General features: G+C 38.5%; 1 protein-coding gene and 1 non-coding gene across 4 annotated transcripts; one reads left to right on the forward strand and one right to left on the reverse strand.

Annotated features, from left to right (window-relative positions):
• Positions 1-28,710: 28,710 nt before the first annotated feature.
• On the forward strand, positions 28,711-57,768 carry PAPOLG (poly(A) polymerase gamma). 3 transcript variants are annotated; one of them, XM_015070525.3, is made up of 22 exons: positions 28,711-28,960; positions 32,064-32,225; positions 33,699-33,765; positions 37,495-37,576; positions 37,813-37,922; positions 39,192-39,245; positions 41,051-41,162; positions 43,190-43,279; positions 45,488-45,626; positions 46,343-46,415; positions 47,182-47,302; positions 47,645-47,729; positions 48,119-48,172; positions 49,722-49,841; positions 50,749-50,858; positions 52,483-52,604; positions 52,847-53,022; positions 53,407-53,495; positions 53,576-53,796; positions 54,286-54,351; positions 54,537-54,593; positions 56,374-57,768. In XM_015070525.3, exons 1-22 carry the CDS (start codon positions 28,944-28,946, stop codon positions 56,470-56,472), a joined length of 2,226 nt encoding a protein of 741 aa, XP_014926011.2. In that variant the 5' UTR covers positions 28,711-28,943; the 3' UTR covers positions 56,473-57,768. The 3 variants fall into 3 exon arrangements, with proteins under 3 accessions (XP_014926011.2, XP_026928198.1, XP_053056612.1); XM_027072397.2 differs by lacking the exons at positions 52,847-53,022; positions 53,407-53,495; positions 53,576-53,796; ... (1 more) ...; positions 54,537-54,593; positions 56,374-57,768 and adding an exon at positions 51,559-51,642 and having other exon boundaries at positions 52,483-52,586; XM_053200637.1 differs by lacking the exons at positions 52,847-53,022; positions 53,407-53,495; positions 53,576-53,796; ... (1 more) ...; positions 54,537-54,593; positions 56,374-57,768 and having other exon boundaries at positions 51,559-52,586.
• On the reverse strand, positions 35,797-35,905 carry LOC113603318 (U6 spliceosomal RNA). The gene has a single exon (XR_003424897.1). It is a non-coding gene; the product is annotated as a U6 spliceosomal RNA (small nuclear RNA).
• Positions 57,769-72,089: the final 14,321 nt, after the last annotated feature.

A 72,089-nucleotide genomic window follows, 5' to 3' on the forward strand; every position in this document is an offset into this window, starting at 1 on the left:
CAATTTCAAATGGGATTAATTCCTTGACTTCTTTGTCGACTGCCTCATTATTGGTTTATAGTACTGTAACAGATTTCTGCATGTTGATTTTATATCCTGTGACCTTATTGAATTCATGCTATCCATTTATGATAAAAATAAGAATAGAGGGAAATTTTCCCAACTTTATAACGAGCATCTATAAAAAACGTATAGGTAACATTATTCTTAATGATCAAAGAATGAATGTTTGCCCCCTAAGATCAGGAACAAGGCAAGATGTCCTTTCTGAACACTTTTATTTGGCATAGTGCTAGAAGTTTGCAAATAATTGTTTGTCTTATGTTGATGCTTCTTGGAAGTGATTAAATACTCATTGTTGATGTCAAAGATTCATAGGTTATCTAAGACAGAGGAGCTGCAGGTGGCAGGTTAAGGTAGTCAGGAATGAAGAACCTCCCACGAAGCCTATTTCTCCCACTGTTTAGCTCTTCCAAAGGAATGTGCCTGAAGTGCAGGGTACCCATGGAGCACCTGAAGTACTAGAGCCCCAAGAAGGTATCCAAACAAGTTAAGAGAGGGCTGCTATGACTTCCTGCCCCAGGAGGTCAATGCAGCAATGATTGTGGCCAAATATGCAGTTACTATTACTTTCCAGATTTACCCTTTTCTTAATGATATAATTTGTAATATATTTCAAAGGTGAACTATTCTACATACCTCAAGTCATTTTTTAAGCCAAGTTAAATTCAAATCAGATTCAGAAATTAATAAATAATCCCCTTGGCTCTTGCAAGCTAGATAGCTCCACCCAGAATGTCCTGCTGAAGAGATGTAGCAGATCACCTGGTCCCTCCTTAACATCTTTGTGCCTCAGCTTCCTCACCTGTAAAGGAGTGATCATCATAACTCCTATCTTGTAGGGACCTGGAAGGGATTAAAGGAGTTAATTCAGGGGATGCACTTAGAACAGTGCTTGCACACAGTAGGCCCCCAGAAGTGCTTCCAGTCTCTGCCCACACTTATTAAGGGGACTGGTCTTTCAGAAGGGTTTAGGAGAGACTGCTTTATATCAATCCCATTCTGCATCCAGAAATTATTAGCCAACACTGCTTGCTCATCACTAGTAACTAAAGGCTGATGAAAGGAGAGATCATTAGGAGAGTGAACCAGAGATCACCCGCTGCCTGCCTGCATCTGCCTGCATCCATGTTTTATTTGATCTGATTCTCATCACCTGTCTGGCCCCCTGAAGCATTTGAATTTGTGATGTCTGATATTTTGCTAATTTTCTACATTATAGAATTTCCCACCACTTCACCCAAAGAGCCGTGGTTGAATGGCTGAGAGAGAGCAGTCTTCTCAGAGGAAAGGGAATAAAGGAAAGATTTTTGCATTTACCATCACTTTATGCCAAGTCACTTATTTAAAGATTTCAAATAAATAAATAAATAAATAAATAAATAAATAAATAAATAAATAAATAAAGGTTTCATATGTGAAACATCAAGACTAAGTGGAAGAGGGGCTGGGGGTGCTTTGAGGGATTTTCAAGGGTGCTTTGAAACTGGGACCCTCCTGGGCCTCTCATCACCCTCCTCCCATGCTCTGTGCCCAGGACTGCATCAACAGGCTGTTTTGCCTTCTGTCTTCCAGTCGGGTTCAGCTAAAGGTAGGGGGCCCTGGCAGAAGACGGAAGAGCAAGAGAACAAAGTCAGAGTATTTATTTCCCAATAGGGTCACTTTAGAGATCTCTGCTCCTGATAGGTAACTTTGTCCATACAGCTTTCTCTGTCTCTGGGTGCTGTAACTACTCCCTCCTGTGGTCTGGCAGTTGAAACAGAACCTGCAGGTGAAGTCCCAAGTACAGCAAAGTCCCTCAAGGCTTACCTACACACCCTGGTAAGTAGTCCCTGTGAAATAGTAAGAAATGTATATACTGGTCTCTGCCCCTTGCTCCTGCCTGACACAGGACTGCTAAAACCCTTGTAAATAGGAGTGCTAGGAAAATCTTTGATTCTAATATTAGTTTTTGACAACTGTTCCTGTCCCAGAGCTCCTAAGACCTTTGGAATTTCCTGAGGGATAGGAGCATCTAACACAAAACTCCTAAATCTCTTGGAATCCCCTGGGTGATAGGAATGTCTTTTGTTCTAATGAGGCAAATTTTGGTGGGCTTCTGGATGGGGCTGACTACCAGAAAGACCATGATTAGAAGCTTGGAACTTTCAGCCTTCTCTCCCCCAGTTCTCAGGAGAGGGGAGAGAAGCTGGATGTGGAGTTGATAATCAAATCACGGCTAGGTGATGAAGCCCTCCATAAACATCCCCAAAGTATGGGATTCAGAGAGCTTCTGGGTTGGTGAACCCTTCCATGCTCCAAGAGGGTGGCACAGGACAACTCCATGGGAACCGAAGTTCCTACATTGTGTATTTCTTCATCTGTCTGTTCCTTTGTATCCTTTAAAATATTATTTTTAATTAATTAGCAATAGTAAATAAATTGTCTTTCCTGAATTCTGTGAGCTGCTCTAACAATTTATTAAACCCAAGGAGGGGGTTGTGGGAACTCCCAATCCGTAGCCACATCCAACAGAAGTTGTGGGTAACTTGGGGACCTATTACCTGTGAATGGCGTCTGAAGTGGGGGCACTCTTGTAGGACCAATCCCTTAAACTGTGGTGTCTGTGCTAATTCTGGTTAGTGTTAGAATTGAATTGAATTGAGGATACCCAGCTAGTGTCAGAGAATTGGTCAGTGTGGGGAAAATCCACATACTTGGTGTCAGAAATGTATGTGAGAGTAAAGAAAATACAATGAATGAAAACATTCCCTTTTTAAATCCTCCTCAAATACCTTCTTTCAGCAGTGCATCTACTTCTTAGCACTATAACTAATGATACATGTATATAAAGCTTCACATTCATCTTTGAACCTAACCCCTGGGTAAAGTATGATCCTTGTGCCAAGGGCCAGGGTCAGTAAAGAAGACAGTTTCAAACCTCAGCCTGAAAACCTCTCAAGTGTATAGAAAACACAACGTTTTCTATTTATCTATAACTCGGCTTAATTTCTATTTCAACCACAATCCTCCATGATTGCAAAAACATAAGCTAAATCAGTTCATGGTCCCTCCTGACAATAAAAAACACAATTAGTAAGTATAAGAATAGAACTACACACTAGGAATTTGGGAGCCAAGAGGAGCAACACCTAACACAGCCTCAAAGGAAGAACGGAGTGCCAGGGAACTTCCTGGACAGTGTGATGTCTGCATTGAGACAAAAGGATGAATGGGGTTAACCAAGCAAAGAAAGAAAACGGCATGCTAGGCACAGGGCAAAGACACAGAGGCAGGGAACTACAAGTAATTCAGTGTTGTTAGAGGAAAAGGTCAAGGCATGGAAAGGTGACAGATAAAACAGTGACCAGATCTTGAGGGCTCTATTACACCAGGTTAAGGAGCTTGATCTTTATTATAGGTCAGTGGTCCCCCAAAGTGAGGTGCACACATCCCAGGGTGTACACAAGAACGTTCACTGGACACCAGGAAGAAAATGTTAGAAATTCTATCTTCTGCTTAAATTGTGTGTGTGTGTATGTGTGTGTGTGTGTGTGTGTGTGTGTGTGTGTGTGTGTGTGTTGTATAATGTACATAGTATATTAGTGCCATAGGACAAATAACAAATAATAAACAAATAAATATTAGGTACACTCTGAAGTTTGGGTTCAACCTCAGAATTCACCCATAATCTGACAATTGACTTTGGCTCTGACCAAGTGCCCACTTGAATATCATATCTAACATCACTGAAACTATGTGTAATCAGTGATTCTGTGAAAGCAGACATCACCATCCTATCTAATCAGTGTATCAGCAACAATTATGTAAACAAGGTATGTGACTTGGTTTCACTGTTAGTATTAAAATGTTTGTTTTCCAAAATGAGTGAGCTTTCTAGATGTAATTTTGAATACATTTTCCTTATGTGTTTTATAAGTGGAAATTCTACGTGGTAGATGAAATACATATATAGATACATATTTATTATTGCAAGAGTAAAATACTACAGTAATCAATGATGACTGTGAAGCTAATGATTTTGCATACAAAGTCAATTTGAAACTTTCAAATTATTAAATAGAGAAATAGATTGCACTTAATATGAAGATTTAGAAAGAGTGAAGTAGCTGAATAACTTTATGAAACATATTTTTGAGCCAACATGCTTATAAAATTTTTAAGAATAATATTACATAGCAGGGCACCTGGGTGGCTCAGTTGGTTAAGTGTCTGACTCTTGATTTCAGCTCAGGTCAGATCTAGCAGTTCATGGGTTCAAACCCCATGGTGGGCTCTGCACTGATGGCATGGAGCCCGCTTAGGATTCTCTATCCCCCCCTCTCTCTCTACCCCTCCTACACTCATTCTCTCTCTCTCCCTCTCTCTTTTTCTCTCTCAAAAATAAATAAACATTTTTAAAAATAATAAAATGTAGAGTAAAACAGATTCTATTATAACTTATGGAAGCACTTGGTGTTACTAGCCTGCATTTATAATACAAAATAACCTGTAAGAACTGTATTAAAGTTTTCATTACTTAATTCCATTTTGGCCATGAGTCTTTCAAAAAAAAAAAACTTACACCTGTCAAATCGGCTATAATCAAAATGTCAAGAAATAACAAGTGTGAGCAAGAATGTGGAGAAAAAGGAACCCTCCTGCGCTATTAGTGGGAATGTAAATTGGTGCAGCCACTGCATAAAACAGAATGGAGGTTCCTCAAAAAATTCAAAATATAAATCAAATATGATCCAATAATCCCACACCTGGGCATTTACCCAAAGAAAATGAAAATACTAATTTAAAAAGATATGTGTATCCCTATGTTTATTGCAGCATTATTTACAATAGCCAAAATATGGAAGCAACCTAAATGTCCACTGATAGATGAATGGATAAAGAAGATGTGTATACACATACAATGGATTATTATGCAGCTATAAACAAGGATGAGACTGTGCCATTGCAGTAACATGGATGGACCTAGAGAGTATTATGCGAAGTGAAATAAGTCAGACTGAGAAAGACAAAAACCATATGATTTCACTCATATGTGGAATTTTAAAAACAAAACAAACGAATGAACAAACAAATAAAAAGTGGAATCATATCTGTAAATACAGAGAACGACTAATGGTTATTAGTCAGGGGAGGGGGAAGGGGATGGGAAGATGGGCAAAATGGGTGAAGGGGAGTGGGAAATTTTGGACTTTTGGTTATGGAAGGAATAAGTTGTGGGAGTAAAAGGTACAACATAGGGAATGTAGTCAATGGTATTATCATAGTGTTGTGACAGATACAGCTACACTTCTGGTGAGCATAGCGTAACATATAGAGAATTTGGATCATGATGGTGTACATTTGAAACTAATGTAACATTGTGTGTGAGCTGTACTAAAAAAATATTTTTTAAGAACATTTATTTGGGTGTTCTTTAATCCTGTGAAAGCATGGTGTCAACTCTGATACTTCAGAATTTTACCCCTATATCAAGCACCACAGCATCCTTGATACCTTATCTTTAATTGAGATATAATAAGGAATATAAATAGCACATTTTTTAAAAAGGAAACTTTTAGAGAAAAATGAAGTTCTCAAAACATATTGCGATTTCACCAAACTTCTATCATTTTCCCTAGGTGAAGTAAAAAAATCTTTTGAGATTTCCCAAGTTATAAATCCGAGGTACAAAGTTTCTCCAAGAACTCAAGGTAGTGGAAAATCTTTTCCAGAATCTAATTTGCTGAGCACAAAAAGGATAGTGCTTTTATTGAATGTATTCCTTCGGTGGTGTTTGTGTAGACATTCGGGCATGTGGAGAAAATACGGCATTTTTAAGTTTAATGGCTCTGTGGAATAATGACTAAGTCAACTCTCCTATTTTCCTTGGTGGCTGAGATAACTTAGGATCTCCCTAAAACTAATAGCATGGTAAATCTGACTGATGAAACACTAACAGAATGGAAAATCATTTAGGTAAACAAACAAGGTAAAGAATGATTAAGGAGTCACAAACATTCAGCATTTAATTCAAATCCGTTAGCTATATTCAATAAGGTAATTACAGTAAAGCATAGTATAACAGGGTTACTAGCCAAGGATTAGCCAATGGTGGGCCCTCTCATCATTTTCAGCTAAAAGCAAGCTAATGAACATAGAAGAGGTTTAGAAGGTCTCTTTTACTTATTATAAAAGATGCTCAAATAAGATGGAACAGTAGCTGCTACATGTTTTTAAAGCATTTGAACAGAAGAAAGGCTTAATGTACTCCACAGAAAACAATAACAATGAAGCAGGCTTAGCAGCAGGTTGATAGTTGCTTACAGAAAAACTGCTTCAGGGGCTCCTGGGTGGCTCAGTTGGTTGAGCACCCGACTCTTGGTTTCAGCTCAGGTCATAATCTCATGGTTCATGAGATCGAGCCCTGCTTCGGGCTCCGCAGTGAGCCTGTTTGGGATTCTCTCTCTCCCTCCTTCCCCTGCTCCTGCTATCTCTCTCAAAATAAGTTAAAAACTTATAAAAAATACAATGACATAGTTAAGTTGAAGTAAAAGGATGAAAAAAAGTTATGCAAACATTAATCAAAAACATCTGAGGCTCTATTTTTTTTTAATTTTTAATGTTTATTTTTGAGAGAGAGAGAGAGACAGAGCATGAGTGGGGGAGGAGCAAAGAAAGGAGACACAGAATCCGAAGCAGGATCCAGGCTCTGAGCTGTCAGCACAGAGCCTGACACGGAGCTCAAACCCATGAACAGCAAGATCATGACCTGAGCCAAAGTCAGACACTTAACCAACTGAGCCACCCAGGCACCCCTGAGTACCTCTATTAATACCAGATAAGTACACATCAGAGAAAATAAAGTTACTAGAGACAAAAAGGGACATTATGTAATGATAAAAGGTAAATGATAAGTGTTCATCCACCAGGAAGACATTGCAATCTTAAATGTGAATCCACCAAGTAAATGAAGCTCATACATGAGCCACAAATCACATGAAGCAGACACTGATAGAGCTGAAAGGAGAAATAGACAAACACACAATTATAGTTGGGGAATTCAACACTCCATTCACAATGATTGATAGAACTTCTTAAGCAGGAAATCAGCAAGGATATCTAAGAACTGAACGAGACAGTCGACCAACAGAATCTAATATCCAATACCCAACAGCAGTGGAATACACATTTTTGTTAAATATCCACAGAACACTCTTTAACCTAAAAGAGTTAAAGTCATAGAGAGCATGTGCTCTGACCACATGACATCAAACTAGAAATCAATACCAAGAAAACATCCAAACATTTAGAAATTAAATAACACACTTCTAAATAATGCATTGGTAAAATAGGAAGTCTCAAGTCAAAAATACATAATTGAATGAAAATGAAAATATAGCATATCAAAATTTGTGGAATTTAGCTAAAGCAATGCTGAAATCAGGAAAAAAAAATTGTAACACTAAAAGCTGTATTGGAAAAAAGAACAGGCTTCAAACCAAATCAATAATGGGGCACCTGATTGGCTCAGATGGTTAAGCGCCTGACTTTAGCTCAGGTCACGATCTCACAGTTTGTGAGTTGGAGTCCCACATCAGGTTCTCTGCTATCAGTATGGAGCCTGCTTCAGATCCTCTGTCCCCCTCTCTCTATGCCCCTTCCCCCTCTCAAAAATAAAGAAACATTAAAAAAAAAAGAAAAGTCTTCAAATCAAATCAATAATATAAGTTCCTAAATTGAGAAACTAGAAGGTAAGAACAAAAATACCCAAAGCACACAGAAGAAAGTAATAAAGATAAGAGTATACATCAACAAATTTGAACAGAAAAAGAATGGAGAAAATTAATGAAACAAAAAGCTGGAACTTTTTGGAACTTTGAAAAAAATCAATAAAGTTGATCAATTTTTAGCAAGAATGACCAAAAAAAGGAAGAAAAAATGAATTACCAATATTAGAAATGAAACAGGGAATATTGCTACAGATTCTGCAGCTACTAAAAGGATGGCAAAGAAATACTACAATTTTACATTTATAAAATTGACAACTCAGAGAAAAAAGGGATAAATTGCTTAAACACTACAAACTACTAAAACTCAACCAAGAAAAAAATAGGCAACTTAAGTAGTCCTGTAGCCATTACAAAAATCTATTTGTAATTTAAAATCTCCCCCCCCCACACACAAAAATCTTCAATTCCAGATGTTTCCACTAGAGAATTAAATAGAACATTTAAAGAATTAACATTAATTTGACATAATCTCTTCCAGAAAATAGAAGAGGAGGGAACATATCCCAACTTATTTTATGAGGCTAACAACAAAGACAGTACAAAAATAGAAAACTGCAAACCAATATCCCACAATATCCCATTTAGATACAAAAATCCCCAACAAAATATTAACAAACCTAATCTAGCAGCATATTAAAAAATTGTACACCATAGCCAAGTGGGATTTACTCCAAGTATGGAAGACTGGCTCAACATGCTTAAAAATAATCAGTGCAATCCACCATATCCACAAACTAAAGAAAAGTCATATGATCATATCCATTGATAGAGCAAAGCATTTAACACAACCCAACACTCATTTAAAAAAAACTCTCAGTAAACTAGAAATAGAATGAAGTTCCCCAAACTGGAAAAGAGCATTTACTAAAAAACCTACAGTTAAGATCATACTTAATGGTAAAATACTGAATGCTTTCCCTCTAAAACAGGAGGTTCTCTCATTATTGTCATTCAACATATACTAAAAGTCCTAGCCAGTGCAACGAGTTGGAAGAGAGAAAGAAAGAAAGAAAGAAAGAAAGAAAGAAAGAAAGAAAGAAAGAAAGAAAGAAAGAAAAGAAAAGAAAAGAAAAGAAGGAAGGAAGAGGGAGGAAGGAAGGAGGGAAGAAGAGAGGGAGGCAAGAAAAAAAGAGGGAAAGAAAGAGAGAAAGAAAGCGATGGAAGAAAGGGAGGAAAGGAGGAAGGGAGGGGAAAAAGGAAGGAAGGAAGAGAGGGAGAGAAGGAGAGGAAGGAAGGGAGATACAAAGATGAAAGGAAATAAAGAAGGAAGGAAGAAGGAAAGAAAGGCAAAAAAGGCAGTCTGGAAAGTAAAAAATAAAATCCCAATCTGCAGATGACATGATTGTCTAAGTAGAAAATCCCAAAGAATATACAAAACAAAACAAAAACAACCACACATAAAACAGGATACAAGATCAACACATAAAGCTTGTTTGCATTCCTATATGCTAATAATGAACATGTGGAAATTGAAACTTAAAACACAATACTATTGGGGTGCCTGGGTGGCTCAGTCGGTTGAGCATCTGACTTCGGCTCAGGTCATGATCTCACAGTTCGTGGGTTCGAGCTCTGCATCAGGCTCTGTGCTGACAGCTCAGAGCCTGGAGCCTGCTTCAGATTCTGTGTTTCCCTCTCTCTCTGCCCCTCCCCTACTCATGTTTTGTCTCACTCTGTTTCTCAAAAATAAATAAATGTAAAAAGTGGCCATAAGCTATTTATAACCACTCCAAAGAAAATGAAATACTAAGGTATAAATTTACAAAACGTGTACAGGATCTGTATGCTGAAAATTAAAAAATGCTAATGAAAGAAAAAATACCTAAATAAATGGAGAGACATACCATGCTCATGCATTGGAAACAACCTAGCAAGAGTGTGAGCACTCCCCAAATTTATCCATTCAATTTCTATAAGAAATCATGGACATAGACAAACTTATTCTAAAATGTATATGGAAAGGCACAGGCCCTAGAACAATTCAAACAATCTTGAAAAATAAGAATCAACTGAGAAGAATCACTCTATCCAATATTACCGTTTACTATGTAGCTGGTGATCTACAGAGTGAGATACTGTTGGAGGGATAGTCACATAGATCAATGGAACAGAACAGAAAACCCAAAAATAGATGCACACACGTATGACCAACTGATTTTTGATGAAACTGTAAAAAGCATTTCAATAGAGGAGGGATAGCCTTTTCAACAAATAATGCTAGAGCAATTGAACATCCTTAACCAAAAAAATTTAACCTGCCTAAACCTCACACCTTCTATAAAATTTAGCAGAAAATGGACCCTAGACTTAAACGTAAAATATAAAACTATAAAACTTTTAGAAAAAAATGAGAGAAGGTTTCGGGGCTATCAAGCTAGGGAAAGAGTTCATAGACTTGGCACCAAAAGTATGATCAATAAAAGAAAAAATTGATACATTGGACCTCATCACAACAAAAAAGTTTGCTCGATAAAAGAGTCTGTTAAGAGGATAAAAAAACAAGCTACAGACTAGAGGAAAATGTTTCCAAGCCTTTAATCTGGCAAAGTATGATTACCTGGAATATATAAAGAATACTCAAGGCTCAACAGTAAAAATGTAAACAATCCAGGGGCACCTGGGTGGTTCAGTCAGTCAAGCATCTGACTTGGTTCAGGCTGTTATTTTATGGTTCATGAGATCGAGCCTTCCATTGGGCTCCACACTGACGGCGAGGAGTCTGCTTGGGATTCTCTCTCTCTCCCTCCCTCTGCCTCTCCCCTACTCTCTCTCAAAACAAATAAATTTAAAAACTTGAAAAAATAAAGTACACATTAAATGTGATTTCATAAATTTAACATGAAAGATGATTGCATAGATCAGAACATGAGCACAAGACATGAACAGATATTTCATCAAAGAAAATATTCAGAAGGCAAATAAGTGCATAAATGGATGTTCAACATCGTTGGCCATTAAATAAATGCAAACTGAAACCACAATGAGATGTCACTACACACCTATCAGAATAACCAAAATAAAGTGTAGTGATGGCTCCAAATGCTGGCGAGTCTGTGGAGAAACTGGACTACTCACACATTGCTGGTGGGGATGTAAAATGATACATCCACTCTGGAAAACAGTTTGGCAGTTTCCTATAAAATTAAATATGCAACCACCATTCAACTCAGCAACTGTCCCCCTGAACTTTTATCCCAGAGAAATGAAAACTAATGTTCACACAAAAACCTGTACAGAAACGTTATAGCAGCTTTATTTTTTAAATTTCTTAATGTTTATTTATTTTTGAGAGGGAGACAGAGTGCCAACAGGGGAGGGGCAGAGAGAGAGGGAGACATAGAATCCGAAGCAGGTTCCAGGCTCTGAGCTGTCAGCACAGAGCCTGATGCGCGGCTCGAACTCCCAGACAGTGAGGTCATGACCTGAGCCAAAGTCGGATGCTTAACTGACTGAGCCACGCAGGCACCCCTATAGCAGCTTTATTTATAATAGCCAAAATCTAGAAACAACCCAGATGTCTTTCAACAAGTAAACTATGGTACCATGGAATTCTAGCTGGGAATAAGAAGGAATGAACTATGGATACACCACACAACTTGAATGAGTCTCCAGGGGTGTTATGAGGTGTTAGACCACCATGTCAGCAATTCATGCTCCAATGGTTCAAGGAAAAACTACTCTTTGCCCTATTCTTGCAAGCCTGAAATTATTTCAAAAGGAAAACCAAGTAACTGACAGAATTAAAGTTTAATTGGACATGAGAAAGGCAGGAGTCAAGAAAGACTCCCAGGTTCCTAATTTAGGTCACGGGGGTTACCAGCTGAGGCTGAAATGTAAGGCTTCCCATCTTAATTACGATGTATATTAAATATTATTTCATAAATTTAATATAAAAGAGGATTGCATAGATTAGAGAGTCTCTTTTACTATCGCATATTCATTTATTAAGGTGATCTTGACAAATTTCCGTATCCTCAGCTAACTTCTTTTTCTTTTTTTTAATTTATTTTCTTAGATTCAAGTTAGTTAACATACAGTGTGGTATTGATTTCAGAAGTAGAACCCAGTGATTCATCACTTACATATAATACCCAGTGCTCATCCCATCAAGTGCCCTCCTTAATACCCATCACTCATTTAGCCCATCCCCCCCACCCACCTCCCCTCTAGCAACCCCTAGTCTGTTCTCTGTATTTGAGAGTCTCTTATGGTTTACCTCCCTCTCAGCTAACTTCTAAGAGTTGCCTGTGGTCAAATGGTTTGGTGCAAGAACAAGAATCAGAAATCCTAAGCCTTATTCCTGGCTCTAATTTTACACAGAGCACTAAATTTCTTCAATGCTTGCTTTCTCATCTACGAAGTGGGACCAATAATTCTAGTCTGCAAAATGCTTTCCTCAGGAGAGAGTCATAATTTGAATGCAGTTAACGGCTTCTAATTTTTCAAAAAATAAAATTCTGCCTAGTAGCGGAGACACAATGTCCCAAACTAATTGTTTCTACAAGTGATCATTTTTTGGAAGCCATCAATTCATTTTGTGATAATTTTATGAAATGGCGACTAAACTGGAACTAACTCATATGAAAATAATATCTTTTAATATTAGCTGTAATGACAGCTTGATATCTTAATAGGGAAGTTGTGTAACATGAGGAGAAAGGGGAAGAGATACAAACAATGAAAAGTCTATTCCTACTTAAAACTCCAATTTTAAGCAGTGGTATCCACCCCTTCTATAAGTTTTCTCAGAAAGCACCACACAGAATTATATGTAGTCCCCACAAGAAACTAATGAACTCTGGGGCTCCTGGGTGGCGCAGTCGGTTAAGCGTCCAACTTCAGTCAGGTCACGATCTCGCGGTCCGTGAGTTCGAGCCCCGCGTCAGGCTCTGGGCTGATGGCTCAGAGCCTGGAGCCTGTTTCCGATTCTGTGTCTCCCTCTCTCTCTGCCCCTCCCCCGTTCATACTCTGTCTCTCTCTGTCCCAAAAATAAAAAAAAAAAATTAAAAAAAAAAACGTTGAAAAAAGAAACTAATGAACTCAATACAAACAATACCACTAGACATGATAAGAGATGCTGCCTTGGAGTATTAGTGTCAGACTTGAATACTGAAGACCAAACTGGGGCCATACCTTAATCTAAAGGGACTGGGTCCAAACAAGATGCTTCTGGTTGCCCATTGTTAAGCCCTTTCCCCGACCTCTTCAGAGTGCTTTTAGGTTGTTCTTTAGAAGAAAAGACCAGGAAGACTCAGAGAGAAAAAACAGTTCATGCATTCATCATCTCTCCTCACAGAGAAACAATGATTTTTTTTAGTACTGTACAATAATTTTTAAGTGGTTCCCTTTCCTATTTTAATGTGAGTCCTTAGTTTAAATATTCATAAAATGATAAGTCATAAAATTATGAAATATGCCTATAGTAGCAGAAATAAAAGAAACTAATGCTTAGAACATGTTTGAATAAAATTCTAGTCACTCTGCAGAGTTTGAGGGGCCATAGGTCCTAGTATCGTTAAATTTTAAGAATTTATATTTGAGGGGTGCCTGGGTGGCTAAGTCAGCTGAGCATCTGAGTCTTGATTTCAGCTCAGGTCCTGATCCCCAGGTTGTGGGATCAAGCCCTGTGTTGGGATCCACAATGAGTGTGGAGCCTATTTGGGATTCTCTGTCTCTCTCCCTTTGCCCCTCTTCCCCACTTGCATGCTCTCTCTCTTTCTCTCTAAAACAGAAAAAAGGAGAGGTGCCTTGATAGCTCAGTCAATTGAGAGTCTGACTTCAGCTCAGGTCACGATCTCATAGTTCATGAGTTTGAGCCCCGCATGGGGCTTGCTGCTGCTCAGAGCCTGCTTTGGATACTCTGACCCCTTCTCTCTCCCTGCCCCTCACCCACTCACACTCTCTTTCTCAAAAATGAATGAATGTTTATTTTTTTAAAAAGGGAAAAAAAATTTTAGTAATTCTTATTTAAGTATAGCATACATACAGAAAGTGCATAAATCCTAAGTGTACAAATTGATAAATAATAAAAAGTGACCACATCTATGTAACCAACAATCAGGTCACGAAATAGTAATACATGAAAAACTAATTCCTGATACAAATTGGTCAGAATAGTGGTTAATGTTGGGAGTTGTCAGGGTGCCTGGGTGGCTCAGTCAGTTAAGCGTCTCATTTCAACTCAGGTCATGATCCCACGGTTTGTGGGTTCGAACCCCATATCAGGCTCTGTGCTGACAGCTCAGAGCCTGGAGCCTGATTCGGATTCTGTGTCTCCCTCTCTCTCTACCCGTCCCCTACTTGTGTTCTGTCTCTCTCACTCTCTGTCTCTGTCTCTCAAAAATAAACATTAAAAAAATTAACGTTGGGAGCTGTCATGTGGGTGAAGGATATGCTCACTGCGGTATTGAAAATGTTCTATATCTTGGGGCGCCTGGGTGGCGCAGTCGGTTAAGCGTCCGACTTCAGCCAGGTCACGATCTCGAGGTCCGTGAGTTCGAGCCCCGCGTCGGGCTCTGGGCTGATGGCTCAGAGCCTGGAGCCTGTTTCCGATTCTGTGTCTCCCTCTCTCTCTGCCCCTCCCCCGTTCATGCTCTGTCTCTCTCTGTCCCAAAAATAAATAAACGTTGAAAAAAAAATTAAAAAAAAATGTTCTATATCTTGATCTGGGTGATGGTTATCACAAGTGTTTACTTATGTAACAATTATCCTGTACATTTAAGATTCATGCATTTTCTCTACTTAAGTTATAGTTCAATAAAAAGTAAAAAATGTTAAAGGATTAGTTTTGCCTGTTTTTGAACTAGATGAAAATAAAATCATACCACATGTGTTCTTTTATACCTTGCCCAACATCATATTTGGGAAATTCATCCATGTGGTTCAATATAGTTGCGATTCATTCATTTTTTTCAATAGTGTTCAATCATATGAATATACCACAACTTATTTATCCATTCTACTTCTGGGTTATATCCAGTTTGGGGCTGATATGAATACTATTTATGTAAATGTCTTTTGGTATGTTTGTGTACACATTCTTGCAGGGTATATGTTTAGGAGTAACATTGCTGGATCTTAGGGTGTGTGTGTATGCAACGGATATACTGCCAAAGAGTCTTCCAACATGCTCACCGATTTACATCCCCACCATCAATGTATGAGAGTTCCCACCAGCCCCATATCCTTGCCAGTAGTTGATGCTGTCAGTTTTTGTAATCTTAGTTATTCTGGTCAAAGCATACGGTGCATTTTATTGTTTTCATTTTAATTTCATTGATTGCTAGTGAGTTTGAATAGTTTTTCATGTATGAGTAGTCATTTTGTGAAATTTGCTCAAATCTTTACCCCCTTTTTAAAATAGCCTGTCTGTATTTGCCTTACTGATCTAAAAGAGTTCTCTCTTTTTAAAATTTTTTAAATAAATTCTACCCCCCCCCAACTTGGGGCTCAAACTCATGACCCCGAGATCAAGAGTTGCATGCTCTACTGACTGAGCTAGCCAGGTGCCCCTGAAAGAGTTCTTTATATATTTTGGATATAAATCCTATGGCTTTCCTTTTCACCTTTGTAATGGTATCTTTGGTGAACAGATGTTATTAATATTAGTTTGGTCCAACTTATCGATCTTTTTCTTCATGGCTAGTGCACTCTTTGTGTCCTACTTAAGAAATATTTTTCATTGTGGTCATAAAAGTTGTTTCCTATGTTACTTTTAGAAGGATCATAAAGATTGTGTTCTATATTAGTTTTGTAAGTTTATTTTTAGATCTGTAATTTTGTAGTATTTAATATTCTATATGATATGTAAAGGTCAGGTTTCATTTTTTCCGCATGGATATCCAATTGTACTCGCACTAGTTATTGAAAAGTTCGGCTTTTCCCACTGCTCTGAAGTGTCATCTTTGTCATAAATCAAATGTCCATGTGTATGTATCTACTGCCAGTCACTCTATTCTGTCTAGTTGATCTAATTTATCTTCCTTGCACCATATTATGCTGTCTTAATAACTGTAAGTTATTTAGTTATTTTTTACAGTATATACAGTTATTTACAGTTATTTACAGTAAGTTTTGATACTCAATGGCAAACCTTTCTACCTTCTTCTTTTTAAAAATTGTCTTAACTATTTTTGCCTCTTTGAATTTTCATATAAATTTTTAAATCAGCTTTTCAAAACCCACCAAAACAAACAAACAGAAAGCTTGCTAGGAATTTTATTGGGGCTGCACAAAAATTTAGAACAATTTAAGGAGAATCATATTCTGTCCATGAACAGGATACTTTCCTCCATTTACACAATTGAGAATAAATTGCAGACATTTTACCATTGCTTTTATTAAAAACAAATTGAAATATTTAAAGGTAGAGGTGCCTGGGTGTCTCAGTAGTTAAGCATCCAACTTAGGCTCAGGCAGTGGTCTCATAGTTCATGAGTTTGAGCCCCATATCAGGCTCTCTGCTGTCAGCACAGAGCCCACTTCTGATCCTCTGTCTCCCTCTCTCTGTTCCTCCCCCATTAGTGTTCTCTCTCTCTCTCTCTCAAAAATAAAATAAACATTTTTAAATGAAATATTTAGAGGTAAAATATCTAGCAATTTGTGTTTTTAAATAGATTTCTACATATGTCTCATTGACCAAAACCATGTCACATGGTGTCTCCTTACTACAAGGGATGAGATGGGACTGAGAACATGAGGTTTACATTTTTTTGTCCCCAGGAGCAGCTGGGTGGCTCAGTTGGTTGAGCATCCAACTCTTGATTTTGGCTCAGGCTATCATCCCAGGGTCATAGGATGAAGCCTTGCATAAGGCTCTGTGCTGAGGGTGGAGGCTGCTCAAGATTCTCTCTCTCTCTCTGTCTCTCTCTCTCTCTCTCATTCTCACTCTCTCTGTCTAAAATAAAATTTAAAAATTGTTTAAATTATTTTCATTTTAATAATTTATCAGTAATTTGTGAATTTTCTATATATACAAGTATGTCAGTTGCGTATAATGACAGGGTTTTTTTGCCCTAAGCCTTATACATTTTATTTTGTTTCTTGCCTTTTGTACTGGCTAGCATAATATTACATAGAAATGGTGATAGTAAACATCCTTGTCTTGTTCCCAACTGCAGGGGGAAAGGTTTTGATATTCTACTATTTAATACATTTGTTATAGAGTTTGTGTAGAACCACCTGTGATATTACAGAAGATCCTTTCTATCCATTCACACTAGGCTTTTTTTTTTCAGTAATGAATATATGTAGAATTTTACCAAAAACCTTTTCTTTCTTTCTTACACTGAGAATATTCTGCCTTTATCCTGTAAATATATTTAATTACATTTATTAACTTTTTAATGTTAAACCAACCTTGCATTTCTGGAATAAACCTGACATAGTCATCCATAGTCATACCCACTGGCTATGATCTTTTCTGGGTTCTTGTCTTTTAAGACTAAATTGCAGTTACCCCCAAATCGTTAAAAAGAAAATCTCAAATATAACTTAGGGTAATTTATGCCTAGGTTATGCTTAATTTTGGTAACTGTTTCGGACTCCCTTTTCCAGACACTATGGTTATGTAACAAATCACCATAACTTAATGACTTAGAACAATAATAATTTTTCTCTCTCATGGTGTCCATGTGTCAAGAATTCCAGAGCAGCTCAGCAGGCCCAGCTCTGCTCAAGGTCTCTTATGGGTTACAAATCAGATTGGTTGGGACTGGAGTTATTTCAAAGGCCTTATTCACATCCCTAGTGCCTGGGCTGGGGGGACTCCAACAGCTGGCTACTGGAACATGGGGGTCTCATCAAACATCCCCCTCTGACTCTGTTGTCATCTCTGGCAAGACAGCTTCAGGGTGGTAGGATTTTTTGTATCAGCTCAGGGTTCCAGAGGCATGTGTCCCGAGGCAGAAGCAGAAGGAAACTATATTGCCTATTATGACCTAGCCTTAGAAGTCACATAGAATCATTCTATCATACTATTGGTCAGGTAGTTACAAAAGCCCACTCAGTTTCAAGGGTTAGGAACATAGGCCCATCTCCCAGTGGAGGAGTGTTAAGTCACACTGTAAGGAGAACATGTGGAGCAGATGTATGTCAGCAAAGCCATCTTTAGAAGATACAACCTGCCACAGCAACATCTCCACAGCCAACCTACACAGTCATCTTTACCATCACCCACCTTTGGCCGGTCTATTTTAGGTCCCACACCTCCTTTCTTACCTCTGCCCCCAGTAGTATGGTGCCCATCTTCATTGTCCTTCATGCACAGCCACATACTGGGATCCCACAAGATCACTCTTAAGACTCATTTCTCAGATATCTTCCCTAGAGTTTTGGAGGGAACCCAGTGGGCTTAAGAAATGGGTATCAAATGTTACCCCAGCCAGAGGTCCCAAGGAATGTTATTATGTACTTGGGACAGCTGGACAGACCCCTGAGTGCATTTTCATGACAATGTGCCAAGATGAAATTCTTTCCTCAATTCCAAGGATCTTCTCAATGAGGGCTTTCTCCAGACCAGGACTGTGTTAGAAGCTGGTCGCATGAAAAAAGAAGGAACTCACAGTGGAAAGATGTGTCTGTAAACTTGTCAGCACATGACCCAGAGGAAAGGGAAGATTAAAAGATACTAAGCCAAGAAGTGTCACGATCAGGTTTGCACTTTGGAAAGATCATAACTATGGGGCGTCTGGCTAGCTCAGTCAGTGGAGCCTGCGACCCTTGATCTCACGGTTGTGAGTTTGAGCCCCATTTTGGGTGTAGAGATTACTTAAAATATATTGAAAAGAGAGAGAGGAAGGGAGGGAGAGAGAGAGAAAGAAAGAGAAAAAGGGAGGGAGAGAAAGCAAGCAAGCAAACAAGCAGGAAAAGTCATCACTATGTTTAAGTAAAGCTTGTCCCTTACTGCCAGGAACAATGCATACTCAGTGGCACTGTGTGTACAAATCTGCATTTCAATGTATTAGACCTGAGGGGGATTTCTTTGATATGAAGCCTCTTTGAGACAGAATCATCAAGGCCTTGCTTGTTTATATACATACCAGAAGCACACTTTGAAGAAAACCTGCAGTGGAATGGAGTCTGCTTTCCTCAGTTCAGAAAACTGGAGGATTTGGAGTTGGAGTCGCGACTACCTCATCTAAAGAATTTACTCCAGGGGAGACTGGGTGGCTCAGATGGTGAAGTGTCCAACTCTTGATTTCAACTCAGGTTACGATCTCACAGTTGGTCACGATTTCACAGTCGGTTGGGAGATCAAGCCCTGCATCGAGCCCCGTATTGAGCTGTGCATTGAGTCCCATATGGGGCTTCGAAACAGGCATGGAGACTGCTTAAGATATTCTCTCTTTGGAGCGCCTGGGTGGCTCAGTCGGTTAAGCGGCTGACTTCAGCTCAGGTCATGATCTCGCGGTCTGTGAGTTTGAGCCCCGTGTCAGGCTCTGTGCTGACAGCTCAGAGCCTGCAGCCTGTTTCAGATTCTGTGTCTCCCTCTCTCTGACCCTCCCCCGTTCTTGCTCTGTCTCTCTCTGTCTCAAAAATAAATAAACGTTAAAAAAAAATTTTAAAAAAAGATATTCTCTCTCTCTCTCTCTCTCTCTCCCCCCCACCACCCCCTTCTCTCAAAAAAAAATTTACTCCAAAATCTGAATTCATTATTAATTTTCACCATCCCAACAGATAAAGACTAATTTGATTCCGTAGTTGAAAAATGAGCATAGCAACATCCTTTGTAAAATATTTTGGAAATGTCCCTGATTTATTGAAAATGCTATGACAAATCATGACAAAGATCATAAAGAATTTTCACAATAGTCTTTTGTGGAATCCAGAGCAGCAGCAGCTATTCCTGGTAGTACTGTCTTTCCCTGCGCTCTAACCATCATTGGACAAGGAAACTGTACACCTGATTGATTCAGGAAATCAAAGTAATAAAACTGCCAGCAACAATGCGGCCAAGTGATTAAAAGAAGGCTGGTTGAAAATTTAAACACCCTTTTTACTCATTAATCTCCAACTGCTAAAGACAAACAAAAAGCAAAATTAACATGATTGTAAACTAAGCACTTGTGTCCTGTGGCTACCGTGTTAGCCTGCTGAGAGGGAATGGGCTGATCAAAGCCGCGGAGTCCACAGAGAACTGTGGCTAAGAGCTGCTTCGGGGAACGCACAGCCAGGATCCATTACCGGCCCGGTTCAGAAACAGGTGAGTACCGTAATTAATCTTGTCCTCAATTTGGAGGGAAGTGGGAAACCCACCTGCTCTGTCCACTGAGTTTATATGTTAATCCTCTGAGCTCTGGGAAAAAGTTTTTAAATTGGTGTAAAGACTTTTTCTGCCCTTCCGAAAGTGTAGAGAAGAAACAGTTGGGAGGGGGTGTTGAGGTCTCTAACTTCAGGCAGTTAAGATGCCTCCCAGGAAAGCTGTTGATTGCTACCTTGCTTGGTTTGACGCATCTAAGCCCACAGAGCAAAGGCTCTTCCAATGAAGCTAGCAGGTTTTTTAATGCAAGAAATACTCAGAGACACAGGGGGCCTCACCCCACAAACATAAACCATGAAAATCCAGATACTTGGAATTAGAATTGATCTTGGGGACAAATTCACTAACCAATGGTCTCTTGAATTGCTTAAAGCATATCCAGTATTTTATATATTATTCTAGATAAGAAAAATGAATAGGCGTCTGCTTTGTCCCTTCTCTGCACCAAATTCATATTAAAAAAAACAAAAAACAATAGGGGCTCCTGGGTGGCTCAGTCGGCTGAACATCCAACTTCGGCCCAGTTCATGATCCCACCTGTCATGGGTTCAAGCCCCTCATCGGGCTCTGTGCTGACAGCTCGGAGCCTGGAGCCTGCTTCGGACTCTGTGTCTCCCTCTCTCTCCTCCCCTCTCCCACTCTCTCTGCCTCCCAAAAACAAATAAACATTAAAAAGCAATAAACCGTACAAACAAAATATCTGCATCAGCAATAGAGATTTCACATTAGAAAAACTGAGAACTACTAAAACTCAGTGCTGAATAAATGGGGTAACAAAGTCAAACCACAGAAAGCAATCTTTCTTCTGCAACGAGACAACAAATTATGGGCATAAGCAGAAGATGCTAGAAGGTGCCCTCTGAACCCCTAACAAGGAGCGGTAGAGGCCACTCTGTGGCAGAAGGCTGAAAGCAAAGCTGTTTGAGGCGCCCGGTAGAAACTGTAATGCTTGGGTGCTCCTCCTTCTGAGACACCCTCAGTGATGCGCTGAGGCCCCAATGGGGCCCCGATTAGTCATCCAAGCATAAAACCTTAAAAAGCAAGGTCCCTTTCCTAGAGAACCTGCCCACAATGATAGAGGTGTGGCTTCACCAGAACTACCTCCCCCATTCCACTCTGCTCCCCGCCCCCCACAGTTCTATGATAAACTATTGCTACATTTCTGAAATGTCATTGCTGCCAGCTTCTTTTCCTCTTTATTTATCTGGATCTGCTATCCTACAATTAAAAATTTGGTTGGGACCTGTCTTAGTTTGGCCTGCTACAACAAGACCATAGACGGGGTGGCTTAAAACACAGAAATTTATTTCTCACAATTCTGGAAGCTGAAAAGTCCAAGATCAAAATGCCAGTAGATTCAGCGTCTGGTAAGAGCCCATCTTCCTGGTGGCTATCTTCTCACTGTGTCCTCCCATGGCAGGGACCAAAAAGAGAGAAGCAAGAACTTTCCTGTCTCTTCTTATAAGGGCACTAATCTCATCATGAAGACTCCACTCTCACGACCTATTATCTCCTGAAGGCTCCATCTCCAGGTACCGGCACATTGGGGATTAGAGTGTCAGTTTATGTATTTGGGGGCAGGGTGGCAAGTGGCATCAAACACGCAGTCTGTAACAGGACCCATATCAATTTCTGACAACATCCAACTCCTATTTGTTCAAAATCAACGGAGCAGCACCGAACCTGAATCTATTGAGAGCAGATTCAACCACATATTTTATTTTAGTTGTTCAAATAGGTAGGGAGTCCCTGCATGGTCACTACCTATCGAGCAACAGCATTTAGGATGAATTCCATATGGTCATTCAGCTTGAGTTAAGGAACAGTCTTTAATGGGGGAAATTACAAGCCAGGGGGTCAGAAAGAGAAGACGGCAGAGTCTAGGTTCTTCCAAACATCCAAGAGACAGGGGTGCTATGGCTGGGTGCTGTGTGTGTTCCAGTGGAGGAATATGTCCCCCCAGATTAGATCTTCTTAGAGTAAACTTGTGAGGAAGCAGCCTCATCAGAATGTTTCCCAAAGAAATTATTTAGAGCCAGGGTAACTGAAGTTAGGTGCCAGCTGCCCAATACCTGGTGATCTTAAGAAGTTCAGCCCTGGGGCACCTATGTGGTTAGTCATTTAAGCGTCCGACTTCAGCTCAGGTCATGATCTCGAAGTTGATGAGTTCGAGCCCCACATCGGGCTCTGTGCTGACACCTCAGAGCCTGGAGCCTGCTTCAGATTCTGTGTCTCCCTTTCTCTCTGCCCTCCCCCTTGCACACTCTCTCTCTCTCTCTCTCTTTCTCTCTCTCTCCCTCTCAAAAATAAATAAACATGAAAAAAAAAAAAGAAGTTGCAGCCCCTTATGCAAGGAGTAGAAACCCATCCCAGGAAGCTAAGTGTGGGCACAGCTGTTCCTGCTGGTAGAAAGAGAGACCCTAGTCCTTTCTGGCACAATATGTGGGCAACCCCAGTGTCATCTCCCAAGGTCATTTTTGGATGATCCTACCTGAAGCACCATACTCTTCTATTCATACTTTATTATTTATTTATTTTTTAAAAGTGTATTTATTTATTTTGAGAGAGACAGGGACAGCACAAGTGGGGGAAGGCAGAGAGAGGGAGAGGGAAAATCCTAAGCAGGCTTGACGTTATCAGTGCAGAGCCCAACACAGGGCTTGAACTCACGAACCGTGAGATCATGACCTGAGCCAAAACCAAGAGTTGGACACATAACCAAACGAGCCACTTAGGTGCCCCTATTCATACTTTTAAAAGTGTTAGTTATAACCTGCAAATGACCAGTACGAACAATCCTATGCTACAACAATCTGCCAGAGAAAGGAAATGCTTTGAGCTAGTAAAGGTTGTTCAGAGATAAAAGGTTCCAATAGAATACTTGTATAACATTCAGACACATCAGAATATTAAGTTGAAGGCAAAGTGGAGATTGTCTACCAATTGGGGCAAAAAGATGGAGAGATAATAAGATGAAGGAAGACGTAAGGGAGAATAATATTTGAAATTAATTCCTGCAACAAATATTTATGTTTATGAAGTTCTGAGACTGAGCTGGTGAGCAAGACAGATATGCCCTACTTGTTCTACAGACAAGTAAACAGCCCAGTAGATGTTTAAAAAGCTAAAATAATTTTTAAAGATTTTTCCCCTGAATTACTTGCATGAACATTTTAAACTCTCCCAAGTTGCATTTCTGTTTACCTGAACAAACAAAAAAGAGCTGATTGATGGAACACAAGGAATTTTCAAAGTTAAAAAAAAAGGGGGAGGACTTAACCTAATCTTTTAAAAAGTACTCAGGAAAAAAATGTTTAATGTTTACTATGTTCTAGACACATTTTAGGGAAAAGACCGTCATACAAAGGCCTATTTGGACAGAATTTTTAAACTTCAAAAATAAGAATTGTACAAGTGTTTAAGACTCACTGGGTAACAATAAAGCACCATCTACCAAGCTTTGAAGGGAATGTTATGATTTAGTAAAAGGGCATTTTCAAATATGCCAGAACTAGGAAAATGTACCCCCTTTCTAAATAACCTATTTCAAGACTCATTCTAGAGCGAGAGATGATCATAAGGAAAAACTCAAGGATAGGGAAGTTGTAGCTGGAAGAGACTGGCAGTAAGCACCGAAAACATTTCATTTGTAGGGGTGAGTCTTGATAATTGGTGTAAATACAGTTATACCACAAGGAAAGTAGACAAAACATGAATCCACAGAGTACGAAATATAAATGGCTGGTGAAATACCACTGATCAGAGACATGTAAATTAAAACCACAAAAAAAAAATACCACTTTCCAACCTATCATATTGATTTAAAAAAATTTTTTTAATACTGGCAGAGGAACCAGCTTGACGGAGGAACCCACTGGCCAAAGCTGGGATAATTTTAGCATCAAAAGAACCATAACTGTAATTGATTGAAACATGCTGACTACATTAGAAAAATGAATCCATGTGATACTAAAAAAAAAGGGGGGAATAAAATAAGCAATCAAATAAATAAGAATTTCTTTGAATGGGCCATTATACCAAGTTCTTAACTCTGGAAGGAAAAGGAATATTTTTTTCTTTGCAGTAGGAATCATATTGCAGGATAACTAACAGCCCTAGTTAATGAGAAAAAAAGCTCTTCTTTCTATAAAAATGCCAGCTATAAATGTAGACAGAATTGGAAATCACAATTTGCAACCCCTAAGGAAATAATTAAGCCAAGAGTATCAACAGATGCTGAAACCATCAGGTGAATGGTTGATGGAGAGCTGGATATCCACCTAGTCCCAAAGTTATCACCCCACAGATTACTAGTTTGTTCCAAAATGACTGTCACTACATAAACCCTTAGTATCTTGGTATCACCAATGATAGGATAACCAGAGCTTCATAATGTGACTCCTGGTGTGATGCAGTGTTTAGCCTGAATCTAATCAAGCCTTTAGATCTAGCTTCCAATAATAGAAAATATGGCGCTTACTGTTAAATTATACCACAAGGGACCAGTCAGAAAAATCCAGAAATTGGGACATTCTAGGAAACAACTATCCTGGTCTTTCTGAATCAATGTCATTGGAAAAATAAAAAGCTGGGGGTGGGAGATGAGGAGGAGATGAGAAGGGATAAGAAAGGGTGTGTCTCTTCTAAATCTAAATACACTTCAGAGACCCAGCAACCAAATACAATCATGGCTCTTAACTGGATCCTTATATGAACAAACTTGCTGCAAAAGACATTTGGGGGACAAGAGGGGGGAACTTGGGTGTGTTGGTATTATTGTGGTTATGTAGAAAAGTGTTCCTATTTATATATACATATCAAAATTTAGGAATGAAATGTCATGATATCTGTATTTACTTTAAATTTCTTCAAAAATAGGTGAAACATGACAAAATACTAAAATAATTGTTTAATCAATGTGATAAGCATATGGTGTTTATTATACTACTCTACTTTTTTTTAACTTTTTTTTAACGTTTATTTTATTTTTGAGACAGAGAGAGACAGAGCATGAACAGGGGAGGGGCAGAGAGAGAGGGAGACACAGAATCTGAAACAGGCTCCGGGCTCTGAGCTGTCAGCACAGAGCCCGCCACGGGGCTCGAACTCACAGACCGTGAGATCATGACCTGAGCCGAAGTCGGACGCTTAACCGACCAAGCCACCCAGGTGCCCCTATACTATTCTACTTTTACGTACGTTTATAATATTCATAAGTATAAAAAGTATTTTTAATATCTAGCATTTGTGAGGGTTTGAGGAAACAGACCATTCTATACATATTGTTGGTAGTAGTTAAATTGTTATAACCTTCTTAGAGAACAATTTGGAATATATAAATATCATTTTAGAGGTGCCTGGGTGGCTCAGTCAGTTGAGCGTCCGACTTCAGTTCAGGTCATGGTTTTGAAGTTCGTGAATTTGAGCCCCGTGTCGGCTCTGTGCTAACAAAGAGGTCAGACTGTGGAGCCTGCTTCAGATTCTGTCTGTCTGTCTGTCTCTCTCTCCCTCCCCTGCTCATGCTCTGCCTCTCTCTGTCTCTCAAAAATAAATAAATGTTAAAAAAATAAATATTATTTTAAAATATACATACCCTTTAACATAGTAATCTCATCATTAAGAATCCATTCATGGGACACTTGGGTGGCTTAGCTGGTTAAGCGTCTGACTCTTCGTTTCAGCTCTGGTCATGATCTCTCAGTTTTGTGAGTTCAAGCCCCAAGTTGGACTCTGCACTGGCAGCATGGAGCCTTTGTGGGATTCGTCTCTCTCCCTCTCTCTGTCCCCCACCCCCACTCGCTCTGTCTCTCTCAAAATAAAAAAATAAACTTGCAAAAAATATAATCCAGGGGTGCGTGGGTGGCTCAGTCAACCAGTTAAGTAATCCAACTTTGGCTCAGGTCATGATCTCAAGGTTGGTGAGTTCGAGCCCCACAGCGGGCTCTCTGCTTATCAGCACAGAGCCTGCTTTGGACCTTCTGTCCGCCCCCCTCCTCAAAAATAAATAAACATTTTTTTAAAAACTTAAAAAAAAGAATCCATTCGATAACTAGTGACAGAAGAATAGAGGATGTATTATAAAGATATTTATTATAGCATATTGATAATATAAACAAATATGAGACAATAGGAAATGGTTAAAAAGGACAAAGTAGGTGCACATTTACTGTTCTGGTTTGCTAGAGCTTCCTGACAAAGTACCACGGACTGGGTGGGTGGCTCAAACAACAGAAATGTATTTTGTCACAGTTCTGGAGGCCACAAGACTGAGACACAGTATGTGCACGGCTGGTTTCTTCTGAGGTCTCTCTCCTTGGCTTATAGGTGGCTGTCTTCTCCTAGTGCCTTCACATGGCCTTCCCTGTGTACCCATCTGTGTCCAAATTTCCTCTTCTTACAAGAACACCTGTCATCTTGGAGTAGAGGCCACACTAATAACTTCATTTAAACTTAATTATCTTCGGGAGCCTGGGTGGCTCAGTCGGTTGAGTGTCCAACTCTTGATTTCGGCTTAGGCCATGATCTCACGGTTCTGTGAATTTGAGCCCCATGTCAGCATGCTGACCCACACTGTCAGCACAGAGCCTGCTTGGGATTCTCTCTCTCTCCCTGTCTCTCTGTTCCTCCCCAGCTCGTACACACATTCTCTCTCTCTCTCTTAAAATAAATCAATAAATAAAAACAAAAAAATTAATTTAATTCTCTCTGTAAAGACCCTGTCTCCAGGTACAGTCACATTCTGAGGTACTGGGAGTTGGGGCTCCAACATATGAAACTTTAGGGGCACACATCATAACATTTACTGACATGGAAAGATGTGCATGACTTTTAGGCTAAAAAAAATTAAGCAGAACAACATGTACAGTATCCCTTTTTCTCAAAATTTAAAAATAACAAAAGCAAACCTCTGGTACATATTTATACATAGGTTGGTACATATTTATACATAGCTTGGGATATATTGAAAACATACCTATCTGAAAGGATTGATATCCACCTGTTACAAAGGCTCCCTGGGGAATAAAATGGAGTTGGGAATGAAAGGGAAGGACATATTTCCACTCTTTCTTTATAAGCATAGGTTACTTTTGTAATTAGAAAATTTTAGCTTAAAAAAAAGACCCTTACAATGAGCTCCGGACAAGACCTGGAGGCATCAGAGACTCTCCAGTCCCAAGTGCCATGAGGCCAGGAAAGTAGACTTAGCCGCGCCAAGGACCAGATGTGCACAATCTGTCCTACCTCCGCTAATACATTGGCACCATCTCAAGAATTGGGGAAGGGTGACCAAGATTGTCTTTGTCTGCCAGCTCAGAAAAATGAGGGATTCAGGGTCAAAAATTCAGTTTTAGAAAATAAAGTGATATTTCTTGCATGTCTGAACTTTTAGACTGAGATCCATATGGCTACACATACTGTACTCATTTAATTCTCTCACAATCTTACTATCTTCATTTTACAAATGAAGACAGGGCTTTTTAAGGTTAATTTTCCTGAGTATGTAGCAAAACTGGAACTCAAATTTGGGCCTCCCTTGCACTGAAGCCCACACTACCTACTACTCTATGCTGCATGGAGTAGGTTTTGCCTCTTCTCTCCACCACCTGTACCCAATCCCGACTACCAAACCTTGCTAATTCAGGCGGCATCCTTTCTTTTAGGAAGCCACTTTCCAACATTTCCCCTAACTTTAGGTGGCCTCTTAGGCCTCCCTAAATCCCTATCTGTATTTCCATGATCTCTGTGTATGTTTGTCCTCCTCCACAAGACTGTGAAGGGCAGGAGTTAAATATCTCTAGTGCCTGACACACAGTAAGTGCTTTAGTTCTACGACAGAAGAACATCACTTACATTTTATTGTTTCCTCACTAAACTCTGAATTTCATAAGGTTAAAGAATACATCCTGTTTTATGAACCATTAAGCCACTGGTACCTAACAGCACTTGGTTTTCAGTAAATATTTTTGAAAGAATGAATGGATAATTTTATAAGTAATCGCCTCTATTTCCTGGGACTCTGAGTCACATTCCGAGAAAAAGCAGCTTCCTGACATCCTTTTCCTTGTAATGGTTTAGTGTATTAAATTATTTCTTGGATTTATCCTTCCATTGCAAACTGCTAGCGATTCTCACTTAACTGACAGAATGTCATGAATCAAGGGAGGTAGAGGTGAAGTGAACAGGTTAGCCTCCAATTTACAAGCTTGCTTTCCACTGGTTTAATTGTAAAGTCACACGTTCCTCGGTGTGACCCTCTCACGACAAAATCTCCACGAGTGGATTGATCACGTAGAACTCTGACTAATTAAAGATGTAGGATAACAGAAGAGTTAAAATTGTATTTGCTAGGCAAGGTTGTGATCTATTAAAAAATATGTTATAGTCTTTCATTGGTGAAACAAGGAAAATATGGTCCAAATTACCTTCCAAGCGGTTTGCCTAGATTGACAGTCCCACGGACAAAGGAGGGGACAAAACACTCCTTCCGACCGGCATTTGAGGCCAGAGCCGGCGCCCCCTGTGGGCGGGACCACTCGAGCCTCCGGGGACCCAAAGGAGGAGGGGGCGGGGTCGAAGGCGGGTCCAGGCCTCCGGGGGCGGGGCCGCAGCGGGCGAGGGGCAGGCTGGGAAGCGGCGCCATATTGGCGTCGGCCGCGCTGTATTGTCATAAATAGAGCCGGTTTTGTGGTGTTTTCACTACTCGGTTGGATGCCTCGGCCGTAGTAAGTGAGAAAGTGAGCGAGCAAGCGAGCTACAAGCAACCGGAGGAAAGTGGACAGGAGGAGAAGGAAAGAGCAAGAACTTGACTCCAGAGCGAAAGATACTCGGCGGTGAGGGAGACGCAGGAAGCGATGAAAGAGATGTCTGCGTAAGTGATGGGGGGCGGCGGTTGGGGGCGAAGCGGAGAGGGGTGGGTTGGGGTGGTCGGCCGGGACCCCGTTTCCGTTCCCTGCCCCTCGCACCCTGCCCATAGCTCGCCGGAGTGGTCTCCTTCCCCGCTCCTGGCCGGTCGGCAAGGGCACCTCCCCTACACCGGGCGGCTCACCTGGCCACCCCTGAACAGACTGGGGGACTCTTGGAGCCCCCATCTGCCCTCGCCTGCCCCGCCTGCGAGGATGCCCCCAGGCAAATAAGCAGCCAGAGAGGCGCGGGTGTCCGTGGGGAGAAATTGTCGGTCACTCTCCTGCCCCCAGCGCTGTCTGAGCCCGTCTCTGCTCCTGTCTGCATTGGCGCAAATACCATCCCCCTACCTCCCCCTCCTCCCTCCCGAACGGCTGTCTCCTGGTCTTCAGGAGTGAATGACCTATCCTAGCCCATGGGTTTCTTTTTAATAAAGACTATGATCTTTTCGCTCTCCCCCGGCCTCCCCCACCTACCCATAGTATATCTACGAGTCTGGACCTCCTGCTCACACTTTGATAAGTCACAAACGGTTTCCGTGCTTGGCAAGATTTTGTTGTGGCTTCTAACATTTTGGTTTATTAGGAAGTAATTTAAGCAGAAAAATGCAGAGAATAACATAAGCATCATTTGTGTAGTCACCATCCATCTCTCTCAAAGCATAACATTCTGTATGTGTGGAGAGTGTGTGTGTGTGTGTGTACATAAATACCTTTATTTAGAAGAAATCAACTATTACAGATGTGTTTGAAGGATTCTCCTACCTCCTCTGGTTCCATTCACCTCCCTCCCCATAGTACCCCACAGTCCTGAATTTGATGTTTATTGCTGCATTTTTAAAAATGCTCTTACAACATATGTACATGTCCATAATAACTGGCATTGTTTTACTTGTTTTTAAGCTTTGTATAACTGGTGTCACACTTGTCATTCGGCATCTTCTTTAAGTGCAACGTAGTTAGTATCTTTGAACTTTGTCCCTGTTAATATTTTCAACTCTAATGAATTCATAATAAGTACTATATTGTATTCCATTGTAGTGATACACCTTAGTTTAGGGTTTGTTTTTTTTCCCTGTTTTGACTATTTCAGGTTGTTTTGAAGTTTTTTTTAACTTTATTTAGAGAGAGTGCTCACACAACCAGGGAAGAGGGGCTGAGAGAGAATCTTTTTTTTTTGTTAATGTTTTTAAATGTATTTTTGAGAGAGAGAGTGCACAAGCGGACAAGGGGCAGAGAGAGAGAGAGAGAGAGAGAGAGAGAGAGAGAGAGAGGATTGTGAGCCTGATGTGGGGCTCAAACTCACAAAATGTGAGATCATGACCTGAGCCAAAGTCCAAGTCAGATGCCCAACCAATTGAGCCACCCAGGCACCCCATGTTTCTAAGTTCTTAATGGTACAGTGTGGCAGTAAACATTCTTGTACATGTTTCCTTGTACACTTGTACTAGAATTTCTCTAGAGTGTTTACTTGTAAGTGAAATTGATGCATTGAAGGGAATGTGGAATTCCTTTGCTTGCTTTTTCTTCCCCCCCTCTAGATGAGGGAGTTTCAGAATCATAGATTTAGAATTTTAGTGCTGGTAGGCATGTTCTTAGCTAACTTTTTCAGCATACAGATGAGAAAGTGGGACCCAGGATCATAGTATCGGAACTGAAGTACTTGTTGAAGGGAGAATGGAGTGGTGGAAAGATCTTGGGTTTTGGAGTTCAGATTCTGGCTCTTCGTATCCCTTGGATCTTGGGTACCTATCTGTAAGATGGCACTTATTCACTACCTACCTCTTACAGTTATTTTTGAGATTAATTGATTACATATATACTCTGTCCCGTCCATTTACCATACACTTATAAACAAATTTTGTTTGTTCAACAGGAAAATTGATACCAGCAAGAAATTAAAGTCACTAATACTGATGTTTCCCTTTTGTGTCTCTTAATCATTTCAGAAGATACATAGGCTATTGTATCTTTCATTTGCTTCTCCCTCCCTACCTAGTCAAATCTTTACCCAAGGAGCATGCCTTACTATATGAACTTAGTGAATAAGACAGTGTTTTGACCAGTTAAAATTCAAAACAATCACTACTGTATTTTGGTGTGTTATTGTTTACAGGGCTGATGTATTATTTAAAAGACTGTTCTTTTATATTTTGAGATTACATTCTTAACTGTTGTTGTTGATGGTCCTTACTGTTGAATGGTAAAGATAGATGGCAGGGTTACTTGGTTATCGTGTATGTTTATTTTTACTTTACTTTCTTAGCAGAAAAAAAGTTATACCAACCCATGGTGGTCCCAAAATTTATTTTGAAATTATTGGCCTGTGTAAATACAAAATCAGAAATTGAGCTGTACTTTATTCAAAACTGTAATTCCCTGTTAGGATCTTTTGGAGGCTAGCTTATATTGTATCTATAAAGGTATAAAGAATTTGATAATTATTTAGTGTGACAATGGACTGGGTACCAATCTAAATAAAGAGAACAATTAACCAGAGTCAATGTTAGGACTGTAAATTCTGATTTGAGCAAAGGATGTTAATGTAGGTTTCTCAAGGACAAATCCTAGTTGTGATTTCTTTTTAAAAGCGAGTCACAAGGACCTACCTTCTAATGTGATGTTTTGTTTCTTTCCTGGGGGGGGGGGGGACATTGTTCTTACTCAGAGCTTTCTTTTCAAGTGGCTGACTGCTCTTCAAAGATTGAATATAGATGGTACTTGACTTAAGTCCGCAGGGTGTAGTGGAGGTGGCCCTGGCCCAGCTCCCATTCAGGCTCTTTGCCTTTGAGCTAAGTGGTGCTGGCACAGTTGTCCTGATGCCAACACATGCTGCTTTTGGCTTGAAAAGACATCCTAACCATGAAAGCTGGAGGCAGTATGAATAGCCCTTCATCAAAATAAACACAAAATACCCTTTTTTCCCTTAAAAAAAAAAAAAAGTGCCTGCCCCAACTGTTAGTACTAAGTAAACTTTTAAGGTAGCTAAATTAATGAGTGGATTGAGAGATCCATGTATCAGTATGATATGATACTTTAAATTTTTTCTGCTGTTTGATTTTTCTTGAACAGAAACACCATGCTGGACAGCCAGCGTCAACAAAAGCATTATGGAATCACTTCTCCAATTAGTTTGGCATGTCCAAAAGAAATTGATCATATTTACACACAGAAATTGATTGATGCCATGAAACCATTTGGAGTGTTTGAAGATGAAGAAGAACTGAACCACAGGTATGTCATATAAAAATGCAAAATATTTAATAGCACATTAAATATTTAATCATTAATTCTGCAAATATATATCAGGTACTTACCATTATCCTGCCTAGGGATACAAAAATGACCAAATGGAGAGAAATTTTGGCCCTCCTAGAGCTTCTGTTTTTAGGTGGTTAGGGGAAAAGACAATTAGCCAAATACGTACAATAAATACAATGTTACACATAAGAAGTGCTGCTGAGAAAAATGAAGCTGGAAGTGGAGTTGTCAGGAAGGCCTCATTAACATTTGAGGAAAAATTTGAGAGGGAGGGAACTATGTAGATATTTGAGGGAAGAGCATTCTAGGCAGAAGTTTTCAGGTGGGAGTGTACCTGGTATATTTAAGGAATATATAGTAAGGTAACCAAAGTGTCCAAAACAGGGGGATATGGTCTTAAAGAATATGAGGTGGGGAGGAGCTTGGGGAGCTAGGTCACTTAGGACTTTATAAGCCATTATAAAAGTTTTGGCTTTAACTCTGAGTGAAATAGGAAGCCATTACGTTTTTGAGCAGAAAATGGACATGATTTACTCATGCCTTAAGACAGTCAGTCTGGCTGCTATATTGAGAATAGCCTGAAGAGGGATCAAGGGAAGAAATGGGGAAACGAGTTAGAAGGCTATTACAAGAACCCAGGGAGGAAAGGACGGTGAGTTGAACTAGGGCGATGGTAGTGGAAGTGATAAGTAGTAGAGTTCTGGATATATTTTAAAGGTAGGGTTGTTTAATGACTGGAATGTGTGTGAGAGAGAAAGAGGTTAAGGATGATGCCAACGGTTTGGATGTTAGCACCTCAAAGGATGGAATTCCATTACCTGGAGAAGGCTGAGGGAGAAGCACGTTTGGACATCTCAGGAATTCCATTTTTCATGTCATCTTTGAGATGCCTAAACTCTACTCTTCCCCAACCTCTTTTTTTTTTTTTTTTTTTAATGTGGATTTGGATATGCTGTTGGTTGAAAGTTTGGTTTAATATCAAATTCTTTTATTAAGTAATATTATTTCATAAAAATTAGCCAGTATTTAATTTACTCATTTTAATTATCCAAAGACCTATGACTGTCAGTGAGACAATGCTAACCTCTATCACCACGTTGAATTGATTTTATTCCATAGTAAGGCCAAGAAAGTTGACAATTCAGTTGGCCTCTGCAGACTTATTGAAGGTAATTTTGATTTTTTATTAGGTTTTTTGAATTTTGAAAATAGCTCAAAGACCAAAATACTGTCATCACATTTGTCATTTCTTTGGAACTCTTAGGGACCTAAGAATGCCAAAGAGATGTGCCATGTACCAACAGATGCGACAGCATTAGCCCATGTATAATGTGCTTTTACTCTAGCACCAACACAAAGGTTCTGCCTATATGTTTAACTACTTTTTTAAATACTGGTTTTGGGTTTTCTTAGTTTTAATCTAAAGCATGTTATTTTTTATTATAGGCTGGTTGTTCTTGGTAAATTGAACAATTTAGTAAAAGAATGGATTTCTGATGTCAGTGAGAGTAAGGTAAGACTCTAAACTGCATTGAATTCATAGTTCATTATGTCCTGGTCCTTAGTCCTAGTTAATAAGATGTAGAAATTGAGAATAATCTGAAATACATTAAAACTAGGCTTTTTGCTCTGCTTGGTAATGAATTGGTCTAGATAGTTGAGTCTCTAAGTGAGAATTTCACTAGTGTCTAGCTATAGATCTACATAGATTTCTTGCTTGAATTATATATAGTGGGCCAAAGTGTAAATATCAAGGGATTTTAGCTTAAAAGCCAGATTTCAGACATTTTGTGAAATACCAGGTCTGGCAACATTGGACCTGCCTTTGGGCAAAGCAGGAAGAGGCTTCAGTGGATTTGGGCTCCTGCCTTCCAGTGCCTCGTGGCCCCTACCAATGCCTGGTCTCTCTGACACAGCACTTGTCACTTATCAATCAATTTTGTGTTTCTTATGTATACTTCCCTCCATTTGCATACCTGCCTGGCCCCTGAGACATAAGAGTTTGCAAATCCTAATTTGTAATTATACAACTTTTTTTTCCCTTCCAGTAGCTTAACTATTTTTCTTCTAAAACAAGTTACATTTTCTTATTTTCTTAGAGTATTTTGAATGTAATTGAATTTTCATTTGAAAATCACTGAATATTATTTTACTGAGTATACTAAATTGAAATAGGGTGTGTGCGACTGGGTGATACCATTTTCCCCTTCACTATGTGGTCCAGACTGTTGTATTTTAAGTTTTTTGTTTGTTTTTATAATTTTTCCATTTCTCCCTTAACAATAATCAGTTGAAAGTTAATGTCTCACAGCAGTCAGTGTGTCTCTCTAAATTCTTTCTGCCCCTTACTCTGCCTGATTTTAGAAATTAGATAAACACCTGTCAGAATTCTTTCTTTTGTAAGTTTTATTTCTGTACCTATGATACATGTTTAAATTGGTTCTTTTAGACTCATGCGCTCTCAAAAATAAATAAAAAAAAACATTTAAAAAATTTTTTTGATTTCCAAAATTGGTTCTTTTAGACTCTGAATAAGGTCATGAGGGACTCTGGTAAGTCTTCAGTCATTGAGTTTAAATAAATGGTCTTTATGTTGTTTATTTTTGCTGCCAGATAGCTATCTGACTCGTTTCTGAGCTCTCAGCAGGATTATCAGTAGTTGAGATTTTCAGATAAGTTGAATTCTGAGCAGGTGAAATGCTAGTCATGAGTAACAAAAAAAAAAAATTCACTTTTGTTTTTCTGCTACTAGGTGATCAACTCCTTAAGAAAAAAGACCTGTCTTGGTCACCTGCCTAACTTCAAGACAGAACTCAGGCATTAAATAAATATTAAAGGAATCCATTGTCCCTTTCTAATCAGCCTATAATTGTTACAAATGTGCAAACCAAATACTCACTAGAATTATTTTAAAATCATAATAACAAGCTTTATGATTTATTGTGTGTGGTCTTTATGTCAGCTATTATGGTTGTACTAAGGTCTTTGTTTCCATCCCCATTCTATGATGCATTCAAGATAAATCAAGTGGTATTATCTACAAAAGAGGCTATAATAATTTGTTGAGAGATGTACCTAATTTTCTTCACAATTTCTTTGCACTTAACTGAAAAATCCAGTAGAATTCTGTTTCTAGGTCAAAAGGTGTTTTTTATTAAATTGCTTTTTCTCCCATGTTAACTCACATCAGTAGTTTAATCTGCATAAAGCAATCACTGGTTTACATTTAATTTTTAGGCATAAAAATTTAAGACTGCCACAATTTGGCTCTTTGTAGGCACAGTAAGTAAAATATCTAATTATGAAAAAAATTTTTAATTGGTTTTGACATCTTCCATTGTTTGGATAGAGTGATTTTTCATTTTATGTATCAACTATTCCTTTTATCTATGCATATTTTAGTTTTGAAAATATTGGAAGAATTTGAGTTAGATCAAAGCTCATTTAAATATTCTACACACAGTTCGGATATTTTTAGATTGTAAACAATCTAAAACTCAAATTAGATCATTTTAATTACTGTGGTTTGTGATGAAATTTTGTTTCTAATGTGGAACGCTTCACAAATCAGTGTGTCATCCTTGCGCAGGGGCCATGCTAATCTTCTCTGTATCGTTGCAGTTTTAGTATTTGTGTGTTGCTGAAGCGAGCACTGTAATGAAAATATTTTACCCTGGTTCAGTGTATCATTTTCTCATAAAATCTGTAAGAATCTTGCTTTTCAAAGTAGAAAAGTAAAAAATAGAAAGTAGGAAGGTAAGCTAAAAGTTCCCTATCTTCTCTACCTTTTTGGTTCATATTAGTCATCAATATCTTTACTGACTTCTTGCTCTAAAATTACGTGTGGTACTCTTGAAACATTAATATCCATTAAACAGGGAATAACAAACATATCTTGTTACACAGATAATTTCATTCAAGTGAATCAAGGATATTCTTTGGAACTTGCACTGGGCATTATAAAAACTAAGAGAAGTAGTAGAGACAATTCTCATTTTTAAGGAATTTATAGTTGAAGAGATGGGACATATATTCAGCAAAGAAAGGTCAATAAATGTATAATAGAGGAGCAGAGAGGGAAAAGAGCTTGTTATGGAAGAGAGGGGGATCACCAGAGAAGGCTTCATGAAAAAAGGTAGAACTTGAAATGAATTTTGAAAAAATAGTTGGTACTGAGATACCCAGAGAAGGATGGACAAGTGCGATGGAAAGGAGACTAGATTGTGTAATATGTTGGCAGTTGGGGCTTTAAAAGGATCCAGGGATCCTTACCTCAGCAGTCAGAGAAGAGTGTATTAGTAAGTTTTGAGCAGAAGAGTTATAATATATAGTAAGAACATTAGCAAGTGAGTTTTGTACAAAAAGAAATAGAAAATATAGACGAAAGGCAAGAAAGTAGTTTAAGATCCTAGAATTAAGGATTAAATTAGAACCTAGAATTAAGGGGGTAGTAGTTGAATAGAAAGGAGGTGACATGTGAGGGATATAAACTACAAATTGGTAAGCCAAGAAGAATAATGACTATAGGTAACAGGTGGTAAGGAGAATGAGGAACAGAAAGAGAAATCAGACAGGATACCTGTTTATCATAGGAAGAATATTTTGTTTCAAGCATGGCTATTGAAGTGGATCAGAATGTCTGAGTGAAAATAGCGAAGGGGGAGTTAGAATTGGCTCGAGAAAGAGGTGAAAAGTAGGCTTATAATTCTGGTACAGTCTGAAAGATTTTATTAAAGTTGTTAGATTAGGTCATAAGGAGATCATGTCAAGAATGGCTCCACTTTCTTACAGAAAGGTTGCAAAGCTAGAATAAAGAAATTAAGCATATTTGTCGCAATAACTAAAGGGGAAATGGAGTCAGTTAAGTGTATGGTACTGGAAAGAACTGAAAGTGCATTAGTTTGGTGCTTAAGACCTCCTTGGTGACTTCTGAGTGATGGAGCCATTGAAAGACAGGCCATTGGAAGGGGACAAGTAGGGTCAAGTGATAAAAAATGTTTTTCATAGAGATTTGTGCATGCATGAATTTGTTTTATCTTCCCTCAGGAAATACTCTGATTACTTCAAGCTACAGCCCAAAAGAGCTCTGAAGTACTTTCACAAATCTCAATTTACCTAAGTTGACAAATGTAGTATATATCACTAGTATTTAGGCAATTTTTATGCTAAAAAATTTGAAAAATGGAATGCCATTTGTTTAATTTAATTTAATTTAATTTAATTTAATTTAATTTAATTTTAGAATCTCCCACCTTCTGTCGTGGCTACTGTTGGTGGTAAAATTTTCACATTTGGCTCCTACAGGCTTGGAGTACACACCAAAGGTAATTGCTTTTCTGTGTTCTCCTGATAAGAACTTTCAGTAACAAGCTCTTATTTATTTATAATTTGAAAGTAAAGAAGAGGAAAATACCCATTATCTCACTACTCAGCTAATCATTGTTAACGCTTTCCTATACGCATTTTACATATTTTATATATTTTCTTCTGTACATGTTTGTATATACTTTAACAAAAACGTACTTTACTCTTGTTGACTAGAAATAACTTTGATTTGCAGGAGCTGATATTGATGCACTTTGTGTAGCTCCAAGACATGTGGAGAGATCTGATTTTTTTCAGTCTTTTTTTGAAAAATTGAAACATCAAGATGGCATTAGAAACTTAAGAGTAAGTATCCTTTAGTATTTAATATTTTGAACTTATTAAGAAAAGCTAGGGCTTATGGTTGTCAAAATATTTAAGAAGTCACTACATCTGGGGGACCTGGGTGGCTTAGTCGGTTACACATCCGACTTTGGCCCAGGTCATGGTCTCGCAGTTGGTGAGTTCAAGCCCTGCCATGGGCTCTATGTTGACATCTCAAAGCCTGGAGCCTGCTTTGGATTCTGTGTTTCCCTCTCTCTATGCCCCTCTACCACTTGCGCTCTCTCTCTCAAATAAATAAACATTAAAAAAATTTTTTTTAATTTTAAAAAAAAGGAAGCCGCTACATTTTATTAAAATAGCAAATGATTGAAAACATGGGCTTTACAGTTATACAGACCTGGGTTTGAATCTGGAATCTACCACATATTAACTTTTAGATTTTAAGTTACCTATTGTCTTTGAGCCTAGTTTCCTCAGCTGTAAAATGGAGATGTAGTGATAACTTGTTACAAAGTTTTTCTGAGGATCAGTGAGATAATTGACATAAACATTTACTATAAGATCTGATAAATGGTTGATGCATATCAAACGATGGCTATTATTATGTATAAGATTAATAGTAACTTTGTGTTATATGTAGCCATTCATTCAGCAAATGAAATTTCAGCACCAGTGATTTGTCAGATACTGTCCTTAGTCCCACAAATACAGTAGTGAATAAGACCGTTTATGGGAGGGAGGGATTGGGGAAATTAAACAGATAGCTTTAATACTATCTGAAGTGCTAGGATAAGATGAAGTTGAAAGGATCTGCATTATTTGGGTATCTGGGAATGGAGAAGGAGATTAAGAATTTGTTAGGCTGAGGGATTAAGGAAAGCTCAGAAAGACATCGGTTTCTACTAAATCAAATTATATTGATTGTATTTTTCTAACAGATTAAATCATGAGCTCTGGTCATGTTTTTATTTCCAGTACTAGTGCCCTTTGTAAATAATCAGTTTTTAATTTAATCTCAACAAATAGTAAGTACCCAGATGATAGCAGTTCTGCCTGCTAGTTTCTGATGAAGATTTTTAGGAGGATAATAAATTTGATAACTATGGTCTTGACATTTTGTGTGTCTTAAATAACACAATCACAGAGTAGAAGTATTTTTCTAGAATGTGAGACCCAAGAATATTTTTGCTTTTTAGCAAAATTATTCACATTGGCACTTTAGGAAGGATAAAGAAAGGATTACACCTTTGAAGGGGTTACTTATGTGTTGTCATTGTTGTCCTCTTGTAGGCTGTAGAAGATGCCTTTGTACCTGTTATAAAGTTTGAATTTGATGGAATTGAAGTAAGTGTTTAATATTTTTCTGACTTTGTAATTGAACTATTTAATACATAAGGTTTTTTTCAGTTTTGTTTTCTTTTTTAAGTCAGACTCACATAGACACATATTTTAAAGAATCAAATAGTCTTTAAATAGTTCCTCACCTTTCTTTCTCCTGTATCTATTGACTTCTCACTGTGGAAAATGAACCAGCTTCCATCCCTACCCCATGATTTTTATACACACCCTTTGCATTCCCATAATCTAAAATAATTGTATTACTATAATTTTGGTTGGAACATATTCAATATTTACATTATAATGATCTTATAAATGATGTTCAAAACTGAGCGTAACGTGTACTAGATTACCATTCTTTGCTCTGTGGCACTGTGTTTCTTGGGAGTCAATAATTGTTTTTGCATTTTGTTTGCTTGGTTTTTATACATAACACTATTTCAAACTCAGTCTCTGCTAGCTGTCTAAATCTCCAAATAGATTTAGATTTCTCAGGTGTTCTGTCATTATCAACTTAAAAAGATATCTGACTCTTCTCACCTGTTCGAATCCACACCCAATTCTCCATGAATGATATACAACTAGCATCCTGGCATCTTTCTTTACTATCATCCCGGGATTTCCTTTCACTTCTCTCTAGAGGTTTCTTCTGTTTTGACTTCCTGTCATTTTACGGGCACTCATCCACTAGCTTCCTGAAAAAGAGCACATATTTTTGAGATCTTGCATGTTTAAAAGTGACTTTATTTTGTCCTCACACCAAAATAATAGTTTGGCTGAGTATAGAGCTCTAGGTGGGAAATAGTGTATCTCAGAATTTTGAAGACCTTGCTTCATTGTCTTCTGCCTCTCATGCTTTGTTGAAAAGTGTGATGCCATTTTGATTTCACATCCTTTGCTTGTGACCTGTTTTATCTCTTTGGACACTTAATGTGATCTTTTTTTCCTGGGCTTCATAGTTGTTAAATTCATGGCAATAATATACTTTGGTATATCTTTTCAACCAAATATGCTAGGCACTAATAGTCCTCTTAAGCACTTTGGAAACTCCTGTCCTTCTGTTCTTGGAAATTGTATTGAATTCTGTTGGATTTCCTACCTTTGTTTTCTCTCCTTTTTCTGTGTATTAGACCTCCACATCCCTATATTTTTGTTCTGCTTTTTGGGGTTTTCTCATCTTCCAAACTTCCTATTGTCCTCCCTTTCTGCTGTCATATTTTTAAGAATAACTTTTTTATTCTCTAAATGTTCCTTTCTATTTATGTATGTGTTTATTTACAGCCTCCCTCTTTCCTGGTTATAATATTTTTTATCTCTTAAATCTGCTGAGTCAGTTACCACTCATCCCCATCTGCTTTCATCGTTTTTGCTGTTGTCTCTTTATTACCTTTGTCCTAGTGGGTGATGCCTTCAAAAACAAAATAATATAAAAAACAAAATGAAATTATGCTGGTATTTTAATGGGGTTTCAATAGGGAGTGAATGTAAATGTGTGTTGGATCTGCCATCTTTTCTAGAAGTTCACTCATAAGATTTTGATGTTCTTTTTAATGCTCGGCATATATGCTAAATTAAAATGCTTTCTCTTTATTTGCAAACTTAATTACCATCACAGAACTTTGGTGATTTTCCCATGTGAGATTGCCTAGATAGGCTTTTTGAAGTTTTGGTAGACCTTCCCAAACTAATAATTAGAACTTTATACTTTTAAGGTTGGGAGGGGGGAGAATGGACTAGAAGGAGAAAAAGTAATATTTTTCTCTTTTTTTTCTTTTTTTCTCTTTTTTTTTTTTTTTTTCATCTTTCCAAAGATTGATCTAGTCTTTGCAAGACTGGCAATACAAACCATATCAGATAATTTAGATCTAAGAGACGACTCTCGACTGAGAAGCCTTGATATAAGGTGTATTCGCAGCCTAAATGGTAAGCTTCTAAAAAGAAATCTCAGATACCTGCTTGAAAACAATTAGACAAAGAGATCTTTTTGCAGAACTATTAATGGACTTTTCAAGGGATTGGACTAACTCAGTTAAAAATGATGTGATTTTCTTTATATAGATCATCTGACCACATTTAGGCGTTTTAAAAGATACATTTATTTGAAATGTTGTTTGTAGTAATGGTGCACAAACTTAATGGTCTCAGGACCCCGTTGCACTTTGAAAATTTATTGAGGACCCCAAAATCTTCTATTTATGTGGGTTATATCTGTCAGTATTTACTGTATTAGAAGTAAAAACAGAAAATTTTAAAGTATGAGTTTATTTCAAAATAATAAACCCATTCTAAGTGAATATAAATGCATCTTTTCTGTGAGAATGGCATTTTTTGCATTTTTGCAAATCTCTTTAATATTTCCAATATTTAATATTGGAAAAAGGAAGAGAATTTTATTAGCTTTTTCAGAAAATTATGGATATTCTTTGATGCTACACCAAAACTTGACCAGCGACAGTGTCTTTTTTTTTTTTCTCCAACAGCTCTATTAAGGTATAATTATATGCCATAAAATTTCTCCCTTTTGGGGTACAATTCCATAGTCTTTACTATATTCACAGAGTTGTCCACCACAGTCCAATTTTAGAACATTTCATCATCTTCAAAAGATCCCTCTTACACATTTACGGTCATTCTCCTTTCCAACCCCCAGTCCTAGGCAACCACTAATCTACCTTCTGTCTATAAATTTGCTTTTTCTGGACATTTCATATAAATGGGATCATACAATATGTGGTCTTTTGTGTCTGACTTCTTTCACTTAGCATAATGTTTGTGAGGTTCATCCATGTTTGTAACATGTATCAGTAGTTCCCTTTTATTTCTAAATAAAAGACTTTTTTTAAGGTTAATTTGAATATTAGTTAACTTTTTATACTCTTATATTAAAATCTATTGGTCTGTTTTGTTCTTTGAATGGATCTTTTACCCATACATGATTTTATATACAGTCATGCCTTAGTTGTTTGGAAAACACTGGTTCACAAAGTTATTTGGATCTTCTAAATGTTAACACACATTTCCTTATAAGGTACCCCAAAAAATCACATTCATTAATGTCCCCACCAATCTCAAGACCAGACAAGTCTTTAAATACTGGAAAGCTGCCAGGCTCACAGCAGATACTGGTTGTCCAAAATTTTAATTTTTACTTGAAAGCTCCAATTTTATTGTTGGTAGCAAGTTTTGTTGTTTGTTTTCCTTGAAGTGAAGGACTCACTTTGTTTGTTCATTGTTTTAGAATCTAAGTAAAACTGTTCCTTGAAAAAAGCAGGTCGTTCAGCTTTCTTCAAACTTTTCAGACACTGCAGGGTTCCTTTCCTGTTTTCTAACTGCAAACATGTAGTGGTGAAGATACACTGTTTACTAGTACAGCTTTGGTACCAGCAGTTTTACCCACCACTGCTTTTGCACCATCAGTGCAAATGTTAACGCAGTAAAAGAGGCAAAGCCTTATTGTTATTATAAGAACAGGTTTGACGAACTTTGGAGGAAAAAAAATAGGTTGACCTGACAGATTCCCCGGGGATCCACAGACTGCACTTCCGAGAACCACTGGCTTATAGCATCTTTTATTTAATCATTGCATTTTTGTTGTACTTCAGGGTCCAACAGTAAATCACAGTGTTTGTGAAATAAGGTTTACTTTAAAGGAAAAAGTTTTGTAAGTTGGGGACATTGGATTAACAGTAAAGTCAAATGTTGAAGAAAGCTAAAGATACTCAGACCCACGTCTTCCTTTAATGTTGAATTACGTTACCCATGTGCTGTTTAATTCTTTAAAAGCAAAGTGATTCCTCATAAAAGTGCTAAATTTCAAATACATAGGGAAAATAAACCCTCGCATTTTATTATCTTTGATTTTTTAACCTTTGAGAGTCTGGAAATTAGAAGCCGTCTGAATTAACTGGATGTTGTTGCATAATGAAAAATGAATGCTTTATCTTTTTCAGGATGTAGAGTTACTGATGAAATTTTGCATTTAGTGCCAAATAAAGAAACTTTTAGACTCACCCTAAGAGCAGTCAAATTATGGGCAAAACGTAAGTATCCCAGATCTTTTAAGTTTACACTGTAAAATTACCATTTTCAGTTACTAATGATAGAAGCACATATGAAAATTCCTGAACCTATTGATACTGTTAGGGATTGAGGTCCAGTAAATTTTGGAGAATCTGTTTCTTTTTCAGGTACAGTGGTTATGGTGATCTGATATGTGACTATACCTCCTTCTTGCTTGATTGAAAACTAAAAACTCCTGACTTCCCTTCTTGGGTTTTAGCCAGCCAGTCAGAATGAGTTAGAACTTGAGGAGTGAAACCTTCGTTGTTCTTCATGCTCTCTATGGGGCAGGACCATCTTACTCATCTTTGTCTCCCCATTACCATCAGAGTATAATTTATAGTAGGTATTCGGTAAAGTTATTAAGTGGAGAGCCTATGGTGATAGTTTCAGCTTCTTTCTGTTTTTGCCTTGTAACACTTTTCTAGTAAAGCCTGGAACTAATTTATATATATACATAGGCTATGGTTCATAAAAGGCCCAAACCTAAGCTGGCACAGCACATTTTTCATAATTTGTAATTGTATTTAAGTAGTGCTATACTTCTGGCACCACGTTTTACATAGTCTAAAAATGCACTCGCCAATAAAATTTTTTGTGATGATGGAAATGTTTTCTGTGCTGTCCAAAAGTAACCATGTGGCTATTGATCACTTGAAATGTGCAACTGAGAAACCAAATTTTTTAATCAAATTAAAATTTAAGAGAAGTGAAAGCATATATTCATGTAAAAATTTGTACACAGATGTTCATAGCATTCTTCATAATAGCCAAAAAGTAGAGACAACCTCATGTTCATGAATTGATGAATGGATAAACTAAAGGTGATAGGTATAGCCATAATGTGGAATATTACTTGGCAATAAAAAGGACTGAAGTAAATTCCATTTATATAAAATGTTCACATTAGGCAAATGTAGAGAGATAAAAAGTGGATGAGTATTTGCCTACGTCTGGGAAGACTGGGAGCAGATAGGAGGGGAGCAACTGCTAAAGGTTTCTTTTTGGGGTGGTGAAAGGGTTCCAGAATTAATTATGGTGATGATTGCACAACTCTGTGAATATACTATAAGCCATTAATTTTAATCTGTTACATGGATGAATCTTATGGTATGTGAATGATATTTCAATAAAACTATTACAAAAAAAAGAAAGTACATATGACTTGTGGCTACCATGTTGGAAGTACATATCTAAAAAGACCTCAGGCAAGTAGGAGTTGTCCTTGGACTCAGTTACCTGGTATAGTCAGGATAAAGTAAGTTGCAAGAAAGGGATATCACATTTTTTTTTCCTTACAAATTAAATTACATAACATGTTTTGTCAATCCTTAGATGTGTATTTTACCCATTTAACATATCTAAAATTGAAATTTTTGTATCTTTTTCTCTTGCTTGCTTAGTGGGACATAAAATAACACTATGTTGGGGCACCTGGGTGGCTCAGTTGGTTAAGCATCCGACTCTTGATTTTGGCTCAGGTCACAGTCTCATAGTTCATGGGATCAAGCTCCATGTCGAGCTCTTCTGCACTGACAGCTCAGAGCCTGCTTGGGATTCTCTCTCTGCCCGCCCCCTACTTGTGCACGTGCTCTCTCTCAAAATAAAAACATTAAAAAAAAAAGTCCTATTATGTAATTGAGGACTTAGTAGTTTTGATCAAATGTGGTAATATTTTATAGATTGCTACAAGAAACAATCATAAGAAAAATGAGTACTATCAATGGTGTATTGTACTTTATGGAGAGGTACCCAAAGTCTGCAAAATACTAAAATTAGTCCAGCTTTACACTTGATTTTTAAATGCCGTGAATATAACTAATGAAATGTTTATTCTTCCTACTTGTAGTCCCTCCAGATATCTTTCCTCTTTGTTTTCATTTTTTTCTCAACCATAGCTATTGAAAAGTGGGAAATTCCAATGTTTTATAGTAGAGCCTGCTTGGGCAGTCAGAACTGGGGCAGAGAACTGAGGGGTCTGTTTTTGGAGGGCAAAATAGGGGGATAGGATGCAGTTAATGGCTTACTAATAGAACTGTGGGCCTAGCATGAAGGTCTGCTTATTGATAGTAATAATGTTATTTCAATAACTAAGCAACAATCTTAGGAACTAAGTTATCCTATTCCTTAGAGTTGAATGTCATGGATAGTAGATCCTAACAATAGTTAACAAAACATTAATTTTCTAGGACGTGGTATTTATTCCAACATGCTGGGATTTCTTGGTGGTGTCTCCTGGGCAATGCTGGTTGCAAGAACTTGCCAATTATATCCAAATGCAGCAGCTTCTACTTTAGTTCATAAGTTCTTTTTAGTTTTTTCCAAATGGTAAGTATTTATGGGCATACTTTCACTATCTTATTAACTTCTCCCTGTATGTAAATTTGTTTGGCAATTTAAGAGTGATGCAGAGACGTTTTCTCTTGTCTTACATTCTTTTTAAGTTAAAAGTTTAAAAATGTCAAATTTGAGACAATGATGAGACACCAGATGGTGCTCTCTTCTGGCATTGAGGGTTTCTATAAATGTAGGCTTTTAGCTTGAGAGTGGTCATGATAGATTTTGCTCTGCTGACTACTAGCTATGTAGAGGTTAACATATCCTATGTAAAATGGAGGTGATAATCATAGCTACTGCATGGATTTATTAGTATTTTCAGTTAATGTCAGCTCTTAACTGCTATTAAATTATCAGTTAAATCCATAAAAGCAAATAGAAGGAAGGGGAAAATTCAGATTTAAATTAGCTACAGCTTAATGAGCAAAACAGTATTTGTTTTGCCCTTTCAGAAGATACATTTAAAATAAGCAGCTTTTAAAAAAATAAAATAAAATAAAACAAAACAAAATAAAATAATAAAAAATAAATAAAATAAGCAGCTTTTTCCTTTGTGTACTTCCTTCCCTTGCCCACTTTTTTTTTTTTTTTTAATACCAAATACCCAGCCATAATGTTTGCCATATGAAAGTTGAAACAGAGTCTAACGACTTTTATGGTTCCTGAAATGAGGTCCTATGTCAGTTAATTTGCCTTATTCATGTTAGGGAATGGCCAAATCCTGTCCTGCTGAAGCAACCAGAAGAAAGCAATTTGAATTTGCCTGTTTGGGATCCTCGGGTATGTGACTTATTATGGAAATTAATTAAATCTTTTAGGAAAAGGACGATTCTCTAAACTGCAATCTAAAGATAATTTCTCTTGTTTCTGCTCATCTTCCTTCTGTATAGCTATAGTTCTTTCCTTCTGTCTGCTGTGTCTTTTGGTGAAGATGACCTGTATTCCAAATTCTGATCCAAATGTTATGTTATTAAAAATCACCCACATAAGACTAGATGAGTGAGTGTATCAACCAAAATGTTGTAATCTGTTGCTAAAAACTTACAAGTAATTAATTACTAAAAGTGCTGAAGTATATAAAAGATTTACTTTGCAGTGCAATTTAAAGCAGACTCATGGTTCTAAGCTAGCATAACTCTCACCTTGCATTTTAATTTGCTTTTAGATTGAGTGCTCATTCCTCTGAGTTACCTAGGGGAAATTACCCATTGAGTAGGTGCAGAAAGAGGAGTGAGAAACCATTGGATTAATGCTTTTTGCAGCTCTGATACTGTGTTTCCTTGGTTTTAAGAGACCATCGTTTATAAGATGCACCATCCATTTAACAGCTTTTCAGTGGAAAAATAAACTTCTGCAGAGTTTCCTTTGACTATCAGACACATCTGACTTCAGAAATAAATGTAGTTGGGGAGGGAAAATGTACTTCTTAGAATTGAGGAACTGTAGTATTAAATTTATATTTCATATTCTTCAGACTTTTGGGGAAATGAAGTGAGGACAACTGAAATAGGAGAATAGATCAATTATTCTGCTTCTAATTTCACAGGTAAATCCATCAGATAGGTATCATCTCATGCCCATAATCACCCCTGCCTACCCACAGCAGAATTCTACGTATAATGTGTCCACCTCAACTCGAACAGTAATGGTAGAAGAATTTAAACAAGGTAAACTTGTTGGCCCTTTGCCCTTTATGTATTCCCACAAGTTTTTGGTTTACAACAGTTTTATTCTAAAGTTTAGTTATGCCTATTATTTCTAAAAATTCTTTCAAATATGTATTTTTTCAGTAGTTAGTTTTCTAAAATATTAAGTCCAAAATGGAGCCAGCCCAATCTGTTTGAAATTGATTTTTGTGTTATGAAAAATTCCTTTTTTTTTTTGTTTTTTTTTTTGTTTTTTTACTCAAGAGTTTGTTGAGGTTAGAGATTTTGGGGGTAGGTTGATACAGAAACTGATAATAAAATAGCCAGTTTTCAAAATCAGTCTCTGTCTCGTTTTTAATTTAGGTCTTGCAGTCACAGATGAAATCCTTCAAGGGAAATCAGACTGGTCCAAACTACTTGAGCCACCAAATTTTTTTCAAAAGTATAGGTATTTGAAATTTTTCATTTTGTGTGTGTGTGTTTAAGGAAGAATGTTAAATTTACAAAGTTAATATATGATGGGTGACTGTTGTCCCTTACATTTCAAGTGAGGTAGAGAATAGGTTAGCAGAAATCCTAAATGATGAGTTTGTGTATTCTAGTAGTATCTCACCCAGTATTAGTGGTGTTTTTGTTTTTAGGGAATTGATTTTTGATTATAGTGTCTAGAATTGATTTTGTGAAAATCAGAGCGTGTTCTAATTTTCATAAGCTATGTGTCTGCATTAGTTCCTATGTTCATTGGGAGGAAGAAAGAAAAAATAATGATGGAAAAGCAGACCTAACAATGTTTCTGGCTTTTTTTTTTCCATGACTGTTGCTAAAAATTCTTCACAGACATTATATAGTATTGACTGCCAGTGCATCAACAGAAGAAAACCATCTAGAGTGGTAAGTGATATTCAAGTTCTGTACTTAAATTTGTAGTGATAACATTTATATGATGCTTTAGGTTTATAAAATACTTTATCACTAAAATTATTAAATCTTATTAGTGACTGTTATACATGACCATGGAGCATCAGTGTTTAAGAAATGCCATCAAATGAATGTTTCAGAATTAGAGGTAATACAGGATAAGGATATATGTATGTATGTTCTTTGCCTTTGCCACTTCTCAGATTTAAGCAAAATTGTGAGGCACTTCAAACAATTCTGATACCTAGGCTCAAGTTTTCCATCCTTGCCATCATGTTTCCCCTTGAACACTAAAAGGAAAAGATATTTTATATATTCTTTTAATTTAGGAGATTAGGGACATGAAAGCTTCTGTCAACAGAGAGGCATTTTTGGTCAAGGAGCAGTGCTTTCTTTCTAGTACATCTAAGTTCATGCCCTTTGCCTCCAGTGTATAAACATCCCTAACTCTATTAGGCGGAAGCTATTAGGCCACCAGAGATGGTTGTGCTTTCCTCGGGTCTGACTTCTGGGAAAGAAAAACACAATACTGTCTTACTTTTGCTTCCAAAGTTTAGTGCTTATTTTATTGATAATTAAAGAGGCACTGAAAAGAGTCCTTTCACTAAAACAACATATTTCATTTGTCTAGATTGGGAATCAGGAAACTATGATCTGGGCCAAACCTAGTCTGCCACATGTTTTTATAAATAGTTTTATTGAAATACAGCCACACTCACTCACTTATATGTTGTGTATGACTGCTTTCCTGCTATATGGCAGGGTTGAATAGTTACAACAGAAACTCTATAGCCACAAAGCCCAAAATACTTACTCTCTGACCAACACTGAGTAGTAACTCAGTGTTTCATAAATGTGCTGTTGAAGCACACACAATTACAACATATAAGCTTTTTCAAGTGTTTGAATAATTAAAAATGTTCTTGTAGTTTTTCTAATTAATAAAATCATTGTAAATTTACATAGCTGACAGCAGTCACGTGTGTTAAATGAGATAGAAAATAAAGTTGCAGATACCTGATGAAACTTTCTATATTTTAGTAGTATCTGATCTGACTTTACTGAATTCTTTTTTAAATGTAATATCTAGTACCAATTTTATGAAAATCAGCATGTTTTATTTCATTTAGTGCCAGTTATTAGCTTTTTTTGTTCACATGATTTAAACATATCTTAGCCTTACGGTTTAGATACAAGATTTGAAAGTGAAAAAAATCAACAGTTTTTGTTCATACTGAGATCATGACTATTTTATGGTCTAAACAGGCAGGGTAGTTTAGATTAGGAATTCATTAAGTAGATCATTTCTTTTAAGGGGTGGGGGGGGACACAGAAATTGACAAAGTAACTTGTCATTTACTTAAATGGTATTTTAAACAGTCCCTAATATATTAGACTGAATTTTTTTTTTTTTTTTTTATTGAGCATGTAAAGCATCATAGCTATCATATGCCTTTTTGGGTTACTTAGGTGTAGTTTCCAAATTTCATATGGAAAAATTTTGTCCACTCTTCTATTTCAGGGTTGGATTAGTAGAATCTAAAATCCGTGTGCTTGTTGGAAACTTGGAACGGAACGAATTTATTACTCTTGCCCATGTAAATCCCCAGTCATTCCCAGGAAATAAGGAACATCATAAAGAGTAAGTTAAATATTTTTTAATATTGTGTTTCTTAAATAATGTTATTTGACAACAGGCATGATTTAAGATCAGTTGTGACATTGTCATTTAACAAACATTGATGGGGGATGATGATACATTATGTATTTGAACATGAGTGGTCCTACATTAAAACTAGTATATGCTATGTTGGTAGCCCACAGACCCCAGCAGAAACTCCCATCACAAGTTTGGAGCATCTTTATGAATATATTTGATACATTACTTTCAAAGCCATTTAATCCTCTTTATTGCAACACAGGGTAACTGATCAGTGTTTTTTTGGTGTCAGTTTTAAGAATTTAGCCAAACCAGGGTGGGGGGCCACCTGGGTGGCACAGCCAAGCATCCAACTCTTGATCTCAGCTCAGGTCATGATCTCACAGTTCCTGAGTTTGAGCCCCACATGGGGCTCTATGCTGATGGTGCAGAGCCTGCTTGGGATTCTGTCTCTCCTCTCTGCCCCTCCCCTGCTTGTATGTATGTACACTTTCTCTCTCTCAAAATAATTAAATAAGCTTAAAAAAAAAAATGAATTTAGCCAAACCAGGGAGACTGGGTGGCTCAGTCAGTTAAGCATCTGACTCTTGATTTCAACTCTGGTCATGATCTCCTAGTTCATGAGTTTGAGCCTTTGGGCGGAGCCTGCTTGGGATTCTCTCCCTCTCTCTCTGTGCCTCTCCTGCTCATGCTCGCTCTCGCTCTCTCTCTCTCTCTCTCTCAATAAATAAATAAACTTACAGAAAAAAGAATTTAGCCAAACCATTGCAATTGGTATTTATGTTTCCATGGAGATTGAGTTTGAATTACCAAATGACATCTGTAAAATTATAATTAATTAATAAATACATAAATAAATAAATGGAAATTAATTTTTTTTATTTTATAGCAACAATTACGTGTCAATGTGGTTCCTTGGAATAATTTTTCGGAGAGTTGAAAATGCAGAAAGTGTTAACATAGACCTGACCTATGATATACAGTCGTTTACTGATACAGGTAAGACTTTGTCATCATGGAGCTATGGTTCTCAAGTTTGGTTGTAACACAGTATCCTCTGCCATGGATCTGGCTGGCTAGATTTGTTAATTGGTTAAATGAATGTGTACATCCATATTATGAAAACCTATGCTGCTATTTTAAAAAGGCATAGTGGAATAATTTCCAAGACATTAAGTGGGGCTAAAGTTGCAAAACAGTATGTATAGTATGCTACAATTTCTGTAAATAAATAAACACATTTGCTTGTAAGTACCTAGAATATCTTTGGAAGGATATATAGTTTTAAAAAAAAGAAGGTGATAGAACTGGTTGCTTTTTAGGTCAAGGAACCAGGTGTGTCTAGGGGATAATGTGAGGAGACTTCTTTGAACTGCTTGAGTTTTGTACCAAGTGATGGCATTACCTATTTCAGAACAAAAAGAAGACTAAAGAAACTGTACAGGTTATTTTAATTTCCAGTGTGCGCAGATATGTGCACTTGATAGCCTTGATTAGGTTTCAGAATCAGAGAAAGAGTGTCTTTTACATCTAGCTCCCTAATAACAGCTCTCTGGAATATCTTAACGTATCTTTTATAAATTTGGAGTTGTATTAATCTGGAATAGTGTACATTCATACTATTAATATTTTTGGCTTGGCTTATCTGAGTTTTCTAAATTCTTCTAAACTAGCTTTCACATTTATCATGAAAATGCAGATTCCTGTACATCACGTCGGCACTACCGAATCCCACACTCTGGGAGTGGAGCCAGAGAATCTGCAAGTTGAACAAGCACTCCTGGTGATGCTTTTATAAGCAATCTGGAATGAAAACATGGATATACATTTTTCCATTCTAATTTGGGCTCATTTTTCCAAAAGCAGGAGATTGGGAAGCTCTGTTTGTTGTAGATTTATAGAATGTTCTTCTCCAGATAGAGATTCTGAGACCCCAAGCAAGGAGATAATGTACCACATTTCACAGTAGTTAACTATGCAAAAGAAGCCTCTCCTCTGTGTCTTCAGTAAGCTTATGATCTAATTTGGTGTTCACAGTTAAACGTACATTAAATAATTCGTGTTAATAAAACTGACTTTGTTACAAGATGTGAAAAGGGCTAGAAAGGGACTCTAGGGCTGTGTGTATTCCACCATCAGCAAGTATTCAGGGCTTTTGAGCCTCATTTCCCCACCTGTACAATAAGGATGTACTTCTGGATAGTTCCTGACAGTCCAATATTCTATGATTAGTGTAGTAAAAGAAACATCATGGTGGATGACAACTTGTATTGCATCTTGGATCTTTAGTATAAGGATTAGCTTAGACTTGGGTGAGTAATTATGAGAAGAGACTGTCTTTTGGGAAAATAACAGAAAACAGGATTTGGAAAAAACTTTTTTCATGCATTTTAATGAGATTTGATTATTGGAAAGTCTTAGAAGTTGGACATGGGAAAACTAGTTGGTACTTAAATAGGATTGTGAAATGAAAATGTTTTAAAAATACTTGTTCTGTAAGCAGAGTGGGGATGTATGTTTGTGAGATTATGGGGACATATCAAATATATGCATTTTGGAAAAAGAAAACAGACTTCCTGGTTGAGGAAGAAGTTGCCCATTTAACATACTAACATTGTTACAGTGTACAGACAGGCAAACAACATAAACATGCTAAAGGAAGGGATGAAAATTGAAGCAACTCATGTTAAAAAAAAGCAACTTCATCACTACCTTCCCGCAGAGATTCTTCAAAAGAAGAAAAAGGTGAGTTTGTAATGTTAACTCTCCAGTATGGTTCCCCCAAGACAGATGTTCCTGGGATCAGATTGGCATTCTCACAGCTCCCAAACCTATTAAGAAAAAGAGGAAAGAAAAGTACATTTCAGTCTAGAACTAAAATCTCCCCTTCATTCATCACAAAAGATTCATTTTATGTACTTCAGAATTGAAACCAGTAATTATTCTCATTTGCTTTTTGAAATCCTAACTGCTTTTCCCTCTTTCAGCAAAGTCTTTCTGATGTCAGTCGAAGTTCAGGTGGACCTCAATCCAAAAGATCATCTCTGGATAGCAATTGTTTGGATAGTTCCAGAGACACTGATAATGGAACTCCTTTTAATTCCCCAGTGTCTGCAAACAAACCTTCCAAGCCTGACATTCTTCCTTCAGGAGAAACGGAAAGGTCTGCACTTCAGAATTTTCCTTTCAGTCTTCAGTTTGAGTATGATGTAAACTTTTCTGTCCTTAGCTAAGTATCTTAACTGTTAAAATGCCTTAGCAGTTACTAGTCATTTTCTGACTAGAAATACTTGACAGTGCGTTGTAATCCTATGGAACATGGTATCGGCTCATGAATATGTAGGACTTTAAAAGTACGCAGAAATGCCCAGGTCTTTGCAGTTTTTTCTCATTTTTCACTCAGTCCTCTGCCTTTTTTCCGCTTTTCTCTTCCTCCATTGGAACATTAAAGTAGGAGTACTTGAAAGAAGTCATCCTGAATGTTAGAATATGAGTGTTTTAAATAAGTCACACAAAGTATTTAATGATAATTCAACACTTTTAATAGGAATAATACTGAGCCTGCTGCTGTAATTGCGGAAAAGCCACTGAGTGTGCCACAAGCTCAAGGACTGTCTATCCCAGTCATTGGTGCAAGTAGGTATCTGCACTTCTGTTAATAACCATTCTACTATGTATATATTTAATTGCTAGAATTTTTCTTTTTTCCTTTTCAGAAGTTGATTCTGCAGTAAAAGCCGTATCGCCCCCAGCTGTGTGCACCATTCCTACTGTAGTCGGACGAAATGTCATTCCTAGAATCCCAACACCCCACAACCCTGCCCAGGGACAGCCACATCTTAATGGAATGTCAAACATAACTAAGAATGTTGCACATAAGAGGTCCCATTCCCCATCCGTAGATGGGTCTTCTAAGAGGTTGAAAGAAATAGAAAAGGTAAAGTTACAACCTTAGTGGTAGTCCTTTTTTTTAAGTTAAATTAGCACTAAAGAAATTCACAACTCTCCATAGCTGTCTTAGTGTTCTGTTAGGATTTGTTTAAAAAGAATATTTACCCAAACCCTAAAGGAATAATACTGATTGTTCATCCTAAATTCAGATTACTAAAACTTGATCTGAAAACTTGAGTAATTGGTCTGAGTTTCTCTTTGACTTACACAGAAGTTACTATTGGTAACCAGTCATATTTATTGTGTTATAATGTTGATGTTTTCTGCCTCCAGTAGGTGGTGGTAAAACTATTATCATCTGAATTGATTGAACCGAAAAGGTCACTCAAGTTGAAGTTAAAGGTGGCAGCTCAATTTAGTCTAATTTAAGTTGCAGTAGTTTTGACAGTAGCCTTATCATTAGCCTCTCAGTTTATATAGATTGTATGGGTTTTGTAGGTGATAATAGCAATTCATCTTAGTATTTATATTCCAGTTTATTCGACTTGAATCAACATTTAAGGAATCACGTGCTCCTGAAGACAGAAAAAGAAAAGCAATGGTAAATACGTTAACAGTGTGCTTCAAAATATTACTTTCAAAGAGCCATAGATCAGGAAAAGGACTGTATATTTGAAAATGGATCATATTAGATAGGTCTGTGAAGTTTGGGTTATGTTTTATTTTGTGTAGACATAAGCATACGTAGGAAGGAAAGTTTTCATTTGTATATAATTCTATTTTTAGGATGCCATTGGAGGAGAATGTATGCCTATTCCAACTATTGATACATCACGCAAAAAGGTAAAGTCTTACTCGTAGATAATCTACAGGTACAAAAAGCTTAAGAGCCATGCACTGGGTGAAAGAAAAGGGTAATAAGATTTTGTCCCTGTCCTCAAAGATGAGCAGTATAGTTTGGAGTTGGGGTAGAAACGCAAGCAAGGTCTGGTCTTAAATGTATGTACTTCCAAAGTCAGGAAAAGAGGAAGTTATTTAAGCTTAGCTATTTATTCACATTACGTTCAACCTTTGTTCCTTTTTCAAGCACAGTAATTTCTTACCAACGCTTGATAGATCTTTTGATGTATACCATTGCTTACTGTCAAAACTTAGGCTTGATACTTATTAATATTTTGGAAGAACCTAATGTAATGGAATACATAGTACCTTTAAAACATGAGCTAAAGAACCCCTAAATCTTAATTTCAAAATTTATTTTTCAAAGAATTGCCATTGAAACTAATAATACAGTATTATTAAGCATGGAAGGCTAATAAGTAGGTGCTGAAAACTCAGCCTTGTGTAGATCAGAGAAGTCCTTTTCTGAGCATTTACAGTCAACAAAATGGCTTATTTTCACCCCCATCAAAGAGTAAAGTACTTATCACAATCAACCAGGCTCCTCACAATGTAATAGCCATTTAATTTTATTTGTTAAAGTTTATTTATTTTGGGAGAGTGCAAGTGGGGGAGGGACAGAGAGAATCCCAATGCAGGGCTCCATCTTCCAAACCGTGAGATCACGACCTGAGCCGAAGTCAAGAATCAGATGCTTAACCGACTGAGCCACCCAGGCACCCCTTTACTGGCTTTTGAAGCAAATAGTATCATACTTTCTATTAGCTGTAGAATTCATAAAGAGTACATTACAAAAAATATGAGTATGTGATTATATGTGATAATGGAAGAAAAAAATCTGATATGGTTATTAAGGTACAAGACCATGAAATGACAGGCTGGGTCTAGGTTGAAAATATTTCAAGTATAGAGGGTAAGGATATAAACCAAACAAATGTGGCAAATGTTTAATAATGTCTGAGTGTTAATTGTGGCATTAAAAAGTCTTCATTGTCGTATTCTCTACTTTTTTTGTATGTCTGAAATTTTTCATGTTTTTTGAATGGCTGTGGGTATGTAGGTTTGGCCAAGTTAGTGACATGAGAGAATTAACTCTCGCGTACTGTTTCCATCACACAACTGTAAGAGGTCTCTTTCTCAATTTCTCAGGATTTACCTTCATGATATAATCATCTTTAGTATCCTCAGAAGCCTTCCTATAGATGTACCTGAGTTTCACTATCACTGAAGTTAACATTACCTGGTCTGACTACAAAGTCCATTTTCCTGAAAACTCATCTCACAAGTTGGATTTACAGTGTTGTTCTCCACGAATATATGACAGACCCTGTTTTCTTCTGTAGCACACTCATTTTTCACCCACCACCACCACTTTCCTGCTTAGTGACCCTGCTTTTCGTACTTCTCTTTACCATTGCCTGACTTTGTGCATTTCTCAATCCAGAAGTGGCGAGTGATTTAACAAAGCCCTTTTTCCTATACATACACTCCTCCCACTTGCACCCTTTCCCTGTGCCTCTGCTTTTCACCTCTGACTGCATAAAAAAAAGTCCCCAAACCAAGGAAATGACTATGAACATTGGAAGAAAGTATTCAACACATATGTGAGTGTTTAAGAGCTTAAGGAATTTGAAGGAAAACTCAGTTTTGTGACTGATTTACTAGTTGAGGCTTTATAATATATGTTTGCTTTTCCTTCTTTATTTCTATTCCTTTCTAATAGAGACTACCCAGTAAAGAACTACCAGATTCATCATCTCCGGTTCCAGCAAATAACATTCGAGTCATCAAAAATTCCATTCGACTGACCCTTAATCGGTAAAAGCAGTGCCTCCTTACTTAAGTGAATATGCAATCATTTAGTGGCATAGAGCAGCCACTCTTTTTAAAATAGAAGTGGCTGTCACACATATAATAAGGTGAAAGTTACAGTCATCGGACTAACAAGCTTGAAGTGGTTTTGAACTCTCACACTCTGACCTGCAGATGCCGTAGCATTCTCTCATTGATTTGCTACGTACACTTCTGTGAGGATCATCTGCTCTCAGATTGTCATCTACAATGTTATGGCTTTGCGTTGGAGGTTTTACTGCCTTAACTTTCGATGCTTGTTTCTCTGTTGTGGGAACCAGTTCTCGGCTCTTTGGACATGGATAAAACGAGTCCAGAACTTTTTTTTTTTTTTAAATCTTATGTTATAATCATTGTATAGAACTGAAAAAGTTGAAAACAAAAAAATTGTAATTTTCCAAATGTTAACACATTTACTTTAGCCTTGAAGCCACTTTGTGAAACCTGAGATAAGTGAATGTGAGGTATCTTTTCTGCTTTCCTCATTTGTGTAGATGTACTTATTGTCTATTCTGTTGATTTAAATTATTTTTTTCCAGAATGGCACATGGAATATTTAAATTTTTATTTTTTTGTGCCTTTCTGTCCAAATGTTGCATAGTTACCAGGGAGGATTAGTCCAGTGATTACATAAGAGTTGGGCACCATAAATTCTCTGTATTTTGCCTCCCATGGAGGCCTTCGAAATGCATCTTTATTAAGAATCAAAATGTAACCAAGATACTGAAAGTCAGTATATGAATGGTGAAATTGTTACATATCCTAGCTCATGCCATTCTTGTTAGTTGACTGGTGTTTTTTACCGAGGAGCAACTCATTCCAGCATCAACGATGAGATACCTTTAAATATGGCAGACTTGTATTCTTGAGGTGTAAAATTAACTCGGCATGATAATTCTTGACCATTACTTACCCCACAACTTCAAATAGTTTCTTCATGGACTAGGCATGCAGAAATAAGCAGTGGATTTTACTGAAACCTAAGGCATTTTTTGGACGACATTGTTACCAACCATTAATTGGCTCAGGACCTTTGTAATTTTTATTTAACGATATGAGTTGTCTTTTTTTACACTGCTTTTTTCAATGCATTTCTTAATATTTTTTAAGTTTCATGAACGCATGCTCAGTTTATTAAAATCCATAACCATGTAATTCTTGTAATATGTTGATTCAGTGTTTTGTAAATGAAGTCGTATGTATTTTCAGAGTATTTTTGTATGTACTGTAAGATACCATCTTTTCAAAGAGAAAACTTTAAAACCTTTACTGTCTCACTTTAATTTTTTTAAATATGGATTATGCTTGAATTACTCTTGAAATGAAAATGTATAGATTGCACAGCCAGGAATGCTGGTATTTATTACTTTCTTCAGCTTTCACTCAGCAATTTAGTAGGTTCTGGTAGGAAAAACACAAATGGTACATTTGAATGGAGCAGGGAAAATACTTGGTTGTATATTTTATAGGACTCATGGGACCCGTTTAGCCCGTGGAATAATAGTCCATTTTCTCTCACAAGCCCCTTACCACAGAGTTGAAATGCTTGGAATCCTGATAGAGAGCAGTATCCTTCTCCCACTCCTGTTCCGTGATCCCTCGGTTGCTGAAATGGAAATTCTAGTATTTAATCTCTTACAAGGGACAACTTAGAAGAGCAAGGAAAAAATAGTTGTTGTTCTGTTACTCTCTTTTTACATAGTAAAAGGCAAAAGTGAAATCCTGTAACCAAGTTGTAGCTCACTTGGAAAGCTCTTCTTTTAGCCAACCCTTTCCTTTATTCAAATATTTTTAAATTTGTCCTATAAAAACTCTTTGAGCAGAAGTAAAAGACTATGAAAGGACTAAATAAAAAATTCTTCAGTTAGGAAGATTTGATTAAATTTTCTGTATGTGCTATGTTTGCATTTCTGTGTTTAATATCTAGCTATTTTCCCCTTCTTTTATCAGTATTCAAGTCTCTAAGAATTCTCATGTTTGCCTTCCTATATAAACATTCTTTAGAATGACTAGTAGAGTTTTTCTTCAATAAGAAAGCAACAGGCCTAACCCTTATACCACAGTATAGTCCTTACTCGTCTGTTCAGCATGGGGTTGAGACACAGCCAAATCGGTTGAATGTTAGACACCTCAAAGATCACATTGTTCAACCTGTTTGATAACTTGGGAGTTGAAGAGATACTTTTGAGATGGTGGGTTTGGTCAGAAATGAAGTGTTTTCTATCCTAAACAGTAGATAGAATGTTCAGTACATTTTGTGAGCGTAGTAGGAAAGCTCCATTGTACTGGTTCCAAGTAAGTAAAAGGGGAAGGTTTGTATTGGGATTGTATGTTATGTTCAGAGGCACTAAATAAATGGGTCTTCAAGTTTGAAACTTACCCAGAAATATATTTTGTAAAGTTAATAACCTCCGGTATGTAGACACATGTTCATTTTCCCAAGGGTATGAAATCTTAATCTCAGTGCTCTGAAGAATAGTATGTATCAAAGGAAAATACTTGTCTGCTAGCTTAAATCACAGGGACTTAATTCATTTGAGAGGGTACATGGCTTAAAACCTTGTAAAATTGGGGCAAAATGAATTTTAAAAGACTATTGGTGCTTACAATAACTGTCTTAAAGCGACAAGTAACCTTATTAAAATGCTTACTTTACTACAGTAGCAATAAAGTACAGATGAACAGTGTGGAAATGGGCTAAACTTATTTTGCGTTCCTCAGCTTTGAAATAGGAATTCCTAACTTGGGGATCATGGGCCTTTGGGAATCCTTTGCAAATGTATATAAGAAATTTGTTTATATGCGTTTTTGTTTTGTTCTTTTCTGGCGGGGGCGGGGGAATTCATAAATTTGATCAGCTTCTCAAAGTGGTTCATGATCCTTAAAAAAAAAGGGATGATGGGGCATTCTTAGGAACCACAGCTTTGCAACATTGAATTATCCCAGACTCTTTGAGGTTTTTTCCCATAAGCTTTCTCTGTTGTAGATTTCTGAAAATGTAGTATGGCTCTTAACTAGTAAAGTGGGCTGTTGGAGGATTCTGGAATACCAAATTTCTCCGAATTTCTTTATATATTTCAGATGAACCAGTGTTTAGATGAATCAGTATTTAGAAGAATGCTTACTATTGAATTTATAAATGTCCTCATGTTTACATTCATTAACAGGGTCAAACTTTAATAACTTTCAACCTAAGACTGATCAGAGCAGAATAGCTCAGAATGATCTTTAGAAATAGTAAACAATAGAACTAATCAGTGAGGATCCTAATCCTTTGGTTTCAGCAGCATTAACGTTCTCTCTTGTTCCTTCAGGTTTGTGGTTCAGAGCAGAACAGTCTGAACAGAAAGATAAAGAGAGAACTTTAGTTTTAAAAAATAACGTGTTCTTAAATAACCATCAAATCTTCCAAAGCTTAGAATTTAGGTCATAATGATAGTGGTAAACAGTGCAGACAATGGAAGAAAACAGGTCTCAATAATGGTAACTATTTCCTTTGGGTTTTTTTAAAGAATTGTACAAGGTAAGATCCTTACCAGATTCGCTATTTTTTCTGAATTTTACTGATACCATTTTATATCTGTAGTTGAACATAAGATTATCATCGGGTTTGCTACAATTTTTAAGCCATTGCTGCATTTCAGCAAAGAGTCACATAATTACCTTATAAAGAACTTAAGATATCTTTGAGGTAAATGGTGCTACATCATTCCACAGTATTATGTAAAATGAATGCAGCTGCCGTTCCTTTCTAGATAGCTGTTTGTGTAGTTCATACTAATATTTCCTGCCTTTTATTTGGATTGTCTTATTTCTTAGTTGTACACACAAGCCTCACTTGTCTGGAATAAGTAATCAAATAAACTTGCTTTGCTAAATAGGTGTTGATGATTGATATTATTTGGGAGCAAGTCAAAATATCTTAGTTATTTTTCAAACCAACAGCCAATTTGGGTCATTTATCACCAAGACTCTTTCTAGCAGATAATCGTATCCAGTATCTGCTTAATATGAAAGCAAAGCTCATACTCAATTTGTCTCACAAATGTTAATTAAACATCAGCAAGCAGTAGCACATGGTGGCATCTGCCTCAAGAACTGGGGGCAAAATCTATCACTTGTGGTCAATAGAAGGTGACCAGAATTCTCTACTAATGGCTGGACAGAGGTGCATTTCACAATCAGGCCTTGGGTACTGTTTACAGAAGTACAAGTTACAGAGTTGATTACATTCTTGTTACTTTAACAGTAACTTGTTTTTAGCCAAGCCACATATCTTGAATACTAGTACTGAATTCACAAATAACCTGTGTCTACATCATTAAGATTATTAGCTAGCCATTCATGGCACCAATGGAAATACATTTGACATTAAGCTAATTAGCAAAGCCTCCTGTATTTATTAATCTATGGGTGACAACAGTAGGGCTTCTAAACAGTTACTTGGGATTTCTAATGTCTTGCTGATTGGACTGCCAGCTGACCATCCCTGGAGTGAATTTATGGAACAACTTGCTGCTCCTAGGATATAACTTTTAACACGATTATCACACTATGCTGAAATGTTCTCAAGAAAATTGGCAGGTACTGTATGGATCCCAGTGCCTTAAGGTATTAAGGCAAAATAGAATTGAATTTATTGCTGTTAAAGCACATATTCTAAAACCTATCTTTCAAACCACATGATCTAGCCAAACTTTTACTTCTTGGTCCCCAAAATGACATACTTCTAAACCCTTCCTTACCAGTGTCCAGTTGCTGGCCTTTCAGGCCTAATGGCTGCATAAAGCCTTCTGATAACAGAATGGCCAGCATGAATCACCCTACCTTCCTAACATACACCTTTAACATTTCAATTATTCTAACTTGTGAAATGTTCAGTTGTTTCTCCTAAAGAGGTTGTAGGTTTGAGAGTAGTAACCTTTAGCCAAGAATCTATATGTAGTGCCCAGAAGATGCTGAAGAGGAATCCTGTTTGGTTGGCTGGTTTTTTGATTTGTGTTTTGTTTCTTATTTGATTAAGATTATCTAGGAGACCTGATGAAGGATCTCAATCACAGAGGCAAACAAAAGCCAGTGAAAATCCTTGTTTTACAAACCTTTTCAACAGTTAACGCTAAGAAGTACATTTTACATTGCAAGCTAGCACGTGTACATACACCAATGTGTCTATATATATATATAATTTATATGCAAATTATGTATGTACACATACATAATTAATTCTCACCCCCCCCCCCAAAAAAAATGCTTTCCTTGGTGTGATACAGGTTATTTTTAAGTGCTAGTGTTGAAGTTCTCTCTCCAAAAGCTGGAGGGTGGGCTGGGATAAACTGAAGAAGAACAAGCATGCCTTACTAACCAAGTGTCACTCCAGTAAGGTGCAGAATTACTCACTTTGAATATTACATGGTGCTGGGGAAATGACAGCTGCATGCAAAAAAAAAAAAAAAAGAAGAAGAAAGAAAGAAAAACTGCACCACTTTCTTACACTATACACAAACTCAAAATGGATTAAAGGCCTAAATGTCAGACCTAAAACCATAAATCTCAAAGAAAAAGCAGTAATCTCTTGGACATCATCCTTAACAACATTTTTCAGATATGTCTCCTCAGGAAAGAAACACAAAAATAAACTATTGGGACTACACCAAACTAAAAAGTTTTTACATAGCAAAGGAAACAAAACAGAAAGGTAACCTACGAGATGGGAGAAGATATTTGTAAATGATGTATCTGATAAGAAGTTAGTATCCAAAGTATATAAAGAACTTCTCCAACTCAACATCAAAAAACCCCAAATAACTTAATTGAAAAATGGGCATGTATGTCTTCCAAAAAAGACATGGATTGCAAATAGTCACGTGACAAGATGCTCAACAGGGAAATGCAAATCAAAGCTACCATGAGGTATCACCTCACTCCTGTCAGGATGGGTAAAATAAAAATCACAAGAAATAGCAAGTGTTGACAAGGATGTGGAGGAAAAGGAACCCTCATGCACTGTTGGTGGGGATGCAAACTGGTGCAGCCAAGAGAACAGCAGTTTGGAGAGTCCTCAAAAACTCAAAATAGAACTACCATATGATCTAGTAATTCCACTACTGGACATTAATGCAAAGAAAATGAAAATACTAGTTTAAAAGAATATTATTTTTTTGTTTACTGTAGCATAATTTACAATAAGCAACTGTGAAAGCTACCCAAGTGTCCATCAATGGACAAAGAAGATGTGGTATATGTATGCACACACACTGGAATATTACTAGGCCATAAAAAATAATGAAATCTTGCCATTCATGACAACATGGATGGATCTAGAGGGTATTATGTTAAATAAGGCAGAGAGAGCCAAATACCATATGATTTCACTTATATGTGGACTCTAAAAAGCAAACAAAAAAGCAGAAACAGACCCATCAATATAGAGAACTGGTAGAGAAGAAGGGGTAAGAGGATGGGCAAAACTGGGTGAAGGGGAGAGGGAGGCCCAGGCTTCCAGTTATGGGATGAATAAGTCACAGAGATGAAAGGTATAACAGGGAATATAGTCGATGAAACTGTGATGACATTGTGTGATGACGGATGGCAACCATACTTGCGGTAAGCACAGCATAACATATCCAGACTTGTCGAATTACTGTGTTGTACACCTGAAACTAATGTAACATTGTGTGTCAGACTATACTTCAGTAAAAATACCTCTTTGGCAAGAAAAAAAAATTTTATTGTACACAGCCGTCATATAATATCCCAATGTGGTCCAGGAACTTAAGGATACAAGAGAATTGGGATTAAACAGTAAAAGTATTACTATCTCCTGAGAAATTCTAGACCATCATTATGAGTGTTTAACATTTACTAAGCATTTAGGATATGCCTTTTAAAACATTGTAGTGCTTAATCTTTACGATGATCCTATGAGGTAGCACTGTTAATTATTTTACAGATGAGGAAATTGAGGCTTAGAGAGATTATGCGATCAGCTCCAAATTGCATGACTATTTCTTGGCATTCTCAGGAAATATGATTCAAAGCCTAGTGTTCAACTGTATCTCCCACTTAGGAAAGTAGATGGAGGTGTGAGGCAAATCTCTGCCTCCTTGCACTCTTCCGTGGAGTCTGGAACTTTTGAGGTTAGCCTGGCCAGCAGCAACAATGATCATCTGTGCCAGGCTGCAGGGGGCACTGTGGCTTCCTGCAGGGAGCCCGTGGCTAAGTCAGGACAGCCCAGTTCCAGCCCAGCTCTGCCACTTACATCTGTGTAAGTATGACACTCAATCCCCACCCTGCTTTGTTTTCTCCCATCTGAAACACTTGCCCTTCAAGCCTCACAGGGAACAGAGAAGACCCCGAATAGCCAAAGTAATGTTGAAAAAGAAAACCAAAGCTGGAGGCATCACAATTCTGGACTTCAAGCTGTATTACAAAGCTATAATCATCAAGACAGTATGGTACTGACTCAAAAACAGACACATAGATCAATGGAACAGAATAAAAAATCCAGAAATGGACCCACAAATGTATGGCCAACTAGTCTTTGACAAAGCAGGAAAGAATATCCAATGGAAAAGACAGTCTCAGAGTACCCAGGTGGCTCAGTCAGGTAAGCGTCTGACTGGCTCAGGTCATGATCTCATGGTTCATGAGTTTGAGCCCCACGTCAACTCTCTGCTGTCAGCACAGAGCCCACTTTGGATCCTCTGTCCTCCCCTCTCTGCCCCTCCCCTGCTTGTACTCTGTCTCTAAAATAAATAAATAAACTTTAAAAAATAAAAGAAAAAAGTCTCTTTAACAAATGGTGCTGGGAGAACTAGACAGCAACATGCAGAAGAATGAACCTGGACCACTTTCTTACACCATAAACAAAAATAAACTCAAAATGGATGAAAGACCTAAATGTGAGACAGGAAACCAACAAAATCCTGCAGGAGAAGACAGGCAATAATCTCTTTGACCTCGGCCACAGCAACTTCTTAACTTGACATTTCTCCAGAGGCAAGGGAAACAAAAGCAAAAATGAGCTATTGGGACTTCATCAAGATAAAAAGCTCCTGCACAGTGAAGGAAATAATCGACAAAATTAAAAGGCAACCTTCAGAATGGGAGAAGATATTTGCAAATGACATATCTTGATAAAGGGTTCGTATCCAAAATATAGAAAGAACTTACCAAATTCAACACCTCCCCCCCAAAAATAGCCCAATTAAAAAATGGGCAGAAGACATGAACAGACACATTTCCAAAGAAGACATCCAGATGGCTACCAGACACATGAAAATATACTCAGCATCACTCATCATCAGGGAAATACAAATCAAAACCACAATGAGATACCACCTCACACCTGTCAGAAGGGCTAAAAGTAACCACAAGAAGAAACAAGAAATGTTGGTGATGATGTGGAGAAAGGGAAACCCTTTTGTACTGCTGGTAGGAATGCAAACTGGTACAGCCACTCTGGAAAACAGTGTGGAGGTTCCTCAAAAAATTAAAAATAGAACTACCCTATGACCCAGCAATTGCACTACTAGGTATTTATCCAAAGGATACAAAAATGCTGATTCAAAGGGGCACATGCACCCCAATGTTTATAGCAGTGCTGTCAACAATAGCCAAATTGTGGAGAGTCCAAATGTCCATCAACTGACAAATGGATAAAGAAGATGTGGAATATTACAATGGAATATTACTTGGTGATCAAAAAGAATGAAATCTTGGAGCACCTTGGTGGCTCAGTCGGTTAAGCATCCAACTTTGGCTCAGGTCATGATCTCACGGTTCGTGGGTTCGAGCCCAGCGTCAGGCTCTGTGCTGACAGCTCAGAGCCTGGAGACTGCTTTGGATTCTGTGTCTCCCTCTCTCTCTGCTCCTCCCCCACTCACACTCTCTATCAAAAATAAACATTAAAAAAAATTATTAAAAAAAAAAGAATGAAATCTTGCCGTTTGCAACAACATGGATGGAAATAGAGTGGATTATGCTAAGTGAAATAAATCAGTCAGAGAAAGACAAATATATGATTTCACTCGTGGAATTTAAGAAACACAACAGATGAACATAGAGGAGAAGGAAAAATATGATAAAAACAGGCAGGCAAACCATAAGAGACTCTTAAATACAGAAAAAAAACAGGGTTGCTGGAGGGGTGTTGGGTGGGGGGAAGGGCTAAGTGGGTGATGGGCATTAAGGAGGGCACTGGTTGGGATGAGCACTAGGTGTTATATATAAGTGATGAATCACTAAATTCTACTCCCGAAATTTAAAAAAATAGGCAATAATAAAATCCAGAAGGCTAAAAAAAAAAAATGACCATCATAGGGAAGCTGCAATGTGAAATTATTCCAACAGATTGGCAAGGTTCTACAATTAGGATGGACAGACAGACAGAATCTCCCAGAATAACATCCATGTAGCATTCCTTAGCCATCAATCTAGACTGGAGCAGGAAGAAAATGAATCCAGGAGAGCTATCACCAAGAAAAGCAAAGTGAAAATGAAGGTTCATCTGATAGGCTTAATCACAATGAGAGGATATTAACATTTCTCTCAGAGTTTGAGAGCAATCAAGTAAACTCTTAAGTGACACGTTAATTTCGGGGAAATGAAAAAGCTAAATGAAAAGGAAATGTAACTAGGAGCGCATGGGTGGCTCAGTCGGTTAAGCGTCTGACTTTGGCTCAGGTCATGATCTCACGGTTTGTGGGTTCAAGCCCCAAGTCGGCTCTCTGCTGTCGGCCCAGAGCCTGCTTTGGATCCTCTGTCCCCGCTCTCTCTCTCTGCCCTTTGCCCCCTCCCTTTCAAAAATAAACATTTTAAAAAAGGGAAATATAACTAGAGTGTATCACACGGCTCAGCTGTGAAGATTCACATAGTCATAATAATATAAGTAGATAATATTGAACTAGCCCCAAATTGTAAGTACATTGAGAAGTGGGATGAGGGAGGAAGGAGAAGGCAGAAGACAGTGAAATCCTCATCTTTAGTGTAGTTAAATAGAAATATCTAAACCCAAAACGTGTAGCAGAATGTAAGCATTTTAGAAATAACAGAAATGTCTTAAAAAGTTGAAAATCATTGCCTCTAGGGAGCAGAAATCAGGAATGGGGAAGAAGAAAGAGGAGGATTTAAAAAAAAATTTTTTTTTAAAGGAAGATTTCTGGGACTTTTTGACTTTCTAACCGGCATGCAGTAAGAGAATGTTGTAAGCTTTGGAACAGACATATCTCAGCTGTGCCTCCTACTGCTTGTGGGACGTAGGGCCAGTTGCTTAAACTCCTGGGGCTCCAGTTACTCATCTGTAAAGTGGGACCATCAACACCTATCTCACAGGAGAGGAAGTATAGGGAAGTGGTTAAGAGACCCTGCAGTCACACCGCCTAGACTCAGATTCCATCCAGCTCTTACTGATGGACTAACTGTGGGGAGCTGTGAAAATTACTTAATTTCTCTGGGCCTGTTTTTTTCTTTGCGAGAATGGTGAGTATAATAGAACCTACCTCAGAGTTGCTAAATGGATTAAGAGAGACAATCCAGAAGCTCCCAGCACACAGTGGAGTTCAGTAAATAACTCTGAGGCATTACAAGGGTTACACAAAATAACACACCAGGAGCTATCCGGAGCACTTGACCCACAATGGGCATCCCCTTCTCCTAAAAACACATCAGGAGAACCCAGGAGGAGAGCCGCTCTTGATCTCCAGCCAGACTAAAGTAACATGTCCAGCTCCCCATGCAATGATGCCAAGGTAAGTGCTCCTTGACCCATCACCAAGCCCGGCTCCAAACACACTTGTCAGAACAGCCGTTTTATTTGGAGGAAGTGTGTAAGACTCCTTTAACGCTGATGGAGTTTCACCAGCTTGTTCTTACAGTCTACTTACACACGGGAGAGCCTGTCAAGGCCGTCACTGCCAGGCCAGGACTCAGACTGCCCAGCACAGCAGGTACACCACGAATGTGCAACACACGCTCTACAGCTTGAACAGCCTTCCCCTGACGCCAGATCAGACTCCATCTGGAAAACCGGCCACAGGAATGCTCTAAAGCCACACCCATACTCCGATGGATGCCCCTAACCCTCATTACTCCCACCTCGCCCGGGAGCAAGACACCTAACCCAAATCCCAAGTCACTTCCTGCCAAGGCTTCTCAGCAATTCAGAGAACTTCTAAGTGCAGGTTCTTTCCAAATAGATCAGTTTCTTGAAACTCACAAGGAGTCAAACACCAGAAGAGAGGGGATTTCTGAAAGCCACCCACTAGGATGGCAACTGGTGCTTGGTAGTTTCAAATATTAAGAAAAGAAGAAACAAGCGACGTTGATTAGGCCGTATCTAATCTCCCTGAGCACAGGAAGTGAGTGAAGGCGAGTGAGTCTGATTTGCAGGAGGCCCTGAGGTTGCACAAAGCAGCCGCTACAAGACACCCGCTTTGCCTGTCTCCAGCTGAGCACACCAGAGGGAAAGCACCACTAAATTCCCTGTGAGCTTTGAGCCAATTAGCTGCAACAAGGTCACCAGGTGAAGGGGACGGGGACGGGGAAGGAGGGAAGACATGGGTTTGACAGGACTAATCTGATGGGGCCGGTGGAAGACAGTAGCCAGGATGCCGCTCATTTCTAAATGTTTATAGAGCCCTTACCATTCACTAGGCATTAAATCAGGCACCCAGGACACACAGAATAAACTCGTCCCCACACTGAAGGACCCCACAGACTAGCAGGGAAGCTGGCTGACATCCTGGTTAGCTGCACTGTGGGAGGCACAGATGGTGTTAGGGAAGAATAGCCTCAGGGTTGAATGCTGTAGGGCAGTTAGGGGTTGTCCGGGCAGGCAGACAGCTGGGGGAGGTGGGCGGAGGTAGAAAGAGAAAACCTCATGTTTCAAGGATGAAGATTCTGGATATTAGATGTTGTTGTAGGGGTGTGTGAAAGGAGTATTAGATGCATTTTGGGGAACAGGTATAGGAAGAAGCTGGAAATGTAGGCAGAGTCTCGCTACCCAGGGATGGGAGGGGCAGAGGCAGGGAGATGGGTCCTGGTAGAGTACAGCGGACCAGGAGAGTAGACAGTGGGAAATACTGGCCCAGAGCCCAGGAGGGAGGCCTTGTCTGGATGTCCAGATGTCACAGCGCAGCAGGGTTGTCTTCAGAGATATTTATTTGTTAGAGGGCAACGAGCCTCATGAAAGGGGTTCTCCCACTAGAGAAACAGGGAGGAAGAAGATTATCTGATCCCCCACAGTGTGCCTGGGGAAGGAATGTGCATGCACAGCCTGGCCCCACGCACTCAGCCCCTCCTCATGTGTTGGGCCGTGTGCAGGTGGCTCCCCGGGGACTGTAGCAGGTTGGTCTGTAGAGTGAACTGCTCAGAGCAAACCCAAAGCCATGGTCTCCAATCAGCTTTATCCATAATAAAGTTAAAGTTTTGATCTCCATCTATCTCCTACAAACTCATGAGCGAGAAAGTGTTATTCATTGAAGCTACTGCCAAACTCCCAACAATACTAACGTATGTTTTGTCCACTGTGCTTTTCTATCCCCGCATTCCAAGCTGGTGGTCGGGCATGCAGGAGTCCCTTTCCTAACACGCCTTCTCAGGGTGAAAAAGCAATCACTCACTGGTTGTCTGTGCTTGGTGTCCTGGGGTAGGGACTGTGAGAGCCTCACAAGGAGAGAGAAGAGATTGGCCCCTGGAACTGAGAAGAGGGGAAATATCAGGTCCCCGGGGGCTGGGGCCTAGACGCTGCCCTTGTCAAGTCCTCAGAGAGGGCAGCTGATCAGTGTCATTAGGAAGGCTGGACCCCAAGCCCAGGAGAACCTCCCTTGAAAAAGACTCCTCTGTTCCAAGTAGCAAGGGCACTGGACCTGAAGGGCCTGTGTGGCCAGACAAGGGAACACCTCAGCAGTGATCAGCCAGAACCGAAGAGCAATGACTTTGCCTGGAAGGGCGATAGTGACATAACCCCTGGGTGGAGGGGCAGGCATTCCACAATCAGAGATCAATTTCCTGCCAGCTCAGTAGAATGGGGGGCTCTGGGCAGCCTGAAGCTAATTTAAACAAAACCAAGAAGTGTGTTTCCTTCACCTCAGCATTGGACGACTAACATTCACAGCTCCAACAGTCATCAGGACACAGAGGGTCTGGGAGTGCTCAGCATGGGAATTCGGGAGTGAAGCCAAGGCATGTGGGCAAAGCCCAGACAATCTCAGACTTGGCGGTAAGTGAAGAAAGAAGGGGCTGAAAAAAATGCAGTCGGCAAGGCAAGAGACACTAAAGAGGAGAGTTAACAGCGTGAAATATTGCAGAGGTCAATTGAGGAAAGGAGTGAAAAGGTAACCCTGTGATCTGGCATTTGGGGTGACCTTAGAGCAGAGCTGTGGTTGTGGAAGTGAATGCAGGGAATAAAGGTCGCATTCTCAAGAAGAGCAGCAGGGGGAAGAAGGAGAGAGCAGGGGTCATAGATCAAGATGGAAGAAAGGCTTATTTTTAACTCAGGAGATTTCCAAACATGCCTACGGTTGAGGGGAAGGAGCCAACGGAACAATGGTAGATACTTTATAGAGCTAGATGGGGAGAACAGGAACATTTGCACGTGTTAAGAACTAGCCCCGGCACAGAAGAAGTGGAAAGGAGTGGAGAAGTAGCGGTAGACAGTTTCCCACTGATTTCTGCCTCCTGGTGCTCATGCCCTTGGGTAATCCCCTCCCCTTAAATGGGGGTCGGGCTTGTTGACTCACTTCTAACAAACAGAATGCTGTAGCAGTGATGATATGCCACTTCAAATATCAGGTTATGAAAAGACTGTGGCTTCTATCTTGGGCCCTCTTGTCTTGCTCTCCCTTGGATCATTTCTCCAGGGAGACATCAGCTGCCAGATTGGAAGGCAGCCTTATGTAAAGGCCCACATGGGTGCCCTCAGAAGAGCATCCTTCAGGCCAGTCAAGCCTTGAGGCGACTGCAGCCCCAGCCAATCACTTGATTGCAATCTTATGAGAAACCTTAAAGGAGAGGCACCCAACTAAACCACAGCCAGAGTCCACATACTGTAAGATAATAAGTGTTACTTTAAGCCACGAAGTTTTGAATGCAGCAATAGGTAACTAGTAAGAAGTAGATAAGCTGGTGTGCAGGGCAGACTAACATTTTAGAGAGCATGTGCCCAAAGACCTTCCATTTTCTGTGCCAAGAACAAGTTGAAAAGAGGGACAGAAGTTTGGCATGGCCACAGTGGAAGATGGGAAATTTAGTTGGACAAGGATGCATGAAAGAATGGACCACTACTCTTAAAAACCCAGCTGAGATTGGCGACAACAGTGTTGAGGCTACTGCAATATGCAGGTAAGGAGCTGTCGTCCAGCTACCCCCACACCCTGAAATAGAAGAGGTTGTTGCAATGACCAGGATTGGGAGTTTATAAGATGATGGAGTAGAAAGCCAGAGAGGCAACTTAGGAAGATGCTAGCCAGACATGGGCTACAGTGAAGGAACCACAGGAAGGGAACAAGAGGTGGTTGGAAGGTCATGGTTAGATGGGCAGAAAATGGCAGTCTCTGTAAAGCTGATGAGCTGACGTCGTAAGTTAAAGAGTGAGAAAACCAAAAGGCCCCAGGTCTGGGTTCAGAGGGGAAGCAGTTCTAAGGTGACCAGATGACTCAGGGTGTATGCATGGGTGGGGTTCTTAAAATGGAATGCCCTCTGCCAACTCTCCCCATCCAACCCAAGCCACTCTGAGCTCCCTCTAACCCATCTCCCTGAATGCCATGCTCTCCCCAAAAAGGAATCCTATGGTTCTGTTCTTGCCATGTCTGCCTGGACAGCCCTCCATTCCATTCCCATCTCCCCCCTTCCAATGTATTCCTTTCATTTTCCCCCAACATATTCCTTTTCAACTCTCAAGCTCCAGCTCACATCCTGCTTCCTTAGTGAGATCCTCCCCCAAATCTCCAGTCTGAATTAACATCTCCCCAGCCTAGTGTTGCACCTGTTACAGCCCTACAGCTTGTCACACGTATCATTAGGTTGATGGGGTTTTTGGTTTTCTCCATTGGAAGGCACATCCTTGGAGGGTAGAAAGTGTGACCCAGGATCTTTAAGTGGCTGATGTTCTTGGCAGAGTGGCTGATTCACGGTCAGTGCTCAGTCCTGAACCATGTAAAGTAGTTAAATAATAAGGCTGAAGACACCAAGCTGTAATAGGTCTGCCTGAGGAACTCTGAGATCAGAGAGGCAGTGAGCACTTTATCCACTGTGCTTCTGCCAACACTCCCAACAACGGTGCAAGAGTAGACCTTCCACCGTTTGGGAAACTAAGGCTCAGAGGTTCAGATACTTGTCCATGATGGGTGTTTTCACACCTCGCTAGGCTCTCATCCAGTCTCAAGGCTAAGTTCCATGATTATGCTGATGACCCCCAGATTTCATCTCCAGCCCAAGCCATTCCCATACTGGAAACAATTCCCAACTGCCTATGCTGCATTTCTAACAGACTTCTTAATCCGCTGTCTTCATCCTGGTAAATGGCAGCTTCCCTCTACCAACTAGGACTAAAGCCGACTCCTCGCTTTCACACACCCATACCCAGCTATC

The sequence above is a fragment of the Acinonyx jubatus genome, chromosome A3, assembly GCF_027475565.1.
Source record: "Acinonyx jubatus isolate Ajub_Pintada_27869175 chromosome A3, VMU_Ajub_asm_v1.0, whole genome shotgun sequence".
Lineage (NCBI taxonomy): Eukaryota > Metazoa > Chordata > Mammalia > Carnivora > Felidae > Acinonyx > Acinonyx jubatus.

Coding starts and splice junctions, on each gene's coding strand:
- PAPOLG (XM_015070525.3), top strand. Junction 46,416..47,181: donor TGCCTGTTTGGGATCCTCGG/GTATGTGACTTA, acceptor CTAATTTCACAG/GTAAATCCATCAGATAGGTA. Junction 53,023..53,406: donor CCTTCAGGAGAAACGGAAAG/GTCTGCACTTCA, acceptor CACTTTTAATAG/GAATAATACTGAGCCTGCTG.